This window comes from Myotis yumanensis, unplaced genomic scaffold, assembly GCF_028538775.1.
Source record: "Myotis yumanensis isolate MYYU_CA2020_CCGP unplaced genomic scaffold, mMyoYum1.0.hap1 SCAF_11, whole genome shotgun sequence".
Lineage (NCBI taxonomy): Eukaryota > Metazoa > Chordata > Mammalia > Chiroptera > Vespertilionidae > Myotis > Myotis yumanensis.
In genome coordinates, this window is record NW_027223762.1 from 7,882,579 (window position 1) to 7,954,667 (window position 72,089).

Genomic DNA, 72,089 nt, shown 5'->3' on the forward strand with positions numbered 1-72,089 from the left:
GGAGGTCAGGGAGGAGCTCAGGCTTTCAAAGAAGAAACATGAAGGAGCAGAGCTTGTGCTGGTGTTGGAACCAGTCAGGCACGTGAGCCAGACTGAGATCTAACAGGTGGTGGAAAGAAGAAGCAAGTCTGCACCTTCTCCTGGGCATTTTTAAGGCAGCAAGAGCCTTTGACAGGTCCTAGCCCTCTCCTCTTCTGTCTCCCCAGTAAAGGGAGAGTCTGGAACCCTTCCCCGGCCCAGCCCATGGTTCCTGGGGGCATTTCTAAACCCAGGATGTAGAGGTGATATTTGAGGACTTAGCATTTGGCAAGTGGTTGACTCCAGAGCCAAATGTCGCTTTTGGCCTCAGGACAATACTAGATAGAGGAAGAGTCCCTGGCATTGCGCAGCATGGTGTTACTCAGAGAACTCAGGTCTCTTTTTCTCTTTCTTTGTTTGTGGGTGGGGTGGGGAGGATGATCATCTCATAATGCCCCTTTCTCCTGCATTCATTCATCACTCTAAGTCAGTGGTTCTCAACCTTCCTAATGCCGCGACCCTTTAATACAGTTCCTCATGTTGTGGTGACCCCCAACCATAAAATTATTTTCGTTGCTACTTCATAACTGTAATATTGCTACTGTTATGAATCATAATGTAAATATCTGATATGCAGGATGTATTTAGGCGACCCCTGTGAAAGGGTCATTCGACCCCCAAAGGGGTCGCGACCCACAGGTTGAGAACCGCTGCAGTGGTTATCGCTCTCAGTTTCATTGAATTCCTCAGATTTCTTTTTAAAAATGAGTTTTGCCTTGTTTCTCCATCTGGTTCAGTGTCTTTCTGTCTTTTTGGTAGGGGGGCTGCATTTGCTGTTTGGTAAAGGATGATCTCTCTTTCTCTACTGTGGGATTGATTTTAAGGATGTGGCATCAAACTGCTGCCTGGAACCCTTATTGTTTTCGTTATAGTGGAGCCACATTGAAGGGCCTGGACTTGGTATGAGCTTGGGCAAGTCCTGTCACCTTGGTAGGCTTTTGGTGTCCCCATGTGATAAATGTCCAGTGAATGGAAATGCCATCCACTAGTCTGCTGTGAGACCTGCTGTATCCAATGGACTGTCATCTGTGAAAGAGTCTTGAAAATTGTAAAAGTTTGAAGGTGATGCAATGGTAAATTGTATGTGTCAGCTAGACTGGGCCACAAGGATGCCAGAGTAAACATGATGTCTGGGCGTGTCTGTGAGGGTGTTTCTGGATGAGACTAGCATTTGAGTTGATGGACTCCTAAAGTAGTTTGCCCCCTACATTGTGGATGGTCATCATCTAAGCCATTGAAGGCCATGGTAGAAGAAAAAGCAGAGGCAGGAAAGATTCAACCCCTTCCTGTGTTGACTGCATCACCTGGACATCGGTCCTCTCCTGCCTTCAGATGGGACTTACCCATCCGCTCCCCTGGTTCTCAGGCCTTCAGACTCAGACTGAATCCCACCACTGGCTGTCCTGAGTCTCCAGCTGCAGACAGCAGACTGTGGGACTTCTCAGCCTCCATAATCACGTGAACCAACTACTCATAATCTGTCTCTCTCTCTGTCTCATCTCTCAAGAGGTCATTAGAATATATATATATATATATATATATATATATATACACACACATATATATATGTATATATATATATATACACATATATATGTATATGTATATATATATATATATATACACACATACACACACACACACACACACACGCACACATATACCGTGGGGCCTTGACTTATGAGTTTAATTCGTTCCGTGATGGAGCTCATAACTCAAATTACTCGTATGTCAAATCAACAAGTGAACGAGTGAGACACGTGATGCTGGGCTGATGTTGTGGCATTCACTGTGATGTTCGCTGCGCCAACTAGCGGTGGGGTATCTGAAGCTGGCTTGTAACCCGAATGTTAGCTCGCAACTCAAAGCAAAAAATCGGCCGAGAGACGGCTCGTATCTCGAAAAACTCGTCAGTCTGGACACTCATAAGTCAAGGCCCCACTGTATTCATTCCTGCTTCTATCTCTTTGGAGAACCCTGGCAGATGCAGGTGAGGACATGATGCTTGACCCTTTCCAGGGCTTCTTGCAGGTGCAGTTATTCCCAGGAGGCATGGTGGGCAGAAGCAAACGCTCATAACTGATTCCTTTAAGTAGAAAACATTGGCAGGGGCTGTTTAGGTTTATACTTGGTTCTAATATACTTAATTCAGTGAATATATTTTAGCTCCTTAGTCCCATTCTGGCTCTGTCGGGGCCCATCATGACTTACTTGACCTTCAGGTTTGACAAAGCTGCATGTACTTTGTAAAGCAGTGCCTGTGGCAAGAATTAAAAGTTTATTTGGGAGATGCAAGCCCGAGGTGATGAGCGTGAAGGCAGAAAGAGGAAGGTGAGGCAAGGAAAGATGCAACGTACTGCAGTGCTCTGTGTGACTGTGCTGGCAGGTTGATGACAAGCGTTGTAGAGACGTTAGATCCTCAGGGGGCATGTTTCCTTGATGGACTGGACTTCTTGGGAAGGTGTGCAAGAAAAAACACACACTTTGAAGCAGTTCGCACTGAGGAGAAAAGAAGCTATTTCTTGTTTCTGTTTCTCATTGGTCAAGATTACATCCAGAGAGAGTTGACTCAGTTACGCTTTAGGTTGCGTCACCTGGGCCCGAGTGGATGTTCAGAGAGCCAGATCCCATGCCCTAAGGCGTTATACTTCGTATACATGTAGAAGTGAGGGGACAACTTGGCACAGGTGTGGTCCCACCAAGAGCAAGAAGATAGTTGAGGATATCTGAGAAGGCATATAGGCTTTGGGTCCTATACTGACCCTCTCCTTCTCAAGGTTGGGAGAACTTGGAACCCCGTGGAGCATGGGGTGGATATGGCCTTTATCTCCATCTACTGGAAATGACTGCATCCTGCTGATGGCCCCTAAGCTGAAAATCCTCACCCAGGGGCCCAACAGTCGCAGAACGGCTTCTGTTGCCCTACCTCATCCTCCCCTAGGGGCCCAATCTAGCCGTATCCTCTCCCTAATCCCTTACGAGAGGCCCAGATCCTTATTAAGAAACACTATGGATTTTTGGAGTAAAAAAAAAAAAACAAAACAAAACTATAGAGAGACTTCAGAAACAGTCTGGGGAGATTATAAAGAAATGTGGGCCAGTTTTCCAAGGAGATAGTATAGAATATTCAACAGCACTCATGTCATAAAAGGCCTGCGGAGGTTTCTAAGGCAGAGGCTCGCCCTGAATTATGATTCCCTGATGCAGAGCCCAGCGAAAGGTCGCAGCATAACAGATTAGGGCTCGATTCTGCGGCGCTTGTAAAAATAGAGCCACCTTCCCAACATGCAGTGGGGATATTAATTTCCAGGACTGAGGTTCAATTGAACAGAAAGACAGAGTAGAAAATAGAGCTGTCTTTTCAGTCCCTGTGGTCACAATAGAACCTCACCCCGGTCCTCTCTGGAAAGGGTCTCCCAGCCAGCTCCCCGCCACTCAAAAACGTGCCTGTACTTTCTTTTCCATGGTAACTGGAGCTGCATAGCTGGAGGGACAGCAATTACTGTCCACAGATGAGGAACCGGAGGCATCTGGAGAATAATCGACTCTCTCCCAGGCACAGAACAAGTTCAAGTGCCAGGCGGTTTGCAGCTAGTAAAATCCTACTCCTACCGGGGAGCAGATGACCACAGTTAGATTTAATTCTGCATAAGCAGAAAGGGCATCACCGTGTAGACCTGCTGTGTGCTACGCCCTGTGTGAAGTACTAGACATACATCTTCTCCCTCAGTTTTACCATGCATTAGGAAGTGTCTTTGCTCCCCCTTCCCCTCAGCACCCAGCTCAGGGCAAGGCTTTCAAAGAGGTGGGAACCCACAAGGAAATTTCTGGGGTGTTGGGAGGATCTGGCCTATTATTCTTTGAAACTGATCTGAAACTTTAACTGGAACTTTCTCTCTTTACCTTAAGACTTTGAAATGTTAGGCTTCCAGGCAGATGGGAAGAACTTGAGAATGAATTTGTCCAGTTAAGTGGGCATGGCAGCTTGATGACAGAGACCTTTGAAAGCCAGACAAGGGGCCTCAGCTGATGGCTACAGAATGAATGGATAGGTGGTAGGATTTTACCATTACTAAGATGGACTTATAGAGGCACTCAGTTAATATCTCCTGTGCCTAAGACAGCTTTCCTCACTGTTGTTCAACACTGGTTACTAGCCTAGGCTGGGGCTCAGCAATGGCAACCACCTTGCCCAGTGGTGATGGGAGGAACTCAGCTGCTTGAGGCCCTCCAGGAGGTGTTGCCCGAGCAGGTGTCTGTGTAGGGCAGGGGTCCTCAAACTTTTTAAACAGGGGGCCAGTTCACTGTCCCTCAGACCGTTGGAGGGCCGGACTATAGTTTAAAAAAAAACTATGAACAAATTCCTATGCACACTTCACATATCTTATTTTGAAGTAAAAAAACAAAATGGGAACAAATACAATATTTGTATTTGCATGTGGCCTGCGGGCCGTAGTTTGAGGACCCCTGGTGTAGGGCCTGGTGCCAGGTGCTCCCTCTGTAGGCAGAGGGAAACAAAGGTGGAGGCTACGACTGGAGATATATGGGTCATGTATGGGCTTTGAGCCCAGCCCCATGTATGACTGAATTTAGGAAGGCACTGAGGAGGAAATAGGTGCGAAAGTAGCACACAAACAGGATGCTCTCTGCCTTCCCTGCTGCCTTGATTCGAGGGTCCCCCACAGTGGCCATTGCAGGATGAAGAAAGGCATTCTGAGGTTGCCAAGGCAGTGCTGACTGTGGTGAACTAATGTGGACATTATCTGAGGCAGTGATAGCCACATGACCATGACTCTGGCCTGGACTTCAAGCGGGAACTTGGGTTCAGCTGTGGTCTGCGATTGTTGCTAGTATGTATATCACACTCCACAAGGCTCTCATTAGTGCCTGGGGAAATCTTCCTCCCTGGCTCGTTCTCACAGTGAGCAGTTTAATTGCATTTGATCACCCTCCGCGATGACCTCGATGCCATCTAACCATTTTCTTATCTTCTAACTACTCCGAGGCTGTATGTGTGCGTGTGGCCTGCACCCGGTGGGTGTGAAATGGTTACACACACGACTCAGCGGGGGAGGAGATTGATGCTCAGTGGCAGTACGCGTGTCACAGCCTCCATATTTGTGCACAATGGAGAATCTATTTCCAGCTCATGCCCCATCTGCAAGTTACTTTTCTAGGCAAAAGAGCAGAAATTACCCACCCACTTCCTATTACCACCGTGCGACCAGAATACACAGGGGAGAATGAAAGATTTAGATCAGAGAAGTTGGCTCTCAAATTTCTGTGTGCATAACACCTCCAGTCCCTGGGAGGTGTGGAAAAATGCAGGGGCGTGAGCAGCATCCTGGGAGATTCTGACTTAGACCTGAAGTAAGGACTAGGCGCCTGCAGTTTTTTTGTTGTTGCCGTTAATCCTCCCTGGAGGATATTTTTGCATTGATTTTTAGAGAGAGTGAAAGGGAAGGGGGGATGGTGAGAGAGAGAGAGGGAAACATCCATGTGAGAGAGACACATCAATTGATTGCCTCACACACATGCACCAATCAGGGCTGTGATCAGCCCGCAACTGAAGTATGTGCCCTTGACTGCCATTGAACCTGGGACCCTTCTGCCCAAGGACCGACACTGTATCCACTGAGCCAAACCAGCTAGGGCGGCACTTGCAGTTTTGAACAACCTCTTCCGGCCATTTCGGTTGGTGGACCTCACTTGTAGAACCCCTGTATTAGGTAAATGAAAGAGAACGAGATAGTTGCAGGACCACGGACAGAGAGAGAAGCCTTTCTGGGTAATAGTTCATTAGCAGCTGGTGGATGTGCACCTCTTCAACCAGACCCTGGATAAAGCCTTAAAGCTCTGGTGGCCATATGCCCTTTTTTTTGGACTGGGTTCATGGTTGATGTAGGTCAATTAATACCTGCTAATTATTTTTAGTGCCTCCTCTCTCCCTCAAAGGAGTGTCTGGGTTCTATAGTTATATAGTTTCTTTACCTTAAAGTGAACTTTGAGCAAGCTTTGTAAACAGGAAAGAGACATTCCTTCCTGCCATCAAAGGCTCTGGTGTTGAGTTAATCATCTCAACCCATGTCCTTGGATTTGGAGGGGAAGAGGCATGAGCACGCCATGTTTGCTGCGCGCTCCCCTCCAGCGTCCCCAGCTAAGTGGTTACCCAGGAAGATCAAAGAGCCCCTGATCTCAATGAGGTGCAGAGGAATATATGATTCAAAAAGGCCACAGGCGTGTTTCCAGAAGCACTCACAATCTTACGGAAATTATGGCTACTCGCAGTAAACGCAAATCCGTGTGCACCCAACTTACCACAAATGGTGGCAACAGGAAACCTTTCCCTTTTTTAATCTCAACATCTTCTCCCTTGTTCAGCATTCACATTTGATTTCCACAAACACGGGACTGCATTCTGCATTTGAGGATGTCATTTTAGGCGAAGGAACTTCACTAAAAAGGCATTTGTCAGCAGTAAAGTTTGTTTGAGGATTACCCACTGCGAATAGAGCCAAGCTCCCCTTTTAAACTGAAGCATGCTATTTCGGGAATGTGACCCCTTTCATGAATAAATGACATGGTGACATTTACAGATAAAGCAGGATTTAACTGCTATGAAAGGAGGTGACAAATGTCAGGATGTCAATAATGATCCGCGAACATAATGGTTTCTTGCCTGAGCACCAAGTAGATACATAACGTAACTGCTGCTTGCCAGCGCTCTGCAGAGAAGGAGCTCGGTCTGGGGACAGTGGGGAGGCTCCCAGAGCCAGGAGAGCCAGGGGTGCTGGGTGCACGAGGCGGGGTGCTGGGTGCACAAGGGGTGCTGGGTGCAGTCTGGCTAATAAACGGTCTCTAACCCCTTCATACCGCTCTCCTGGCAGACTCCAGGAAGGATGCAGTTTTTCTATCTGTGGTGAGATGTTGTCAGAGGAAGATTCAGATGTTGCAAAATAGCTTTCTCATTATGTCTTTCTTTCCGCAAAAGCCAAAGGTTTAGAGAAAATGCCAGGAAAAAGTTTGAGCTGTCACTGGCATGGTGAGGCCAAGGCCATGGATGGCACCTGACCAGGTGGTGCAGGCCTAGAAGTCATGCCAAAGTCACCCTCCTCGGGCACCGGGCCAGCCCGCTGTCTCAGCAGCAGGCGACTGAAGTCTGAGCATGTTAGCCAGGGTGCATGGCCCAGCTGGAGCGGCCCACACCTGCAGAGACCCCCTCCTCTGGGCCTGCTCCCGTCTTGGATTCAGAGCGCTGAACTTGTCTGGGTCTATGCCTGCGCCGGCATCTTTGAAGGTGTTTGTGTTTTCTTCTACTGGCCTCTATCTCCTCCTTTGCAATGAGATGCCCTTGGGCAGTGGTAAATGTTTAACACCAGCTCTTGGAAAACAAACTCATTTGTTTGCAGTTTTCTGTGGTGTAAATACTACGCCCCTACCCCCAGCCAATTTACACAACGTTTCAGCATGAAGTCCTGCCACCTTCAGTACCGCATGGTGGTCTTCGGGGTCTTTGCTTTTCCATGCTCACCCCCACCTCAGTTACTGCTCTCTCCCGAGATGGATCTATTGCAAAGAACCTAAGGGTGTATTGTCAGCCCAGATGTCTCTCCCAGATCCAGGTTCATAGCGCTCACCCTAGACAACTTCCTCTGCCCTCATCTTTGTAATTGTCCTGCCTGATCCTCTCCTCATTCTCAGCTCCCAGGGCAAGCCCAGCCCCGATCTCTTGTCCTGTGCGATGTCTTCTGGGTCTGGCCCATGTCTCCAAATCCACTATGGTACCCCTACTGTACCCCACATCCGAGCAATGCCTTCTTTCCTCATAATACATGAGAGCCCAGGATTGCCCAGCTCTCGCCCCATCTAACAATGAAAACAAGAAAACAGAGGCTCTCAGACACTGGCTGCCATGTGCTGTGTCCAAGCTGTGACCGCACCCAGCATTCTGGATTCCCAGTACCAGTGCCTTTTCCTGGTAGCACCGTATTTCCCTTTACTCCTGAAAGCCAGGGCCCAGCCAAAGTCCTCATCCCCTCAGTGCTGCACTCTCTCCCAACCCTTTTTCGGTTTCTTAGCACTTGGTCACACAGGGAGTTCCTGGGCAGGGCCACGCCAGTGTGGCATGCTTTGCTCAGCTTTCCTTCAGCACCTTGGTACGGATACGTGAACAGAGCAGGAGAGATAATTTCAACAGGACCGTCAATCATAAAATCCATTTTCCCCTTGACCAGGGAGGTGATGTGTCCTGGAAATGAGGTTCTCAGCGTCAGCCTGTGCCAATATACCCTCTCATTGAGGACTAGGGTTCTCTTGACAAATGCCGTGGTCCTGTCCCCTGTGGCTGCTCAGGACTTCCAGTGGCAGCCTTGGCCTTTCCTCCCTGTCTCCGTCAGCCCAGGCGGCCACAACAACATAAACTTATTTCTCACAGTTCTGGAGGCGGGAAGTCCAAGATCAAGGTGCCAGCCAGTGCAGTTCCTCCTGAGCACCCTCTTCCTGGTTTGCAGGCTGCAGTCTTCTCGCTGTGTCCTCACTGCTGGAAAGAGATAAAGATGGTCCCTTGTGTCTCGTCTTACAAAGGTATTAATCCCATCATGTGGTTTCCACCCCCATGACCCGATCACCTCCCAAAGGCCCCATCTCGAAATACCCTCTCATTGGGGATTAGGGTTTCCATATGTGGATTTTGGAGGGATGCAGACATGCAATGTATAACACTCTCTATACCTTCTTGTCCCTGCCTCTGGGCTGCCTTGCCCAGAGATCAAAGGGAGCCACGTTTTCTCTCCTACAATCCTGTGCTCTAGCCCCGCCCGCTTCAGGAGGATGACCTCTGCTTCAGAAGCTGAGGTCGCAGCCTCATTTCTCGGGAGTGGGAGGTGATGTGTCCTGGAAATGAGGTTCTCAGCTTCAGCCTGTGCCTCCTTTTTTCCTTTGGTCAGTTGGTCCAAATCCAGACTCTACTAGTGTCCTTCTGGCTCAGCAGCCTGGAGTTCATGCCCAGGGGGAGTCCCGTGACCCCCAATGCTGGAACAGAGGGCATCAGTGATTTTCTTGAAACTATGGCCCTGGGAGTGCTTTTCACTCTCAGACCTTTATCCTATTGAAACATCAGGACTATAATGACCCAGAGAGCATGGGAGAAGTTAGCATGCAAGTAAAGCCTTCTTTTAACATATCTGTGTTATATATATGTGGCATGTACCAGTTTTGGGGGAAGAAATGTGCATGTCTGTACCTGTGTCTGCATGTAGGCCTGTGCATATAGTAAAGCATGCAGGTATTAAAACAACACAGTGTAGTTAGGAGAATAGTGTTCTAACATATGAATGCACCTGTAGTCGAAAACAGCTTCCTAACTACCCTAGTGAGAGAATAATTTCAACAGGGCCATTAATCATAAAATCCATTTTCCCCTTGACCAGTCCTCTGACTTGCCCCCAGGTCTGCTTCCTGCCTGTCCTGTCATCATCCTGGGCACCCGCACTCATGTGTGCGGAGCCGCAGACACAGGGGGAGCCTGGCCCTTTCTCAGGCCCGGGGATGGCTGTGCCTTCGCTTCGCTAGGCTCTGCAGTCAGAAGCACCGTTCTCTGTAACTTTGAAACTTCCAGGAGGAAGGGCACAGGGCCAGTTTTCTGGTGTGGCATTCCTGTGCTTGGGCCAGAAGCATCGGGGAGCTATAAGCGCGTGCATATTGTGGAGCAGTCAGGACTCAGCGGCTGATGTTTTCTCATATCCCACAGTTTTATGAGCCCATACCTTTAAATATTCATTTCCATTACCCTCCATGAGGACATAAAGTCAAATTATGCCTCCACAAGTCCTGGTGGGTGCTGATCCCTGCAGTTCTCCCAGCGGCTTCCTTGGGAGAGGAGAGATGCCTTGGCTCCCACCCAACCCACGAGAGAGTGGAGCCCCCAGCCCGGGGGGCCAGCCTGCCAGTGAGTGTTCCGGGTGTCCTCTGCAGAGGGTCACCTCTATTTTCTCCTAGTGCCTGATCTGGTTGCTGTACTCCATGTACACGTGTGTGGGGGACACACACCGGGAGGATTTACACCCTTCTCTCTTTAACCTGGGCCCGAAACGTACCGGCCAGTCAGTGCCCACTTGCTGAACTAATGAATGATTCTCTCATGGAAGGGCCGCTCCTTCACATGCCGTGGTTTTCACAAATGAGTAAGACTGGGCTGGAAGTAATGCAATGAGGCCACAGTGTCAGGCAAAGGAGCAGTGCCTCGTCCACTCTTTCCCCACCTCACAGTCCCTGCTCCTGGCTGGCTGGCCGGCACTGGAGGCTGTGATGTGGTGGCGGGAGGCAGAACCACATGATGACCCAGGGGCCAGGGCTGGCGCAGGTGACCCAGCTTTAGTCCCAGTGACGGTCCTCTCCGCCTGCGGTCCTCAGCCAGCAGGGTCTCTCCTGGCTGAGCAGGGTGACTTGGCTGCTGAAATGGCTTATAAGTCATTACAGTGACATGAGCCAAACGCACCATTTTCTCCCCTTGGCGTAACCCCAGCTTTTTTCGGTTTCTTAGTATGTGGTCACAAAGAATCGCTGATCCGGCCGGCCTGTTTCAGATCTGTCCACTCTCGCTGGCCCTGGGCAGGGTGGCGGTTTTAGTGTGATTAGGAAACCTGAATCTGGGGCAGGATCCACCCCACCCAACACTCAGCTCAGCCATGGTAGGTCTCTGTGTTTGATTTTCTTAGGGCGCTATCCTGCACAGTGAGTTCATTGGAGGTCGAATGAGTGAAACGGAGTCATTGAATGAGAAGGTGGGGCCATAGAATGTTGAAATGTAGTGTTATAACACATTATGTTAGACTGCCTGTCCATTCAGCATTGACACTGCTTTTCTTTGTAAGAGCTCAACACAACACACTGGACAAACACTGTTCTCACCCCAGCACACCTGCTGCCTTAATTGTGACAAAATGACAAAGGGGAAGAGGCAGGGGCATGATCAGCAGGCTCCACGTCCGGGCATGTCCCTGAAACCTGAAAAGTCTCCCTACAGCCATCAAAGCCACGCGTGGCTCCTCCTCATCGTCACTTTGTGTCTCCACCTGTACCTTAGGGGAGCCCTGTTCTTCCACGTCCTCTGTGCCTTCTCCCCCTTCTGTTGTCACGGTGGATACCAGCCCCAGGACCCCATGCCCACATTGTCGGTTACCAAGCACTTGCTGCCCACAACGACCACCTGTGAGGTGGGCCAGGCCATGTCCTTTAAACAGACCTGGAAACTAAGGCTCAGAGAGGCCCGGTGGCTTGGCCACACCGTCCAGCTGATCAGAGACAGGGCGGGCACAGGACTCATGACTTCTGAATCCTGTTCCAGTGCTGCCTCTACTGCACAGCCAGCTGCTGCCCATCACAGTTCCCCCAGTGATGCTGGACCTTAAGAAATCCTTTCGATTATATTCTGGAGTGAATGCTGGTTTCTCCCTGAGCACTCACTCTCCTTTGCAGCCTCTTGGCCCCATTTCTGGGCGCTGACTTGATGCCGTTCCAGCGATGTGGATGGGGTTCCTCTGGCTCCCTCTCCTGCCCTCTGCCCCTCCATGTGTCCTTTGAGAGGAGCCTGGATTATCCTGGCCAGGGCAGTGAGTGCCTGTGGGTTGTGCTAGTTGCTCCACAGAACATGGGTGAATGCATCGGGCAAGGCTAGGCACACAGCAGGGACCTAACGGACATTTATTCTCTTAAACCTTCAGAACTGAGACAGTGGTACGTGGTGAAGGAGGGACGAAAAGGGGAGGGCACTGGCCTTTTGAGTCCCCCGTCTCTCTGTCCTGGCAACTCCCCCAGTGCTCCTGACACCCACTTTCAGAGAATTCGAGCTTTTCCTTTCCCAAACCAATGAGGCCAGAGACTCATTGTTTCTTACAAATGACTGGCCCTTGTTACCAGGTAGACTTGGGGCATGGGAAGAAGTAAAGCCCAAATAAAGAGAGGAAGCTCTGGTGATAGGACTCTTGACATTGGCCAGCACATGGGGACCAGAGGGAAGAATCTTTGGGTGCCCACCTCGGGGTTGACTGCCGAGGGGCTGTTGGGCAGTTGAAGAAGGAAATCAGGTTTTCCCGCCATGGCTGGGATGTGGCGCTTGGCAGAGACTGTAGATGCCACAGGTCTGCACCAGCATCCTCTGCTTCTGACTCCGTTCTGGGCATTTTACAATCCCTTTCCTCCCAGAGCCGACTGCATTAATCGGGGAAGAGAGAGAGCCTGTGACTGGTGCTCTGACAAGGCCTTGGTCTCTGAGCTCCGGAGACAGGCAGCCAGACTTCAAAGGCCTCGGTGCCCTCCAGCTTTTACCCTGTCTGTCACGGGAGGCAGCAGAGGAGTGAGAGCTGGGCTGGGGGAGGTGGCCAGGGAGTAGGTCTCGCTGACATTTGTCCTTCCCTCACTGCTGACAGCCAGCTCAGGACCAGCTCCACAGCCCGCTGCCATGGCCCTCCAACCTCTCACACCAGGGAGACAGCTCGGACTCTAAATTTAGCAGGAGGAGGAGAAGGGAGGTCAGCGTGTCCAGGGTGAGGGCAGGAGGTAGGTGCAGAATGAAAGAGACAGAGGACCAGTGAGAGCAGGGAGAAAGGGAAGAGTGAGTGAGGGGAGGGACTTCCAGGAGTCTTGGTTACAGACTGAGAGGAGAGTCTTTTAAAGAGTTTGTAAAAATGGAGTGTGAATCTGTCCCTATTAGTACAGGGAGCATCGTTAATGTCTGCTAAAGAGAAGAGGTCGTTTTGCGTTTGTGCGGCTCTGAATTAGAGCTTTCGTGCAGTGCAGTTTAAGCAGTTAAAGCTGCTATAGTTGAAATGGACCAATGGCATTTCTGTCCAGCATAAGGCACGGAGGCGAGGGGGTAATTTTTGAGCATCTATTATGAGCCAGTGATGGAATTTGCACTTTCCATTACTTAGCTCATTTAATCCTTACAATGGTTTGGTGTGACAGCTTTCAGGATAATTTTCTATTTTGAATTACAGATCATGCTGTGGCTTGACTTATAGACTTTAAGGAATGAACCTAGGGTTCAGCTAGATCTGTCTGACCAGAAACCTTCCTGAAATGAATGAATGAGAATATCCTGACACCCCTCCCATCAGCATGCTAGTCTCTGGTTCTAACCTCTTCTTTCAAAAATGTCACATTTCTTATGTTCTTTTTAAGGGCAATGATTTGTCCCTTTAATTCTCTGGTGGTTTTGTTTACACTATCACTTAACTTCACAAACCACGTCTGTCTTGAAGGAGGCTCAATTGAGTTTCATTTGGGAGGCTTTCCTCCTCAGATCAGAGCTGAATCTCTAGGTGGAGGCACTGGTGTGGTTGATCAGAGCCATGAAAGCTCAGTGTCAGTGCAGCCTTCATGAAGAAATTTTAAAATATATCCCGACTATCTCAACAGGAAACTCTTGGGCAATAGAAGTTTTCGGGTGGCAACATCCTTCCTTAAGCCGACAGGCACTCCACATTCCACATTCAGCAAGGAAACAATATGCACAAACAATTGCTCCGAATTCTCCAAGGACGTCTTTTCATTAAAAAAAAAAAAGGCTAAATGACAAGCTTCAGAAGATTATTCCAAAGTGATGTTTATTTATTATCGTGCGATCACCACCTGTTGCTTGGCAACCAAGAATTTGAATAGTTACCAGCGAGAGGACCAACCTTGCCAGGTCCTGTAGCTCAGCTGGCATCCAGGTGGGGCTTGGAGCTGCGCAGGGGATACTCAGCTAGCCTCTGCTTCATCCCAGAAACGTGCTTAGCAAACACTAGGCACCTCCACACATGCCTTCTTGACCAAATAGGCAGATGAATGAAGGAAAGACTGTCCAAAAATTCATCTTGCAATTTTGAAGCTAACCTCCTAATGAATTCTGGAGGTAGTTTGGAAAGGTTAAGAGCAGAGCAGACCCCTGAAATGACTCTGTGTGTGTGTGTGTGTCTGTGTGTGTGTGTGTGTGTCTGTGTGTGTGTATTTGAAGGAGAAGGAGGGTAACGGCGTGGTTTTGGGCAGTGGAGAAAGAGAAAGGTGGAAGGCTTGCTGATTCTGTCAGCAGCTACCATCCTGTGGGTCACACTTCAGGTCAGGAACCTGGGTCACCCTCCTTCCGAGGTCAGCGCTTTCCCTGCAGTATACTGCTCCCCGGCAGGACCCAGGGCTGGCCTGCAAGGTGACAGGTCAGGTTAGCTGTCTACCAGGTCACTTCACCTGGCTGGTGAGATGCTGATCTCCAGAGTGTCAGGAGCCTAGGATTTCCTGTGTGGAGCACGATGTGTCCACCTGAGCAGTGCGGCCTGTGTGTTGTGCAGGAACTGATTGCTGCATTGTGAAGCGGGGCTCATTGCTAGCTGCCTGCGTTGTTTCTCCTGCAGCTCTTTTAATGTTAAAGCCTGTCTCTCCCAGTGTTATCAGATGGTTTCCTAGGAGATGCCCTCACCACCAAGCTCTCCGCTGATGCCGAGCTGGATATTATCTCTAAGCACTAAATAGCTGCTTTGTTCACGCAGCACTGCTCTGCCCTTTCTCCCTGGGCTGGTGGCTAGTTTCTTGCAAGGGTCCCTAATGGCCGTGCAGAGAGGGAAAGGCTAAATGCGTCTGCCTTCCAACATCTTCACAGCTGTGAGCTGTGAATGTTCTTGCTGGTCTTGTTCCACTTCAAGCTAATGGAAAGACTGTGTTGGTGGCTGGTGGGTTTTTCAAATGGAGACAGAGTTGCCAGATTTCACATGGAAAAGGACAGAGATCCCTTCCTTAGAAGGGCAGTTAGAGTCATTTATTCTCTTTCCATCTCAGCTTCTAGCTGTCTAAAATGAAACCTTTAGGGTGACATCTAGAAACACCAGCAACAGCTGCTGCAAACTCCCAGTAGGGGCCTCCACTTTCTGTTTCTTAGTCTTCTCGACAGAATGGTTCAGATATAGCTCCAGGCTGGCTTCCCATAAAGGGATGGGAAGACAGGGCATCCATGAAGTCTGAGGGAGCCTGCTGTCACTGTGGGAAGAGGGCTTGACAACATGGGCAGTATCCACAGAAGACACACTTTCTAATCTGTCACGTTGCTTTTTCTTAGAAGACCTGATTATGCTTACACACTATCTGATCTGTCTTTCTGATAAATTTTCTTCTTACAACTGTAACTAAAGTCAATCAAATTTTATTGAGATCAGGAAATAAATACATCTTTTAGGCAAAACACCCATGTATGCATACATATTACTTATAGAACTGAATTTAAAAGGAAACCATATTTCCATCCTCTACTGCCTCCCAAACTGATTGTTACTTTCTTCAATTATTGATTAATCACCTGAATCAATTTTTTTGTCCTATCTTTTTAGATCCTCTTTGGTTTCAACAACTGTCTGATATCCTAGTGTTTGAACTGTTTCTTTTGTCCCCAGTCCCTAAAATTTACCCATAGTTATGAGCATTTTCAGATCTTCTCTGTCACTAGACAACCTGAACACCTTGAACCTCAGTTAGAATTTTCCAGCCATAATCTATGTACCTTTTCCTTCTTCCCCACTTTTATACCCAACTAAACTTTTCTCTGCTTTTATTGGGCTTGTCAGTATTTCCAGTCTTCAAATTAAACTGAACCCACTTTGAATTTACCCAACTGCTTGCATTGTCTGAACTCCATCACCATTTGTGTCAAAGATTCTTCAGTCAACAACCAAAGACTCCCATGTGCCCATATCTCCCTCGGAGTCTGCCAGCCCATCTTCTTCTTTAAAGAGTACCATCGTTATGAAACTCACTAAAGAAAGACAATGAGCCAACCAGACCCATATCTCAAGGAAGGCTTGGATTTGGGAGAGCTACAGGCCTTTTGAGCAATTGTGTGGCATGATCCACCTGTCTGAGCATTTTGTCTTTTAATCCACCCAATCCAAGACACCTCTGTCACTTGTGGAGACCTTTAGCAGGGATTTATTGTGACTGCCACCTGGAAAGTTGATAGATTTAAGTGCCTCAACTCACAAAGAGGCAGCTCAAATGAAATAAACATTGTGACATTTAAGAAGCAAATAGAGCATTTACTTTGGGCCAGATGTGTCACTGCATGTCATTGTAATGGACTGCTCTGCACTGTGGAGGCCCAGGTGCTGAGCTGCAGGCAGTGACAGAGCTGGTCCCGAGTCCCCAGACCCGTTCCTTTGGAGCACGTCATCTGAGTTTCTCATATTTTATATGTAGTAATTCCTTCCTCCTGCATTGCATGCAACACATTCTTCATAGTGTGGCCAACAGGATGATGGCACTGCTGCCGATGTCTCTTCGGTTCTCTCAGGGAACGCCAGTGAGCTCCCAGGCTAGAGGGCACAACTTTCCTTGTGCATTTGCATACTCTAGTCTTCTGGGAAATTCAGAACGATTCCCCCATTCCAAGTGGCCAGTGCTCACTTAAATTCAACTTACTATATAGCTCACACTTACAAAGCTTATGCTAAATTTAAAGCACTGTGCTTACTCATGTATATACAGAAAGAAAAAAGGGCATGGATACTGTGCTCAAGAAATAATTTAACCAAATGGGCTAGAGAGCAGTGTACACACACCTATACACAGAGTGAAAGTGTGATGGGATTATACTACAGGTAATCATGAAAACTCATGAGAACACGGGTGAAGGAATAGGGAATTCTGATGAAGGAAAAGGCAGAAGATTGAGGAAAACTTCTTAGAGGAGCTGGCATTTGAGCCATGGCTTGAAGGACAGATATATTCAGATGGGCAGAGAGCAGGAGAGAGCAGAGAAAAGAGAGGGAGTAGAGGAGGAGGGAATGGAGTGAGAAGAGGGCTGTGGGTAGGACCATGGGGGCAAGACTGGAATATGGAGTGTATATGTTTGTGGTGGGAGGAGCGAGTGAGGTGAGGCCTCAAAGGTAAATTGAGTAGGCCTCAAGTTTAACGTTCATTCAATAAATGCCATTAGTTGTATAAAGCATAGGATTCATCTCTGAGAAAGAAAGGAGGGGTACAAGGGGTTCCCTATGTAGAAACCACACATATCTAGGGGCTGTGAGTGGACCCAGCGCTGTCCATGACCATGGGTTTCTCATTGCTTGGGTTTTCTCTAACCATTCCTTTCTCTCTCAGCATTCTCAGTGCTCACCTCCGTCTCCTTTGCATTTGTTGAACCCTGATGACATGAACCATCTGACCTGCCTAATCTCCACTTCTTGTCTAGGTGCTGATTCTGATCAATTTTATGGGATCTAGTTCTTTGCCATAAAAGTGTGACCCAATCCTTCTGTGCTCTGGCCTGCTCCGAGTGGCATTTGTCTTCATGTAAATGCAGACATATTCTGCCTTGGTAATTCTCGCTTCTGTGCATGTTTTCCCTCCAGGCACTCACTCTGCTGTTATGTAGGCACACTGTTCCCATGCCTGCGATGGCTGTCAGTGTTATGGATGCACCAGAATGAAAAAAACAACAACACACAAACTGTCACAGTCAAAAGCGTTCTGACTTCAATGAGTAATGAAGTTGCATGAATTCCAACTTGTGCTTCCAAAGGATTTCCATAAGCCTCTTGATTTCCAAATGAGAAAATCATGATAAGCAGTTAGTTAGCTCTTTAAGTGAAGGCGAGCCACCGCAGCCACTGCAGCGCACCCCACACGCTCAGGAGAGGGATTATGGCGCCACATCCAGGAACACGTGCAGTGCAAGCACAAACCTGAGTTCGTACAGATTCAAGTAATGTCCTGTGACTTTTCATTAAGCCGTGCATGTCCCAGATACCCCTTGGGGACTTTCTTAATGTTATCATGACAACATGCAATTAAGTCAGATTACATTTTTTTATATGCAGGGCAGGTGCTAAGATGCCATTCTAAATTATTCACCAGTTCACTTGTCACTGCAAAACAACCCAAGGTATGACTTTAAGGTATGCAATATTAAAAAAGAGCAACTACATTGATATTGCTGTGTCATGTAAAGAAGTCTTTCTCTCTTCCCCCAGGGAGAACAAAAGACTTAATTCAACTCCACATGTGTCCCTGTGCTTATCAGAGCTTACTGTATTACTCTGATTTATGTGGCAGATTGTGAACTCCTTGAGAATTAAAAGTTTCTTCCCCAGGGCTGGAATATTCTGATTTCAGCATTATAGAATCAACGACAGCTTTGGAGAGGAGTGAAATTATTTCTGTCTCTCCCCCACCCCTCGCTGTGTGTGTGTGTGTGTGTGTGTGTGTGTGTGTTTGTGTGTCCGTACCTTGGTATTCGTGTCACAGTTAGTAAGGGATCGTTAAGGAGACTGGTTAAATACAGGTGCCTGCAGAATGGCATCATCCTGGTGAGCTTTAAGGCCCCTGCTTTGGTCGTCAGAATAAGATGCCTCTTTCAGAGGAGAGAGAATGCATTGGGATGCTGAGTTAGCGAGAGGCCAGCCCCAGTGGGACAGGGCTTAGTGTGGGGAGACACTCCTTTAATGGGCTCCTGTGCTCCCCTGTGTCTCGCTGGGTGTGCCGAGATTGCAGGGCACTGACCATTCTTTATCTGGTCCATTTTTAAAGTTTTGTTTGTTGCAAATAACTTTGAGGGATGAGGTCACGTCTCCTTCAAGATAGAGAGCAGGCTTTCCTATATGCCGCTGTAGAGCCCTGGCTTTGCCAGGCTCAGTTTTACTCTCTTGTAAGGCAGCCCACTTCCTGTGCATCCATCCAGGGGCACCTGTGCTGTCCCTGAGGCAGTCAGGGCTGAGTGATGGTGCTGACCCTCTGGCTACTGCTTTTGTGGTAAATAGAGTCTTTGTCTCTGACTCAAGAAGGCATCCATGAAGTTGGGGCAAGCTCACTTGCTAGCTTGCGAGGAGCGTAACATAACCTCTCAGGTTTTCTGCATACCCTGACAGCCAGTTGTCATGCCTTCCCCAGCCTATTCCAAAGATAGAGTTCTTCTGTTTGGGGTATTCTGTTCTATTGCACCTGGTCCTCATAGGCCAGATTCTGAGTAGAAGCCTTCTTTATGAAGATCTCACGACTCTTTCCACCACCGTGGAGCCTGTGGAGGCCCTGAGAACAGGACTTCTAGAACAAGCAATATGTCTGGAAGGCTGTGATCTAAGGCCATTTTTGCTGGCTGTACGCAGGGTCTCCAGAAACAGGGGGAGCACTCAGCTCTTCTTAAATTGGAGGTGTGTATGCTCGAGTTGAAACTGAATTGTATCTAGGCAAGGGATGTGCTCATGTCTATAAGGCAAAGAACAGCACAGTGACTCCTACTGGCAAACCCAACAAAACCAGGGTCATCTGGGGCAAGGATCTTGTGTTCATGAAAACTGGGTGGCTCATGCCGAATTCGGAAACAACCTTCCTGCTAAGGCCATTGGACATAGAACTTGTGTAATTCCTGTGTATCCCTCAAGGATTTAAAGTATTGAAAAGTAAACAAATAAAAGTGGATTTGAAAAAAAAAAGCATAGTTTATCGTTGACCTCTGAGAAATAAAATGCCACACATTTCCCTATTGTGCCAAACTCCTTTATTACAGTGCACTTGCCTCATTAACCTCCTGTGGGCAGGGCAGACAGAATCTCTGATGTGTGGCCGAGCGTTGCTGCCTGGGTCACACATTCAGTGTATTGGCATCATCATGAGTCCTGGAGGAGAAGTTCACGTGTATTATGTAAATGTCCACTTCCGGGCCCTGTCTCCAAAGTTACTCTGGAAAAGTTACTCTGAAAGCTGTGCCTTTGGAAGTAACTTGGATGGTGGGGCACCCTGGCACTGACTTGTAGCCCAGGTGCATATGGAAACACTGTGGGGACCCAGTGAGCAAACACAACTCCCCCTGACTTCTGAGACTTCGCTCCTGCCTGGCAGGGAATAGGCATGTTGTGTTTGTTTTGAGAAGGGATATGGTTCCTCCCCAGCTGGGCATGCGCTTCCCCAGCTGAAATGGTAGCTGCTTTTACTGTGTCCTCCTCCTGAGGGGCCAGCCTGGTCAAGGAGTGATGACACACAGAACTACAACCATCTTCATCATCTCCGGTCCAGCAGCACTTCTTCTTATGGTAACTGTCTCCTGTGTCCTGGCTACCTGAAATCTGTGATTTTTAAAGCTCACAGCAGCCATGAGGCGTGGGTATCATGCTGCCCACTGTGCACCCGAGGAAATAGGACCTCCCTCGGCGAGATCACATAGTTTCTGAGCGCCGAAGCTGGGATTATAACCCAGAGCTGTGGGAGTGCACACGTTCACATCTGTGCTGGTGTCTCTCTAATCCTACCTTCTTCATGAAGGCTCAGCAAGATGAGAAGTGGCCTGTGAAATTCATAAAGACTGTCATTTCCTAGTTCAAACACTTCTGAAGAATTTATATCCCAGAATAAAGGCCAGTCTTCCTGCCTGTCAGTAAATTCCTCTTTCTAGCTACATTCCCTCCTGTTCACCCACAAATAGACCTTCAACCTAAGCCAAATGTAAATATTCAAAATTCCCTATAATGTCATCAATTTTTCTCTGTGCTTTAGCTTAAGTGCCCCCAGCTTCAAACAGCCCATCTTTTCTCTAACAACTTAAAACCCGACTATCTTTAAAGGTCTTAAATCAAACATTACCTCCCTGACGCCATTCCTGGTTCTCACAGCTGACTGTGAACTGTCCCCCCTTCTATATGTTATGCTTCTATAGGTTCAGGCCCTGATTGTACACAGCCTTAGTGTACCCATCTCCCCAGAGACTCCATGCTTCTGAAAAGCAAGTTGTCTGAGCAGCCCAGATCTTTCTTGTGCTTGGATTAATAAATACTGCTGACTACTAAATATTTCAACCCTACCGAATCTTTGGGGATTCTCCAGGTGTCTCAACTGAAGTCTCAGCTCCCTCCCAAACTTGGGCCTCCCCCAATGCTTCTCATCTCAGTGAATGGCCCTCCTACACCCATTTGCTCAAGTCAGTGGTATCATCACTGGTTGATTTTTTTCCATCACTTGTCACATCCATTTGATTGTCTAATCCAGGGGTGGGCAAACTTTTTGACTCGAGGGCCACAATGGGTTCTTAAACTGGACCGGAGGGCCGGAACAAAAGCATGGATGGAGTGTTTGTGTGAACTAATATAAATTCAAAGTAAACATCATTACATAAAAGGGTACGGTCTTTTTTTTTTTTTTTTTTTTTTAGTTTTATTCATTTCAAATGGGCCGGATCCGGCCCGAGGGCCGTAGTTTGCCCATGGCTGGTCTAATCCTATTGCTCCTACATCGTAAGTACTTCTCAAATCTGATCATTTATCTAAATTTTTACTATAATTTCCCAAGTTCAGGTGGCCATCATTTGTCACCCAGATTACCACAGCAGCCTTTCTTCTAACTGGCTTCCAGACTTCCGGATTTGCCTTATCCAAAAGATTCTCACTGCTAGAGTTAGAGAACCTTAAAAAAGTGCAAATCTAAGCTTATCACTCTCCTGCTCAGAAGACTTTCCTGCTCAGAGATTGCCCTCAGGAGAAAATCTGAACAAATTGTTTACATGACTTTTCTTCAGAGAACTCGTTTATATTTCCCTGGCCACATCTTCCACAATTTTTCCCTCTTGCTGTTTACGCAACGTTCAGTTCTCCAGATAAGCAATGCTCATTCCCATGTGTGGTTTTCTTTACCTCCAAGGATACATTGCTTCTGCCCCTTCCCCAATGCATACATTATTGCCTGGCTACTCTCCTACTCTATCTCCACTTTGATATAACTTCTGAGAAGCTTCTCTGACCTCACAAAGACTGGATTTGGTGCCCTCCAGTCCTCTGTGATTCCTTCTGCTTCCCCATCACAGGGAAATGTTGCAATTGCTGCTACTATACTGATTACAACACACCTATTAAACCTAGATAGCCATGGGATTCTTTTCTGCATGGCATTCAGGCCTCCATCTATATATAAAAAAGCCTAATATGCAAAGTGTCCCCTTGGGAGTTTGCCTGGGAGTTCGCTCGCTCACTCTGACATGCGCTGACCAGCAGGGGGCGGCGCGGAATGAAGGGAGGCCCTGGCCAGCAGCCCCTAGGGATCCTACCCATGCACAAATTTTGTGCACTGGGCCTCTAGTATAATTATGAACCTCCATGTAGCCTTGTGTATAGAAAAGAATACTAATTTTTTTCTTTTGTTTATTTGAGAAGAAAACAGGTGTTTCCAAACCAGCTAGGGCTATTTCCAATGTTAAATGTTTACAACTAGATAATTAGAGATAATCTTGTATCTTTCCATTGCTGAAGGTTTTTTGTTTTTGTTTTTGTTTTTTTGGTTGTTGTTACATTAATGCTATCTTGGTGCTTAAGCAAGGGTTAATAGCTATTTAAGAAAGATGAGGGAAAGTAGGAAAGAACTTGTCTGTGTTCACGATGACATTAATTTATGAAGAAGGGTTGGAGGAGCAAGACAATCAAATACTGGATGCCAAATTACCATATATCACACAATTTATGAGGCAGTCAAAAGTGTTATTAAATTGGAGACCAGAACAACCTCCTTAATTCATCCTTATGACAGTGATTGTAATGACTCTAAGAACCTGGTTTAACCTGAGTTCACTTTATAAAAGGTCTTTCATTTTTAAACATTACATTTATTGAATTTCAAAGAAAGCTTGCTTCAAAATGTATACAGTTAAGGTGTAATAAAAATGCCTTGATAATCAATCCACATTTAATACCTGGGTCCACCCCAGCATCTATGGGAGATGTGCAATGGATTCTGGTTTTCAAAAATGTGGTATTGATGCATTTCTCTCTTTTTCTCTGTAAAATAGAATAACTAATCTTCAGGTTTCACCGTAGTAACCTGCATCCCTCTTTTATTTTTCTGTTTCATGCTCCCATGGTCCCATCATCTCTCACCGGATCCTCATTTTTCTATTCTGGTAGCTCTGGAGGAATTAGGCTTCCTGGTCAACAGTGGGCCCCTCCCTAATCCTTCTTTGCAGTTGAATTCAGCTCCTATATATCCCTAAATACTGGTTAAGGAGGAGGGCTTGCTGACCCCTGGCCTTGTGGATTGAAGTGAAAACTACAAGTACAATATCACATGACCTCTACTGTTGTCCCCTAAGGGGCTGGGACATTATTGGATGCACTGAGCTTGCATGGCCCTTGCCCCAGCCTCCGGTCCCCAGCTCTAAGCACAAAGTGGATGCTCAATAACTTTTATGCATGAGTAAAGAACTACTTATATTTATTCTATGTTTTTATTGTTTGACTTTTAAAATAATCTATTAGTTTATGCTGTCAATTCGAGACCGATGCAGATAAGCATCAACCTATGGTGCACTTCTTCACTGGAGCTGGCCTGCACAGGGCACTGCACGCTTGGAGTCGTGGGGTTGGGAGTCAGCTCTGCCAGACTCATGTGTGCTATGTGTGCTGGCCTCAGTTCTCAGAGCAGCTGGCTCGCCCAGCACATCCAACATCTCCAGTTACACTGAAAGAAAGCTGCTGATGGGTATGGTTAGGACATTATCCTGGAGCCAGTCTCTGTGACTGGAGGCATGGGTGCACATTGGGTGACACCTGTGTTGTCTAGATTTCCTGTAGAAGGGGAGAGGGAAGGGGAGCACGGTGGTTAGGAGCCCCTCAGAGCTGTCTGGAAGAGAGGAGAGGCAGTCCTCCAAAGGAAGGGATTGTTGTATCCAGATGAAGTTGGAAAGGATGCCTGGTGGTTAAAATCAACTGATGTCTCCTACAGAGATTGCTTTAGGAAGAAGCAGACAGAGAGAGAGTGACTGAAGGAGTGCCAGGTAAACTTGTCCTTAAACTCAATATTAGAAGTGCTTAGTTTCTAAACGCCAGAGGTCTGTCTCTTGCTTGGGGAATGGCACCCATTACAGCACCAGGTGTGTTTCCGAAACAGCCGTATAAAAGCAGGCCCCTGGGAGCCCGAGCTTTTGTCCCTGATAGATGATGTCCATGGACATTCTGATTCTGTCCATGGTCGCCCAGATAATGCCCCTTCTCCCTCCTGGATGATGTCAACGGACTGCTGAGATGACACCCAGCACTGTCTTCAAGACAGAAGATGGGAGGAGAGGCTCTGGGACCCTAGATTTTGAGCTGCTCTGAAAAATTCTTGATTTCAGTTCACCTTAACTCAGCTAGAGTTTGACCTTATAATTGAATGGTCACTTAAAGAAAAATCTTAATAAGTAATTCCAGCCCAAATATCCCCCTAATGTGATATTTTGAAAAATTGTTTCGGCCTCTTTAAGCTTAAGGCATGCCTGCACTTCGTTGTAATGATTTTCTCAATACCTCATCTCCCTAGAGCATCCGTGCATTGTAAGTAAGTACCTTCTGTTTGCTGCTTAAGCTGTTTATTAATCACATTCTTTCCTGTTCAGCCCTAACCAGGAGAAATGACAATTTTAAGCATTTCTCAGTAACCTTTTGTAAATTGACCCAATTACTATATGATCTTATAGACTATTCCTTGGGGTATTTCACCCACTCCAGCACTGTAATTGCTTTGCTAAAAAGGAAAAGGAGAAAAAAACACCACATAGTAAAGCCTGTGTCTTAATGCTGTGCTGTGGGGTTTTGTTATGTGCTCTTAAATGGTTAAAGGAGTTTTAGGTATATACCCTTATTGCAGCGATCACATTTAATGAACACATAAATGCTCACCACAATTTTAGGGGAGCATATCCAATTTCCAACATTTATAAACCTGGAAATTGAGGCCCTTTCTGGCTTCCCATGCAGGGTTAGGCTGTGGGATTGAAAATCTAAATTGGATGCAGTAACCATTCACTAAAGATTGGAAAATATCTCCCTCACATTCAGGACACATGAGCCTCATTTATTTTGTGTTTCTAGAAATTCCTCTGAGGCGGCTAGATATTTGCCCAATATCCCTGCCTCCCCCACACCAGGAGAAGGCATTTGTAAGCTCCTCACTTTGGACGCTGAGGGAACACGGTGCCCTGATGGGATGCTGAGGCTGAGCATCAGGGGCATGTGGACGCAGGGCAGGGCAGGAGAGTGTGGGTGTGAGTTGCACCAAGCAGGCGATCCTCTGGATTGTGTCCTGGGGTGGTCTTGACCACCAAGGATTTCAGGAACTAGGGTGCTGTGCCCTGTGGATTTTGGGAACTGGCTTTTTTCCTGGGGGGGCGGGGGGGGGCGTAATTCTCACCCAAGAATATTTTCTCATTGTTTTTTTAGCGAAGAGTTGAAGGAATGAGGAGAGACAGAGAGAGAAACACCAATGTGAGAGAGACACATCGATTGGTTGCCTCCCGCATGTGTCCCCACCAGGGTTGGGGATCGAGCCTGCAACCAAGGTACATGCCCTTGACTGGAATTGAACCCAGGACCCATCAGTCTGTTGGGCAGCGCTCTACCCACTGAGCAAAACTGGCTAGAGTGGGACCTGGATTTTTTATTTCATTGGGCTATTTTGGGAAAAGCAAATTAGAAGTTGGAGATGAGACAGTTAAGGAAGACTTCTACTTGTCTCATCAACATTTCCAACTCCTTCAAGACTCAGTTCAGGTTCTGTGCTGTCTAGAAAGTCATTTCTGAATCTCAGCTGAATTAGTGAACCTGACCTAAGCTTTTAGCACCACGTGCCACCTAGCACCTATGACATTGCATTGAAATAATCTGCTTCTGTCCAATTTCCTTTCCAAGGTAGGGGCTCTGTCTCACTACATGGTACACCTGGCGCATGGCACAGGGCCTGGTGCAGTAGGTACTTACTACGCCACTGTGGGATCTGATAAGGGCTCAGGCCTTGGTATCCAGGAAGACCCTCTTGGCAGAACCACAATGAGGTTTTCATAGTCATAGGCTACAGGGGGCAGAGGGCAAAGGATTCTTCTTTTCAAGTGATATTTTCCTCTGGGTCTTTGGTATAGAATGCAAAGAAAGAAGAGGGAGGTGTAATTTTGGCACATGGGCCCAGCCAGTTTCAGTAGGTTTGTGTGGGCAGCTATAGCACCAGCAGGGGCATGTGGGAAGGCAGCCTGGTGGCAGGGGGCTGAGACAAGGCCCCCCTTCCTCAGCAAAGAGCTGCTGCTCATAGGGTGGGCTTGGTGGCATTGGTGACCCCCTGGTAATCGGTGGGAGATTTGCTGTCTTCCCAAGTTATTCAGGGGCATCCCATTATTAATGTTGGGATGGATCCCTTGGAGAGACAGTCCCATTGTCACTGCTTCCTTTATTAGAGTCTGTGGCCTTCTGGGTATTGCTATAAATGTGGAGGGAAGGGTAATGCTCTGACTTTCTAAGGTCCCAGTGCCAGGGTTAAATGCCAACTATTTGCCTTAAAGTTGTCACTGTATTTGACCTCATCTATTAAGTGTCCTGTGACACCCTTCACTGCCATGCAGTTTATCATGCATTGTGGAAGGGTTCATAAATAACAACTTTTACTTCTAAATGTCCACTCCAAGTCCTCCAGCATCACTAATAGAAATCCCAAGTAGTAACGCCTATATTAAAATAGAAAATAAAAAAATGTATAAATTGCACCAAGCCACTGTGCTGGAAATCTTGCCAAAAAACATAAAAAAGCATATGCATAATATTTTATTAAACTTAAGAAACATACATAAATTTCTCTGTGGGATCCAAGTCTATTAGTAATAGACTTACCATAAAACTCAGTTATTCAACCGTCATAAAAGACAGCACAGACCCAGAGAATGCTGCCACTTTAAAGGAAACATTTGAAAATGAGAGAAAAAAGACATTTACTGTATAATTGCAACTGGGGAAATGACAGTTAAGTAGTCGGTAGCCATGAGCATTTCTGGGCAGCTCCAGATTTAGTGGCAGTAGTGGGGTGCTGTGTTATGTAGGGTTTTCCAGAGAAAAAGTACCGAATATATGTCATGGTGCGTGTGTGTGTGTGTGTATGCTATACCACATAGATACAGTGTGTGTGTACTCTACATAGATATGAATTGATGTACATGTTTACGTGATTATGGAGACTGCCAGGTTCCCTGATCTGTAGTCAGCAATCTAGAGAGCCAGGAGAGCCACTGGTGTTAATTTCAGCCCATATTCCAGTCCAACTTTGAAGGCAGCAGGAGTCTGATGTGTCAGCTTGAAGACAGCCAGGCAGAAAGAGATAATTTTTTGTTACTGAGCCTTTTTATTTTATTCAGACCTTCACCAGATTGGCCAACACCCACCCCATTGGGGAGAGCAATCTGCCTTACTCAGTCTATCAATTCAAATGCTAATCTCATCCAGAAACACTCTCCCAGGTACACCTAGCAATAACGTTTAAACAAATACTGGGCCCCTGTGGACCAGTCCAATTGACACATAACCAGCACAGGTGCGGTGTCTTGGAGTGCTCTGCACAGGAAGGGCCCCCTGACTTTACAGGGGTAGGAATGTGGTGTCTGTACAAAATACTGCAACACTCACAGAGCAGCAACTCTTGGGGCTGAACAGAAGGTATGCATGTGGCCTTCACGGCTTAACTTACTGTGCATTTGTTGTCCAACGTTTTGCACCTAATTAAATCTTCCCCTAGATAGCTAGATATGATTTGTCTTACAGATACATTTCAAAGACAGATGAATGGCTCTAAGAAGATTGGATTTGATTACTACTATAGAATATTGCTTTTCCCAGAAGAGGCTAAGAGTTAGCACATGGAACCAGGATCCATAATAACCTCCTGATTCTGTGGTTCTGTACCAACTCAGAGAGTTCCCGTGAGCTTCCCATGCTGCTGTAGCTCTTACGTACACATTTAAAAGGCGAGGAAACAATTTATTTGGATAGATTTTTCAGAGGATAATGATATTTCATTTCATCGTCCTTATCTGCCTATGCCAGATGGGGTTATGGCATAGGCCTGGGAAATAACTTTATAGATTGGAGGGTTGAGCTTAAAAAGCAAGAATTGTGTGAAGAGGATGGTTCTTCCCTTGTCTTATTCCACCATAAATGCATCTCAGGAGATGGGTCTAGATAGCTTAGGTGGCAAAATGGCATTTGTCTAACAGGACTCTGTTAAGATGGAGTAAAGGAAGTCAGAGAACCAGCAATTGTATTCTCATGAGGGAAGGTGTGTTTCTTGGACTTGGGTGCAAAGAGCCTGGGGTAGGCAAAGATACAGAACGAACATGGCATCTTCTTGAAGCACCAATTCTGTCTAATAATTTTGGGGAAAAGTGACTTTATATTAGTTTCAACAGTGCTTCACTGAGTTGAATACAAAATTTACAAAAACTTCAAAAATTGCAGCATGTGATTTCAAGGAAATTTCATGCTGTAGTCAGCATCTATGGGTTATAAACCCTTCCGTTGGGGTATATGTATACCTTCTTCTGTAATAAAAGTTTGAGAATTCTGACAAAGACCAATTGCAAATAAGAGATTTAATTTATAGACTCAAACCTTTGTTCATTTGCTGTATGGCCCTGAACAACACACATGACCTCTCTTTACCTGCACCTTGCTTATAAAGTTGAAATAAAGTTTTATTTGTCTAGATGCTTCAGGCCTAACCAAAAGATCCTTTGAACCTTTCTGAGCTCTTGGCTCTTAAATCTTCACTGGTTTGGAGAAAAGGGAAGAGCTCTCATAACATTTGTGGTCCATTTTTTTCTATTCCATTCAACCGAGTGTTTCAATTGCCCTTCACCTCTAGGTCCCAGCCTCAGGGAACCGCTTTTGGAATGCCCCCAAAGGAGCAGGAACTCACTGCTGGTACAGAGCCTCTCTATCTCTCTGGTCATTCATCATAAGCACATTTCTCTCTCATTGGCAAAGAGTGGTGGCAGCCACCCAGCAGGTGACAAGCTCCAATCAGCCCAGTGGGGGTAGTTGTGGAAGCACACGCCTTATTAAGCAAAGCTCATGACAGATTGAAGTGCTGTGAGCACTCGCTAAATGGTTTGGCAAAGACACAGATCCTTTTGCCAAGTTAAGTCTAGAAACTACACATTTCAAATCCATTATAGAACAGCTTTATACTGAGGGCCTAGCTGATTTGGAGATTATACAAAGTGTCATCTACAGACAGGTTTTTCAGATATTTGCACAGAAAATGGATCCTTTGCAGGGTTCCAAGGCATCTTTGTTTGGGGAAATGAATGTAAATGGAAATTCAGTACAATGTAAGAGAGACATATTAGGGTTGTTTGGGGTAATCTATGTGTGGGTGTGGCTAGCAGTGTTCCAGTCCTGAGCTCTATTAGTGGAGGGGAGGGTTTTGTCTTTAGGGAGTGACAAGGATGGGACCCTGCCTTTCCATCTGTAGCTGTTCTAGTGAAGTCTTTCATCCTGAAGTGGGACTTGGAGGTCCCAGCCTTTTCCCGAAGCTTGACATTCACTCTGCTGTATTTGGGGCCAAGTCAGTATATAGTACTGGGCCCAACCCCAGGCATTGTTGTCAGTGACCGAGGAGACCACCTTTACCTTTACTGAAAGCCTCTGCATTTATTCACTTGTTTATTCAATACATATTTTTGAGCACATACCACAGAGTCTAAAAAGTGAATTCTTCAGTTTTACTCCTAAAGGTAAGTTTAACATACTGATTGGTGTGTATTGTTTAGAGAATCAGGTAATGTTCAGTTTTATGACACCGTATATTTGACACCCTACTATGTGTTTCCTTATGATACCCTATGACACATATAATGATGATACCCTATTCTTCCCCTATAATAGCACTTATTATATTGCACTGTAACTTCTTACTTAATTACCTGTCATCCCTAATAGACTAGAAGCTCTGTGAGGGCAATGATGGTGTCTCCCTTTTTAATTGTTGTATCCCTAAAGCTTACACACATTTCTAGGTACGTAATAAGCCACCAATAAATACTTATTGATTAAAAAATACTTTATTGACTTTGACCTTCTGATCAATTCCAGCAAAGGTAAAGCAGAATTCTCTAAAGATACTCATCTTGTCTTCTTTGACTCCCCAATGTTTTATAGACTCAGTGTAAGTCAGAGTGCAGGGGTCAAGTTAGATCCACTGAAAATATATATTTAACTACCACCCAGTAGAATTTGTGATTTCAGGGAACTAATTTTACTTCAAATGACAGACAGAAAACAAAACAAAAAACTAGAAGTGTATTATTTTGAGGTTCAGTAAATAATAATCCCAAAGCTTTAATATTTTGGTGAAATAACACTATTTTCAAGAAGGTTGGTCATTAATCAAATTCTGGAGTTAAAGCCAAATACCTTTTGCTATTTCTTTGTCAGTTTCAGACTTTTCATTCAGATGATAGTAGATTTGGTAGGATGAGAAGAAATAATAAACATATAAAACAATTTTGTTCTAATAAATATTTACTTAGGGTTGTGTTTTATTCCTGAATGAAATTGTATCTTCAATTCATCTTCTTGTGAAATATGGAAATGTATGGTCAAAACAACCAACTTTGCCTTTGGCAAATTCTTGTCGCCTCAAGAAAACATAAACAATGCAGTTTAGACTGTTTTGTCTATAAATACTTACTAGTTAGAAGCAAAATGTATGGCACATAAATTTTAATGTGTGATTTGCTGACAATTGGGATTGCTTGAAAAACAGCTGAATTTAGGCAAATAAGGAAAATTGCAGACTTGAAAATATTTTTAACTGTATTGCTCTTGTCTAATGATTTTGAAACCCTTTCTTTTTTTCTTAACATACAAAATCTAATGGATGCAAAGTTGAATAGATGGTTGCTGCCCTTGAGTACTCTTGTTTCAGTGAGAGACACACATACTAGTATAAACCTGGAAATACAGTTCCCTATGCTCTGAGAGAGTTTTGGGTAGAATGTTGAGGCAACACACGGGAGAACTGGACTCATGGCAGAGTTGACATCTGATCTAAAGTTTCACAGCTGAGTTGGAGGTCTCTAGGTAGAGAGGAGGAAAGTAGTTTTAAAGCAGAAAGCAAAAAATATTCAGACAAGAAGGTATCACAGAGCTTGGAGTACAGAAGAGTGTCCAGGAGTGAGTGGTGGCTGGAGAGGGATGGAAGATGAGGGGAGAGAGGTGGTTGGCTCTCATCTGTGAAGGAGTCTACGTGCCAAGGTCAGGAGAGAAGTGGGCAGATGACAACAGCAAAGGGAGTGTTGGGAGAACATACTGTGGTGGGAGTAATAAGGAATCACAGCAATTGTAATTCAGATAACAAGACCTTTTATAAAGCTAAAGTAGAATTTGTGGAGGACAAGGATGAGTTATCCTAATTAGGAGCCAGGAAGGGCTTTGTGGAAACATTGAGAAGCCAGGGAAAACGAGCTGGGAAGCAAGTATTCCAGGAATTGGGACCATCCTGTAGGAAGATATGAGTTAGGGAGGAGGATGGGGAGGATAGAGGAAGGAAGAAGAGGGAAAGGAAAGAATGAGAATAGAAGGGAAGGAAAGGGAAAGAAGGAGAGGGCAGAAGAGGAGAGGAATTCGTTTCATAACTAAAATTAGTTGAGTATGGCAGTACGATGGGAGCAGAAGTTAGCGAAGGCAGGTTGAGGAGATGAAAGCATTGGTAGAACAAGAGGGTCTTTGTAAGCAGTCTCAGGGTACAGAATCTCAGAAATATTGAAAGCAGGGAGGTGATGTATCAGGTTGGCAGTTAAGAAAGATCTTCTAAGAGATTTGATTGAAGAATCTATAGGAAGTTGGGAGATTAATTCGTTAGCTGTTTCAGTAGTCTAGAAGGGAAGTTATGGTAGCCCAAACTAGGATATCTATTGGCAGCAGAGTTGAGGACATTGTCAAGAAAAGAGATTGAATGAAGACCACATAGTGAGTAAGAGGTGCTGGTGTCAAAGGACCAAAAAGCTATATGTGGTTGAAGATTGACTGTGGAAGGTGTGAGAGGAATCACTGTAAGAGAATTTGGTGCTCAGAAGGCAATGTCTAATTTATTTTTATTTCAAAGATGAAGTGGTTCTTGGTGGTAGTAAACTGCCCATGATGTGGAGATGGGGTAAAGAAATGAAGGAGAAGATGCCCAGCTTCTTCCATGAGGAGGATATACTAGTAGACTGAATGAGTGCCTTGTTGAAAGGATATTCTGGGAGAGCTCAAAGTGGAGAAGAAACCTGAGCACCAGCTGCTACAGTCTTTATAATGGAGTGGATAGATGATGATCCATAAATAGAATGGCGTGAGTCTAGAAGAAGCAGAGGGCTTTTACAGGAAAACAGTGGAGAAACGGTCCAGAAATAGCATTGAGAAACTAGCAGAGGATGTGCAAGAATGATGTCTCAGAGTGAGAGGGAAGCAGAAGTGATTCCCCAGGAGAAAGCCATGTTTCAGGTAAAGCAAGAAGGTGAAAGGAGCTGTTATTGAAAAGACCTAGAACATGTGGACCTGGATTGGGGTCTGGAGAGCACAGATTTAGGAAGGAAAGGGGAAGCTGTGCAGACGGTAGCCAAAGTTAAGCTAGATGTGAGGCATGTGGGTTTTGATAGTTGTAATGTTTCCGAAAATGCTGGAAGGAGAGGTTTGCTCAAGCTTTCAGAGAGGATTAGCTGTGCATAATTTTTATTAAATGTGAAAATGAGAGGCTATCAGTTTCCCTAAGTGGACTTTGTATGTTTAGACTGGAGTCATAGCCTTATGGTTCTGCCAGTTGGCCTTCTATCTAAACACAGACCAAGGATGCAAATCCAGAGGGCATCTCTGGAGATCTATGTCCTGGCACAAGCTGTTGGCTGTATTGCTGACCCCTCAAATGGGGGATATGATGTTGCAGTAGTCAGGAGAACTCACCCTGCAAATATTTTTACCTCCAGATCTTTTTCAGAGACTTCCTCAGCAAAGACACATTTTCTCTTTTTTTGTGTGTATTTAAGGCAATGAGCTCTAACCTGGAGGGAAGGCAGCATCAAAGATCTGGCAACATTTATCATAAATGATGAATGAAAAAACATTTAAACAGTAACTGGGGAAAATTAAGTATCAGTGCAGTACTTGTGAAAATTGGCTCATGGGAGTTGTGGTAGGTTTGCTGCACTGATGAGCTAGCTGTCTGTGTGAGATTCCCCGGGCACTGCGTGGGTTCTCTTCTCCCTCACAGACAGCTACTTCGTTTTTCCTTCTTTCGTCCCCAAGTGAGTATTTTTTAAACCTCAGTTTTCAAGCGTGTGAATTTTTTCAAACATTTATTTGTCAAGGCCTTTACTATTTATTTCTAATCTGTATAGCCTATTCCTTTCTTTGACCCAGAATCAGACTCTTGCTACTAGAAATATACATGTACAGGGTAGGGCAAAAGTAGGTTTACAATTGTGTGTGAAACACAGTTTATTCTTGCATTATTTTTTATTATTATGTTATTTTCTATATGAACAATTATAAGCCCACTTTTGCCGCACCCTGTAGAAAACCTTTTTTGGAATGCACAGTTACTGTCATCAGTTATTTGTAATATCACCTCATTATTTTTCTCCCCAAACTCCCACTCTCTCTCAGGAGAATTATCATCCTGGACATTCAGTCCTCAAATCATACAATCTTCCTGTTAGAGTAGGTGCATATGGGATATTGTCATTTCCCCATTCTCCAACATACATTTGGGTTTGATATAATTGGCAGTTGGTGCAACCATCATATTTATTCATTAGTTTGTGGGGTCAAACCTACCACAGAGAATATTCTTATCTACCCTTCACACCTCTAAACCCCTGTAGCCAAGAAAGTGAATCAAAACCAATATTGCATTCTAGAGGGGATGGTTGAGATTAGTGTCATAGTTAAAGTATCTAGAGAGTGCAGGTCACGGTCCTCATCATATTTTCATTTAATTCCTCAGTCTAGTCTTTATAAAAAGGGGATAGAGCTGGGAGAATGATAATAAATTACTATAAACTCAACAAAGTAGTAGCCCCAATCACAGCCGCCTTGCCAGATGTGTTGTCTTTGCTGGAGCAGATTAGTGTAGCCTCAGGTCCATGGCATACAGCCATGGATTTGATGACTGGCTCTTCTCTGTCACTACCCCAGAAAAGGTTCAGAAACAGCTCACATTCTCATCATGTGGAACAGATAACTGCATGTGTTTATAACTGTGCTCCAGGGCTGTGGTAACGTTCCTACTTTCTATAACAATATAGGCCGAGAAGCTCTAGATCAGTGCTGCCCAATATAAATAAAATGTGAGCCACACATATAATTTAAATTTTCTAAAAACCACATTAAAAAATAAAAGGAAGCAAGTAAAGCAATTGTAATAATATATTTTATTTAACCCAAGATTTTCAAAATATTATAATTTTAACACATAATCAATATAAAATTACTGGTGAGGTTTTTTTTTTCTACAAAGTTTTCTGTACTTCTGATGTGTTTTATAGTTATAACATACATCAATTCAGATGTTACATTTTCATGGGCTATATTTGATCTTATAAAATTTCAGTTGAAAACATAGATTCACATGCCCGAGTTGTTCCAAACATACTTAAAATTTGACAGATAACTGAATGAAATACTGAAAAGAATAATTTTCTTTAAATACCTGTATCCATGTTGACAAAACTGGTCTATTATTCTATTCACCTTCATTTTTAAAATTAAATTTAGTGGGGTAACATTGGTTAATAATATTATATATGTTTGAGGTGTACAGTTCTATAATACATCATCTGTATACTGCATTGTGTGCTTACCACCCAAAGTCTAGTCTCCTTCTGTGCTTTAAAGTCTAACCAATCTTTTATAAAGAATTGATTTGACTATGAAGCAAATATTTGTCAGTTTCAAAACTACAACTGTTAAAATGAAGTAAATTAATTCTTTTGTCAAATCAATATTATTAGAATTGAATTCAAATGGGGTAATACATAAATTGAAAAATTGCAAAGCAACTAAATTTATTAATATCAAAAAATGTTCTTCAATATTTTGTATAGACTTTGCAATCAATTTACATAATGCTGTCAATTGAATTAAAGTGTTCATATTGATTCATGTTGGGAAATATGTAAAATCATTATTATTGATTTATATTACAAAACAATTTTAATTTCAACATAAATTTGCCCACAAATATAGCTAGGTCACAAATGAACTTTTTCTTTCCTCAGGGCTTTAAAATTAGTTTATTCATATGCATTGTGATATCAGTGAGAAAATGTAAATTGCACTGCCATTTTTGCCTTTGATCATTAAACATTTGGCAAACATTCCTTTTGTCTAAGGAGTTTATAATTTATTAAAATTGGAGTTTATATTTCAGGAAATCATTATACAACTCTTTCATGACTCAACCAATGAGAATAAGTTCATTAAATTCATTGTCTGTTTTTTCAAAAGTTGATAAACTGGTGTGATTTTTATACATACATTAGAGGCCTGGTGCATGAAATTCGTGTATGGGGTAGGGGTCCCCTCAGCCCAGCCTGCACCCTCTCCAATCTGGGACCCTCGGACATCCCTCTCACAATCCTGGACCTCTGGTTCCCAATTGCTCACCTGCCTGCCTGCCTGGTCACTCCTAACTGCCCCCCTCCTGCCAGCCTGATCATCCCTCACTATCTCTGCATGCAGGCCTGATTGCCCCTAACTGCCCCCTTCTGCCAGCCAGGTCACCCCCAACTGCAGCCCCTCCTGCCGGCCTGGTTGCCCCCAACTGCCGCCCCTGCTGGCCTGGTTGCCCCTCACAGCCCCCCCCCCCCGCCCCCCCCGGCCTGGTCGCCCCACGCAGCCAGCTTGTTCAGTCGTTTGGTCGTCCCTCACTAACCCCTGGTCGTAGGCAGCCATCTTGTGAGTGCGTGAGGGTTGATTTGCATATTACCTCTTTATTATATAGGATACTTCATGATTTTAACAACTATATCAGATGTGCTTTCCCTAGAGTTTGCTTCAGAAAACTAAACACAAACATTTCCAATATGTATTATATGGTGGGATAAATCCACAAGGGATTGTTTTAAAATATCAGTAAATCCAATTTTGACTTAATGTCTTTGGAACACCATCCATAGACATAGAAATGACTTTCTCATATCTGATGAAAATTTTCTTTGAGATATGTAAAACATTAAAAAATATTTATGCGATGAGTCTGATTTTTTTAGTTTGAAAATTGATGTTTCTTTATAAACTTAGATGTCTTGTTGAGACAAAATACACCAAAGTATTATTTCGGCTGTGTCTCTTCATAATGCATGGCTCATAGAAAGCTAATGAAAAGTACTTGAAATTTTTCAAAGTTTGAATTAACTGATGTTTAATACTATTGGGAGAGTCTGTTATTCTAGTGACAGTTGTGTGGTTGCTTATTTGAGGATCTTTCAATTGTAAAATTTCTTTGTTAGATTTTTCTTATTATTCTAAAACAAACTTTTCATAACTGAAATAATTTATTTTACCATTGTACATCTAAAAAACATTTTGTTTTAAGAATTTAAGGCATTTGATAGCTGGCCAACACCACAGGCTCAAATCGTGTTAAGACTCTTACAAAATTTTTGTTGGATATTTAATTCTGATTTCACATAATTCTGATTTTATTATGTTATTCCTTTTGCAATATTGAGAGGATTTTTAAAAATCAAATACACTACATATTACTGGCTAAAATATTCTCAGTATTGCTTGCTTACCTTAAAATTATTATTTTTTTTATACAACTTGTGGCTGAAACTATTCATGATCAGCTGAGTTCTGTCAGATCCATGCAGCCATAGGTTCGGTAGGCCACACTTCATTGCAAGATGGAAGTGGTACATCCTGGCTGAGGAGGAGAAGGATCAGTGGGCACAAGCAAGTACATGATTAGGTTGCCCACACCCACATGACACCCACCTCTGTAGTGACCCTCCCTCAGGTCATGCCTGTGGCTGTATGGGAATTTCACATAAGCAGTTGAAGGAACAAAAAGACTATCTTGGTTTATAAATGGATCAACTTGTTATGTGGGTACAAGCCAAAGTAGATAGCCCCCTAAATGATAGCCTCAGGGTGGCCTTGAAAGGTAGTCATGAGGGAAAATTCTTTTAATTGTAAGTTTTGCATAATGCTCTTGGCCACCCATTTTGTATGAAAAGGGATATGGCTCCCAAGGGTAATAATGTATGGACTCATGCACAATGGTGAATGAAAACAGATTGAAAGATTAGGAAGACAGAATTCTGGGTTAATATGTTAATGGACAAATGGGAGTTGTCATGATGTATGAAATTTTTACCATACATGTATGCCTGCCAGAGAACACCCACCACAGAAGAGACACTAAACAACTAAGTGGGCCAAATTATTCACCCAGTTGATGTTAGTCGTCCTGTCCTTAGCCACTTCAGTGTTGGCACATAAACAGAGTAGCCACTGTGGCAGAGATAGAGGCTGTGCCTTGGGTTCAACAGCATTGGTTCTGACCGATCAAGATTGATCTATTTATAATCACTGCCAACTGTCCTGTCTGCCAGCAACAGAAAGCCACCCTGAGCACCCAGATGAGCACCATTCCTTGAAAATATCAGGTGGCCATTTATTTGATGGTGATAAGGTGACATTGGTCCCCTTTCATCCTGGGAGGCTGAAGTTCCCTTTCACAGGAATAGGTACACATGACTTGTAGAGGTGTGCTTTTCCTGCCTGCAGAGCTTCAGCCAGCACCCTACTCATGTAGTCTCCAATACAACAACATGAGATGAGAAGGGGAGGGAGAGGGGAGGAGAGGAGAGGAGAGTGATTGAAATTATTGAGAATGCTACATTCCCAGAATTGAGTGGTTCAGAAGCCTGGAGAACAAGAGAAGGCGTTAGGAAAAATGAGTTGGGAGATGAAATTGGAGAGGTCACCAAGAGATAATGAAAAGCCTTTGCAAGGCACACTAAGAAGTTTGGGCCACATGGTATTGTAGCCAACAAAGGGTCTTAAGAAGTCAAGTGACGTGATCAGATTTGCCATATGCTCCTTATTATCTTGGCATTTACTTCTTACCTTATTCCTTGAGAAGAAGAGTGTGAAATTCTGAATGAAATTATAGTCTCACGTGAGCCAGGCCTCTGTGTTATTTATCATGGAAGAAAGCCCCCTCGTTTTTAAAATAACACAATTGCCAAGATTACATATTTTTTCCAGTAACAAAAACATACAAACAGGGTAGGGAGGACATCTTTGCCTGCTCATATTTGCAAAAACTAAGAACAGAATATAGAAACGCTCAAAGAGCATGTTTGAATACATCTCTTTGTAAAACATGACAGAAAGGAGTGATTATTTAAATTGGACAGGACTTTGCATGCCTGGCTCCTTGGTGGCAATCCCTTTTGTCTGAACTCCCTTACTAGAAAAATGTCACAAAGGATAAAAAATGACTCCAATAAGTTTTATTCAATTTCAGAGTCTATTATATATTCTGTTTTACACAAAGCATATAATTTTAAATTTCATAGATAGGCACACTGAACATATACTTGGTAGATATACAGCTATTTGTACCAGTGAAATTGAAACCCTCCAGGGAGGGTACATTAATAATTCTTTGCTTGTAAGACAGAACAGTCATCTCATATTCCAAACAAAGCCCGGCCAGCACAAAAGTGATTCATGGTCATTTATAAAAACTGATTACCAATCACCAGATCTTAAAGCCATGGCAACCTTTATTTTTCAATCTCATAAACAATAAAGCTCCCTTTTGTTAAACACATATGAAGGGCCTCTTTCCCGCAGAGGAGTTAGTAAATGCGAAAGCTAATTTTCCACATCTGACAGCCTGCATGAAAGCTGATGAATACATAGATGATAAATATATATTTCAGTGGGAAGAAAATATTAATGTGTATATATTTATGTAGAGTTTTCTTCCACTGAGCTGTTGAGTCAATGTGTAAAAAAAAAAAAAATCCAGAATCTGGCTCCTTTGTCTTAATGTCCCGAAGGCAAAATGTTTCCTGACAGCACCGTTTAATATATTCATCATTAATCCTAGACAAAATCCATATTCATGGTTTAAATGGTTCTTCCGAACAAGATATTAAAATAGTAGTTTCTATATTTAATAGTGGGAAACAAGAGATTATAATAATTCCTGATTTGTGGCTTAATCCCAAAGCTTGGTAATGTCATTAGACAAATTATTCATCATTTTTGATCACCTAGGAGTCCCAAGGTACCAGGTAGAACTAGTATGACTCTGTGACTAACGTGTCTTGCTGGGGCTCCTTTTCTCTGTTTCAATGGTTGAGTGACAGGCCAAGTAGATAAGAGAAAGTAACAAGGTCATTTGTCTTGGCCTTCACTTGTTCTGTCAGTGTCTGCTGTGGGCCTCTGTGAGACAGGAACTTCTCCAAGGTCTGTTTGAATGCCTGGAAGAGTGTTCGCCCATCATGTAGTAAAAAATGCTCATGAAGGGAGGTAAAATCCAACACTCAGTAAGGGCATAGACAGAAGGTGGAGAGATGGAGGAGCACAGGTAAATCAATGTTTATTTCCCATGATCTGTACAGCTGGTCTTGCATTTAGAACAGTTCCTCAAAATATTTTAATCTGGAATGCATTAACGAAGTTTCAATAGTAATGAATCCTAAGTCAGATGATATTTTAAGACACCTTCAAGGGTGTTATGGGTAGTTTAAACCTTGTTGACAGAAGTCCACTGGTATCTTTGGTCCCCGGTATCATGTGTAAGTAATTGTGGATGTTAGACCACTTGGCTTCTCCTCCTCAAAGTCTTGAGTCCTACTTTGGAGCACTAGCTCTTGACTTAGTCCTTCCAGAGCCTTAGGACTTTCATGACTGGGTCTTCATTTAAAAATAACTCCGTGAGCTCCTGCTTTGCTATATCTCCTTGTCTGTTGGCTGAGGTCTGCCCATTGAGTGCTTCTGAGCTTGAGCCTCCTTTTCCTCTATAATATGACTTGATCCACTCTTGTTGTGAATCTTGATGAGTGCTATCATCAATGGCACATTGACTACCTCAGGCAAAAATGTCCAGGGTTCTGACCTCATTTTGGCTTCCTTGAGCATTTTCTAGTGAAACTCGAAAGGGGGTTTAGCGATAGGAGCAAAGGTAGTTCAGAAATTCCAGTCTAGTTCTGTCCATAAGAACAAGCATTAGCTCTGTTCTGCACCAAATACATAATCCCTCTGGGGTCTGTTCTAAGCCGTGTAAGCAGGTAATTTCCAATTTTTCAATGGCATTTTTTATAGTTGCCTTCTGGAATTCAGCTTTCGAGGTATTTCCTGATAAGAGAGCTATGTAATCAGGATGGAATCTCTTATTAAAAGGAATTTCCTTTTCCAAAACTCAAAAAAGGTCTGTTTCTCAAATTATCAGGCTATCTATCAATAATTGAAGGTGAGATTGAAACTCTGACCTTGGCAGGTAGTGCAGAAGATGTGCCCAAGTTCAGTAATGTGAGCTACTTTTTAGATCGTGTTTTTGAATAATATTAAAAGTTAAACATCTTTTTGCACTCTTCAGAATCCCAGAAACAGGTTCACTTATCTGATAAACTATGGAGGTAGAGGAAGAGAGCAAATTGAGGAAATTTCCAGCTGCTCTCCCACACATGTGTCCTCCGCACGCTACTGTAGAGGGGACTGTCCTTGGCGTAGTTAGCACAGTGTCTCACAGTCCCATGTTTATCTCTCATAAATGATGTACCAGAGAGTGAATGCAGACCTACTCAGGAAGGCTTTCTTACCCAGCTCTCTGCAATGCCAGACGGAGTCAGACAGCAAAGGTGAATGCGATCAAACTTGAAAGTAAGTTGCAGCAGCTCGTCTTCGTAGAAGTGATTCAAATCAAACCAAAGGAGAGTTTGTCTTCTTGCTGCCTATCTGAGCTCTGCAGCCCAAGCTTCTCTTGTCTCTCAGAGCCTCCTCTTTCTGACAATCTGCCTGCTCTCCTGGCTCCCAGTGGCTCCTGGATGTTTGTCCACTGTCTTTTTCCTCTGCATCCCCACCTGGTCACCTCCCAGCCCTCTGCTCAGTCACGCCAGGAGAAAAATCTCCTCTGTGTGCCACTAGATTGTGGAACAGGCAAGAAGGAAGAGTTGGCATAATTCAAACCAAATGGGTTTAAAAACAAAAACCGGCATCCTGTTCCCTCAGCCTGTGACACTTGGCAGCACAACACTCAGTGCCAACTCTGCAACATTTTGGTCCCTCTTAGATGGCAGCATCTTTGTAGGTAATGCTGCACCTGGTGCAGAGTAGGAGCTTGGTGAACATCTATGGTAGAGGGATGTCTTTCCTTATCCTATATAATAAAGAGGCAATATGCAAATTGACTCTCACGCCCTTGTGTCACAAGATGGCCGCCCCCATGTCATCATAAGATGATCGCCCCCACGTCGTCACAAGATGGCCACCCCCACGTTGTTACAAGATGGCTGGCAGGGGAGGGCAGTTGGGGACGACCAGGCTTACAGGGGAGGGCAGTTGGGGGGGGGACCAGGCCTGCAGGGGAGGGCAGTTGGGGGTGATCGGGCTGGCAGGGGAGCAGTTAGGTGTCAATCAGGCAGGCAGGCAGGCGAGTGATTAGGAGCCAGCAGTCCTGGATTGTGAGAGGGTGCAGGCTGGGCTGAGGGATACCCTCCCCCCCACCAGTGCACAAATTTCGTGCACCGGGCTTCTAGTTATATATATTTTCTGAGGAGAGAGCAGTCCTAGGTTTTCCCTAATCCAGGTTACAGACAGCTTTCCTCTGACCATGCTGCAGGCTCTTTAGGGATGATCTCTATGCCAATGCACTCTCTCTCTTACACAGTAGCCAGCCCAGTGTGCAACACAGACTGGTTTTGAGTGAGTATTTGTAGAACAAATCTGTAAGTATACCCCACAAGGCCATTGCCATTTCTACCTTCACTTTTCTCTCACAGAATGCTCTCTACTTGGAATGCCATCTCTGTTCACTTTAAAATGTTTGCTAATTTAGTAAATGAAAGTTACTTTTTATCTAAGATTTTCATTCATTGGCACAAAATTCTTCATAATCTCTTCTTATTAATTTTGTGGAATATGTAATTAAGTCCCCTTTTCATTCCTAATATTGTTTATTCATATGTTCTCTACCTTTTATCTTGATCAATCTTGCAAGAGATTTGTTAATTTCATTACTCTTTGTAAAGAACCAACGTTTGGCCTTTGTTTTGTCTTCTCTATTGTGTGTTAGTTTTTCTGTTTTATTAGTTTCTTCTTTTCTTATCTTTATGATTTCCTCCTTCTACTTTCTTTGGGTTTAATTTGCTGTTCTCTCTCTTACTATTTTTTTTTTTTTTAACTTTCTAAGAGAGATACTTAGTTCAATAATTTTTAGCCTTTTTTCTTTTTCCATTGAAAGCACTCAAGGTTGTGCATTTTACTATCAGTACTGTGTTAATTGCATTTCACAACTCAGGAAATTGTTACATAGCATTCTTGTTTAGCTGTAGATATGTTCTAATATAATGAGTTTTCTTTTTTGACGTGTGAGTGATTGAGGAGTGTGTTTTTACATTTCCAAACATGAGGTTGTTCCTAGTCATGATTTAGCTACTATTTCTTACTTTTTCTTTGTGCTCAGTGAACTTAGTTTGATACTCAATCCTTTGAAATTTGTTGAGACTTTCTTTATGGCCCAATATGCTATTGATTTTGATTGAAAAGACTATTGTTTTTAATTGTTGGGTGGAATGTTGTGTAAATGCACATTAGGTTATACAGTTAATGGTCTGATTTCAATTGGTATTTTTAATGGTTTCTTCCCCAAATTGGACTAACAGTTACCAAGATAGCGATGTTTAAAAATCTTCTAATAACATGGCAGTTTGTCTGTTTTTCTCTATAGTTAGAGAAAATTTGCTTTAAAATTTTTTTTAGGATATATTGTTATGTACATGCACATTGAGAATGATTACAACTTTCTGATAAGTGGAAACTTTTAGCATTAGGTAGAGAACCTCTTTTCTTGTTTCCCTAATTATGTTTTTCCCTAAGAGTCAATTTCGTCTGATATTGACATAGCTTTTTGTTTAATATTTACCTACTATAGCTTTCCATTTTTTTTACTCCATTCTTTTTGTATCCTATACCTTAGATATGTTTCTTATAATTAACATGGAGTTAGATTTATTTTTATCATCTTTAGTCAGAACAGTTTATATATCAATATTTATCATAATTACTGATATACATATACAATATATTTATTTCTCTGTATAAATACATTTATTTTGTGTTTTCTAATTATAGCATTTTACTTTTTCTGTTTATTTTGTTTGTTCTATATTTCTTTTTTCCTTTTTTGACTTTACTTGTGAGTAATGATATATTTTCTCATTACATTTTTCTGTTTTATTTAAAAAATGTACTCGATTTTTCTTTTTATAGTGATTTATAGAAATTTTAACATGCAGGCCTAAGTTGAAGTCTAGGGTTAATTAATATTTTGACCTTTATCCTCATCAGTGACTCTGTAAATTACTCCTATATCTCTCTTCTAATGTTTTGTTTTTTTTTGTTTGTTTTGTTAACAGCTCTCAGATATAATTCACATACCATACAATTTGCTCCTTGAAAGGGTACAATTCAATGATTTTTAGTATATTCACAGAGTTGTGCAACTAACATCAATGTCTAATTTGAGAACATTTTCCACAACCATCCTAAAAATAAATATACTCATTAGCAGTCACACCCCATTTTTTCCACCCCAGCTCCTGTCAACCACTAATTTATTTTCTGTCTTTGTGGATTTGCCTGTTCTGGACATTTTACATAATACTAGAGGCCCAGTGCATGGAATTCATGCACTCGGGGGGCGGGTTCCCTCAGCCCGGCCTGTACCCTCTGGCAATCTGGGACCCCTTGCTCCTTACTGCCTGCCTGTTCACTGCTCCTTATTGCTTCCGCGGAGATGGGAGAGGCTCCTGCCACTGCCGCTGCACTCACCAGCTGTGAGCCCGGCTTCTGGCTGAGTGGCGCTGTTGCTGTGGGAGCACACTGACCACCAGGGGGCAGCTCCTGTGTTGAGGATATGCCCCCTGGTGGTCAGTGCGTGTCATAGAGACTGGTCATTCCACTGTTTGGTCAATTTGCATATTAGCCTTTTATTATATAGGATGTTGTCTTTGTGCCTGTTTTCTTTCTCTCAGTTTTCAAGATTCATGTATGTTGTAGCATATGTCAGTAACTTAATTTCTTTTATGGCTAAATAGTATTCCATTGTATTGATATACCTGATAATCACGTTTACTAGATTTGACAAATGCTTTAAAGCTGAAGTTGTTCTCAGCAATCATTTAAAATCTGAAGGTTGCTTACTCATTCTCAGGTTTGCAATTATTTCATTTCCTGACTAAATGAAATGAAATAATTCATAGTAAATCAAGTTCAGTGAATTAAAATTAACCTTCTTAGATGTTTGTAACAAGTGGTTTAATATGGGTGCCATATTGCTGAGCAAATTAACCATCCAAAAGTTCTCTTTTCTATGCATTCAGTTCTATCCATCCTTCACCAGATGAAACCCTTTTATGAGGAAAGTTTTTTTCTGATCTGCCAGTTCATTAAGGTCTCATTTGTTTCAAATTTCCTCCAACCCTACTTTAGGGTTCAATTTATATGCCTCCTGACACAGACTGCCTCATATTCAGTTACCACTCACTCCGCTGGGAAGCTCTGGGAGGGCATGGATGGTGCCTGATGTTTCTGTCTGTCTTCAGGAAGGTGATCTGACTTAGCCTTAGCATAGGGTAGGAAAGAGAATAGGCATACAAGAAATAACTATTGAATAAATGAATGAGCAGAGCCAACGGCTTCTATTTTCTTTCCCAGCAATTGATGCCTCTGACTGAACATTCATGTGTGAGGCTCTTGACGCTGGATAAAGTGAGCTGAGAGCTAGGTATCAATACGCTGCCAGGGGCCACCTCCTTTGGATCTGGCTCCTTGGTCTCAGAACAAGGGAGGGGGCCGAGTGCAAGCTTTTATTATTTACAGCCTGTGCAGTGCATCTGAGAGAACGCAGAACAAATCATCCTCCCAGTCTGGCTCCATTGACGCCTCTGACTTCCAAGGGTTGGGAGGCATTTGTTGCAATTTTGATTTCCCAAGTTCAGAGGGGACTTAGATATGTGTCTATCTTAAGCTCCTTATTATCTTTCTGCATATTAAGTCGAAAAAACCAAGGTCTCAATGGAGCATATTCAAAAGGGAAATCAGGAGAGGAATTTGGTTCAGCTATGATTAAACCCTAATCCGCTCTTACCACATTGGGAGGCAAGTGCTGACCAGCGTCAGCGGTAGGGCATTTTTCATGGAGCTGCTTCCTCGACTTGACCTGGTCGGCAGGGCACAATGACCCAGGAGGCCTTGTACTGGCCTCAAAGGTACAGGAGGACTTTCTCTGACTGTAAACCTTGAAATTGAGCTAGGAATGGAGAGCACTGAGGTTGAACAGATGGGGCTGTGTCTGCTCCACTGCAGGCTAATGAGACATCAGCATTCCCAGCTAGTGAGCGAAGGGCTTGGGGGGAGCCCCATCCAGCCAGCTGACAATTGCTTAGGGAAGGATGAGGGAGGCTGCGAGGTAGCATCACTGTGGACTTTCGCCTCCTTCATGAAACCAGCACGTTGCCCTTATTCTTTCTTCCTGAAATCACCATGGGTTCATCAGGGATGTCTGCCCTTGACACGGGTTAGAAATGTCTGTCTCTTTTTTAGACGATCTTATAAGTGGGGCAGAAGTGAAAATGTGGCACTGCAGCCTAACTGTAGCAGGGGAGGAGTTCACATAACGCAAATCTAATTTATCATTGGCGCCTGCACAGGGTTGTGGAGCCTTACAGATAATAGAGGCTTAATGGGTATTTGTTGAATTTAATGATTTCAATCATTTGCAGCAAAACAGATTTCACTTGGTCTGACTTGCTCAGAGAAGTTTCCTCTTTGCTCCATTTAGCGCAGCAGGCAGGTGAGGTTTTCCACGTGCCTTCGAACCACAGGATGAGGGGCCCTGGCCCATTTGTAGGCCATGCCCTGAGACACAGGGGCATGTGACTGTTGTACTGAAATGGAAAGTCCTTGGCCTGAGTCCTGGCTTTCTTAGTTACCTATCCATAAAAATACAAGGCTTGTTGGTGAGAAATAATGTGAATGATGAAATAACACAGTATCTGGCACAGACTTGCCCTCAATAAATATTCGTTACAAAAATACATTGTGGTTTCCCCTTAAGACAGTGGTTCTCAACCTCTGGCCCTTTAAATATAGTTCCTCGTGTGACCCAACCATAAAATTATTTTCGTTGCCACTTCATAACTGTAATGTTGCTACTGTTATGAATCATAATGTAAATATCTGATGTGCAGGATGGTCTTAGGCAACCCCTGTGAAAGGGTTGTTCGATCGTCAAAGGAGTCGTGACCCACAGGTTGAGAACCGCTGCCTTAAGATGATGTTGGGCAAAAGTCAGTGAGTCAAGCATTCTGAGGAAAGTTTGAAAAGTCCTAATGGCCTAGACGTGTTATGATGTCACCTGAGATGGATTGACATTCATTATGAGAAAGTATATATCTGAATGGAAAGCCTGATCACCACTTGAAGCTAGTGCCATTGCCATTAGAAGGATGGATAGCACGATAGCTCAGAAGTGAGGTTAGAAGAGACACATGATGAGGAAGAAAATGGTACCAAATGGAAAACCCTAGGCAAACTGCTTTCTAAAGGACTAAGAATGGGACATTTCCCATGATCAGTGCCTCTCTTCATCCATCTGCTCATAGCATATAAATCCCAATTTTATGATATGGTTTAGATCAGCAGTTGCCAACCTTTTGGACCTCATGGACCACCAATGGTCCGCGGACCACCGGTTGGCGATCGCTGGTTTAGATGTAGAAGCAGACCAAGGGAGGGGCTTTGCAATCAGTGAAGTTAGAAGAAGAGGTTATGGCATTGAGTGTGCATGTCAGGAGCTGGAACTTTTGAGGTGCTATTAGATAAGAATGTCTAATCTAATCTTAGGAGGCAGGATCTGTCAAAGGTCTCAGGTTGAGTCTGATATGGAGCTGAGGTTGCAATGCACTATTTCACATTATCCAGGGATAAGTTTTCTTTAGGTGAGAGTCAGATCATTTTGCATGCCAGTATCCACCCTAGAAAGATGATGACCAAGCAGTGTTTCTCAAGTACTTATTAGAAATACAGATAAGGGACCCTTACCCAAGACATACCGATCAGACTTTCTGGGAACGCTGGGGTTGAGTCTTGGGAATCTGCATTTTAACAAGCTCCCAGGCTGCTTGTTATGCTGAAGTCTGAAAACGAATTCAGTGGACTGCAGCCTGAGCTACATGTTAGGATCACCGGGAGAGCTTCGAAGACAGACCTGATGTCTGACTCCTCCTTCTAGAGATTTCCTTTTAATTGGTCAGGCAGAGGCCCCAGGGAGCAGCAAGTTTAAAAGCTCCCCAGTGAATCCGCTGTACTGCTGGGATTAAGAACCACTCTACTAGAGGCTATGTATGTATGTTCATGAAACAGTAAGAATAAAATGTGAGCGGAAATCCCTATAACGACTATGTGGACACAGAATCCATCCCTGTGGCTCACTGGTTACACAAATTTCCAATCCCGATATTATTAAGCAAATGATACAGATATGGAACAGTGGGAAGTCCTGCAAATCTATGGCAGACCGATCTTTTCTGGCATACCCAGGGATTGTGTTTCCTTTAAATCAGGAACAGGACAAGCATGTTCACTATTATTAAAATTTTGTTCTGTAGGTTTTAACTAATGAAATAAGGCAAGGCAAAAGCAAAATACAGAACTAGTGAAACAGATTAGCAAAAGTATCATTACTTTCAGATGATACAATCTTTGCCCAGTGAACCTAATATGTAACTAATAAGAATGCTTAGCATGTTGGTAAAATATAAAACAAAAATTTAAAAAGTACTGCCTTTTCCATATTATATCCTTAACCACTTAGGAAAAATAATAGATGATGAATTCATTTATATTAGTAATTAAAAGAAATCTTATTAAAAAACTAGAAGATCTATAAGAAAACCACAGAACATGAATGAGCAACATTAAAGGTATCTTGTCTAAATGAAGTCACCTGATTCATAAACAGGAAAGACTGGTCTGTAATGATATCTGTTTTCTGCAAATTAATGTAGTTTTAATACAATTGCAAAAAGTCACAGTGTTTGTTTATTTAAAAAGTGAACAAGACTATTCTAAAGTCTACTTAGCAGAGTGAATAAGGAAGATTACTTAATAAAATCGTGACAAAAGATTACATGTGAGATTTGCCTTCCATTCACAAAAATTTACAAAAGTAAAAAAATGTATAGAGATACTTTTCAAGAAGAAAAAGAGACATCAATGACAGAGCAAGCAAATGAAAAAACACACTAAAAAGTAAAACCTCCCTAGAAAACATAAATTCATGGTATGATATTGATAGTATTTCAGATCCCTGGGGAAAAGTTTTCAATACTTAGAATCAGAACAATTGATTAATCTTTAGAAAAATACTAAGGTTAAATTTCTACCACATGTAATTCAACAAAATTAATTCCATTTCAATTAAATTAAATGTCCTCTTATAAAAAAACAGAAAAAGATGAAAATACCTCAGTAGAAAAATATATAAAGAAACATTAATAAAATAATGTAATTGACCAACAAATGTTCAACTTTACCAAATATCAAACAAAAAGTTGAAAGCAACATATTTTCATATATTTACTTTGCATAGATCAAAATTATGGAGAGATTGTGGTAAATTGGCCTCCCTGCAACCCTACTATTGAGGATGTAAATTGGTATAATAATTTTTACAGGGAAATTTAGAAACATGTATTGAGAGTCTAAGATACGTATTCTAAAAATGTCCAGAACCTTTCAATAAGTAATTTCATTTCTAGAAGTTCTTTAGGATATAATCAGAGATTTGTGTAATGTTTATTTTACAAACACGCTCAGCAAAGCATTATTTCTATAGAGAAAATTAGAAGCAACAGAAATGCCCATAATAGTGGATTACTTTAATCAGTTTTGGTTTAGCCCTGCACTACTTCTGTAAAACTTTTACAAACTAACTTTTTGAAGAAAAACAACACAGAGAGTGTGTGCTGTTAAAAAGGGCAGAAAAGACCACTATTTGTATATTAGCTTCTGGGGGAAGAAGTTTAAACCCATCCCATACCCTCTGGCAGAATGATGAATACAATAGTCACATCTGGGCATATTATATTGAGTAATAGATTAGCAGGTAGAATAGGAAGAGCTGAGAAAGTGGACATAAAGGAGGGGGCAGAGGCTTCCGTGTTTGGGGCAAATATTCTGCCCTACTGCCTTCTTCTCTTAGTCCTTTCCTCTGGTGCTGCTGGAGGAGGGTGTTGGACCCTTTTTGTATTATAGGGGTGAGAGGAAGACCGGGGGATGTCTCTACACTCCCTATCTATGCACCTCTTTACATGTGTGTGACTGTATTCAGGAAAGGGAGAAAGCCTCTTATCAGTGGACATGCACATAATCACAATAAGTAGAGATTGCTTTTATTTTGGAAAACAAAGGGTGCAGGTTGGTCAGACTGGAATTCATGAGAGGCCTGGCTCCTACACGGTTCTGAGAAGTCAGAAAATTTCAGGGAAGAAGAAAAACACAGGGAGGGCCCTAAGGATGAGAAACTGCTGTAGAGGCGAGCTGGAGACGGGAAGTCTGATGTCAGTGGTTCGTCTGGTGGGCAATGCGATCATGCCAAGGTTCCTTAAATGGACTGACTGGTGCATTTTGGGAGTGCTCTACAGAGTAAGGAGGAAGAGAGCCTGGAGGCAGGGGAGTAGCCAGGAGCTCTTACAATAGTGTAGGAGAGACACTGAGGTCACCAGGAGGAAGGGATGCAGAGGTCAGTCCTTAGAAATATGCTGTTATGTTTAATCTTATGTATCAACTTGATGGCACAGGGTACCCAGATATTTGGTCAGACATTATTCTGAGTGTATCTGTGAGGGTGTTCGTGGATGAAATTAACATTTAAATCAATAGGCTGAGTAGTATAGATCCTCCCTCCTTCTCCCCATCCCTCCTCTAAGTTCTGTTTCTCTGGAGAACTCTGACTAATACACACAGTGCAGGAAACATTTTTAGACTGATTAGATTTAAAAGGCTGAGCTGGTATGATGGGTGAAGGAAACGGAGGCTTTTAAGAAAAGAGAAAGAAATATTGACACATATGGGAAAACAGAAGTCCAGGAATGATATGGAATAGCAGAAGGAGGAAACTGGTCAGTCCTCTTTGAAATATGTTGAGTTTGAAACAGTAGGAAATATCCAGGAGGCATTGGGAATGGGTCTACCAAAAGTGCTCAGTGATGCTCCATGAAGAGAGAACTCGGTAAGATAGAGAAGTCTAATGAATTACAGATACATTGGTTGTTTAAAACAGTTGTCTCCATCTCTGAGACCACAGGTTAGCATCATTTTTTTTTTAAAGAAATCTCAGTAGATTTTAATCAAAATCAGTGTTAGTTTATTTTTGCTCAATAATGATGATCTGAAATAGCCCAAAGGAGTGGGAATAAAGTAGAATGAAGAAGTCTCCCGTATACTACTAATATTTTGCAACTGAAAGCAAGTTATAATTGTTATGCAAAATTATCCAGATTGCCTGTCTGCACTGAACTCAGCAGGTGACCCCTTCACTCTCCACTTTTTTTTTTGCTTGTGCATGACCAGACTTAGTGGTGAACAGGAGGATTGCTCAGAAATGTGACTGCCAACTGCGTAAACATGAACCAGGGTTAGGAAAACAGGATTTATGCAGTCTGCTTAATGAGTGTTCTCTAGTGAATGACTCCTCGGCAAAAAGGCAACTGTCCAATAGATTCAAGACTCAGAGGAGAGCAGCCTGAACAGGCCACTGGTGGCATCTCTCTCTGAGCTGTCTGCCGCCCTGCTTTGCGCTTCAGTCCTTGCACACTGAATCGTTAACCTTTGACACTGAGTAGGGTTCAGCCTTTCAGAAGTGTCTTGATTATGAAAAATCTGCCAGCGCTAATGGGGAACCTCTGACCCAGGTGCCAGCCCAGCCTCAGAGCTTCTCAGCTGCTGCGATTTTGATTGAAAAACAGGGCTCTGGTGTCAGGAACAAAGTAGCTGGGAATTGGGCCACCTGTAATAGTCACACTTTTATGCAGACCGTGAAGATTCTTTTTATTTTCTATTCTTTTTTCTTCTCGTCAAAAGACTGATTTCCAACATCTTCTGAACTCAAAACTTACAAATTACCATCTTCAGCTGCCTCTTCACCCATCCATCTCTGGTAGGGACCTATGGCATGCCAGCTCACTGTTGGTTACTGTGGGGTTATTAACTAAAGAGAGCTATGGGCTCTCTCTCACACACACACATGTGCACACAGTGGTGTCAGGTGCTGTAAGTCACATTAACAGACCTGGTATTCAGATAATAGGGAGATCAATCAATGAGGCTTTGAGTAGCTGGAAAGACTTCTTAGAAAAGGTAGCAATGGGCCTAGGTATGGGAGAATGCATAGGGTAGGCAGAGAGGGAGGTAGAGAAGATCTATAAAGCAGGGAAATAGTCTAGACTCGAACTAAGACCTCTTGGTTCATAGGTCAACACTCAACCATTAGTCCATGCTGCCAATTAAGCAGAGACAGGGTTGAATCATATATGAGTGTTTATTCCAATATTGCTGGCAGGATGGGAGAGCACCAGATTATCCACAAAAATCTGCTCTGCCGCCCACCATAAGCCAAATGTTTACATAGGTAGAAATGCAAAGGAAAAGTAGGCAAAAGGGCAGTTTACAGATATGCAAAAGGCTAGGGGTCTTCAGAGGGTTTAGTGATATGCAAGGGCTGGGGTTACTTGGGGAAATAGCCAAAGGGAGTGCCAGAATTAACAGGTAAACAGGCTGGAGATTTGCAAAGGCCTGCAGGTGTGCAAAAAGCGCTGGGGATCTTCAAGCAGCTGGTGATTCTGGTTTCTGTATCAAATCTTTGTTCATCTTTCCATGATAATAGGCAGCTCCAAATGGGGAGGAAGGGTTGCATCTACAGGTCAGCTCCAGCCAGGGTAGAAGTGCCTTCTTCAATCAGAATAGAACAATCATGGTTAACAGAGCATGATTAATATTTCTTAAAATACTAGCTGGTCCCCCAACATTCTATTTCTGCCCCCTTTCAATACCAGCCAAGCATATTTTCACTTTCTTGACAGTATCTTTTGAAGTACAGACTTTAATTTTTCTAAGTCCAATTATCTATGTTTTTTTTTGTTGTTGTTGCTTTTGGTGTCACAGCCAAGAAACCATTGTCTAGTCCAAGGTTGTGAAGATTTACACCTACATTTTCTTTAAAGAGCTTTCTAGTTTTGTCTATGATATTTAGCTCTTTGATTTATTCAGAGTTAATTTTTGTGCATGTGGATATCCTGCTGTCCCTGCACGTTTGTTCAAAGATACTTCCTTCCCTGTGTAATTGTTTGGCCCTTTTATTGAAAATATGTTGGCAATAGGTGTATGAGTTTACTTCTGGACTCTCAGTTCCATTTCATTGATCTCTATGTCCTTATGCTAGTTATTACATTATTTTTATTATTTTAGCTTTGTAATAAATTTTGAAATTGAGAAAAGTGCTGTTCTTTTCTAGATTATTTTGGCTATTATGGGTTCCTTTCATATCTATATGACTTTTATGATCAGCTTGCCAATTTCTGTAAAAAAAAGAGCCAGTTTTAATTTTAATACAGATTAAATAGGATCTGTACATCAATTTGGGGAGCACAGCCATTTTAACAATAGTAAGCCTTCCAATCCATAAACATAGAATATCTTTCCATTTACTTAAGTCTCTTTTAATTTCTTTCAATGGCATCCTTTATTTTCAGTGTACAGATCTTGTATTTATTTAAAACTTACATTAGTGCTAAGAATTTTACTTTTTTTATGCTGTAATAAGTGGAATTGTTTTTCTAATTTATTTTTGAATCATTCTTTGTTAGTGTATAGATGTAAATTGAACTCATAGCTCCTAAAGATCTCTTGTGAGTTATTTTGTTTTTTTAATACACAAAATCATGTCACCCACAAATAGAGATAATTTTACTTTTCTAATATGGATGCCTTTTATTTTGTTTTCTTGTCTTATTTCTCTGTTGAGAATATCCAATACAATTTGGAATTGAAGTGGTGAGATTGGACATCCTTGTCTTATTTTTGCTATCCGGGGGAGAGTAGGGAAATGCAATTTTAAATTGAGAAGTCAGAGCAGACTTAAATAAAGAAGTGGTATTTGAAGAAAAAAATCGAAGGACATTAATGATCCATACAGACAGTTATCTGGGTAGGGAAGAGTTCCTGGCAGAGAATAGCCAGTGCACGGAGTATGAAGCAGGAGTGTGGCTGGAATGGAATAAGTAAAGGGTAGAATAGAGAAAAAGAGGTGACCACTAATAGGCCTTTGGAAGCCATTGTAAGGATTTTGGGTGAGTAAAATAGGGATCCATTAAGCCACTTTAAGCAAAAGAATGGTCGGAGCCAAGTTACCTTTTGAAAGAATCGCTTTGGCTGCTATTTAAATAATAGATAACAGAGGAGCATAATAGGAAGGAGGAAGATTAGTTACAGGGTATGAGATGATGATGGCTTGCAGTGAAGGTAGTAAAAAGTGGTCAGATTCTACACATATTTTGTAAACAAAATTAAATATACAATTTAAATTGAGAGAAAGTGAGAGTTCAAGGATTATTCCAAAGTTTTTAGGCTTGAGCAACCAGAAGGGTCAACTGAGATGGTGAAGACCACAGGTGGATCAAGGTGGAGGAGGGGGAGGTCAAAAGTTTCTGATATGTGGAACATTGAGATGTCTGTTAGATATCCAAGTGAAGTTATTGAGTAGACAGTTTGATAGATGAAGTTCAGGAGAAATGTCTAGGCTGAAGATATAAATTTAGGAGTCATTGATATAAAGATGCTATTTAAAACCACAGACTCATAGATCACCAACGGAATGATTATATAGAGAGAGATGAGAAAACGAAGGAATGAACTCTGGAACACATAAACATTAAAAAATTAAGACTCCAGGGAGAATTGGAGGAACCAGCAAAGGAGACTAAGAGGGAAAAATCAGTGAAGTAGGAGACAAGATTATGGGGTGTCCTCGGAGCTGAGTGGAGGATGGAGTGTCAGTTCTTTTAATACCTGACAATTTTTTTTTAAAGAACTGTGTTAGCCTCTTCAGCTTCTGAATTATGGATGATATCTCCATGCCCTTCTCTGTCAAGTGAAAGTTTTGTTACTTCAGATTCTGGGGACCTGGCTTCCCTCACATGTGTGACAGCAAAGGACAGGGCTTGGGGAGGTGGTGGTGGGGAGATTATGGGAGGAAAACAAAATGACAGAATTTTCATACATCTTCCGCTGTAGTTGTATTTGCTTGGAAATACCTCATAGTTGTTTTAAGCTGCTAATAAAGTAGGCCAGATTTTCTGCTTCTAGTTTGCAAACTCAGATCTTGTCAGTTTTATCCCATTGGAACAAGAGTTAATTAAAGCAAGATTAAAATGTTAATAATTTGGGGGGCAATATGGTGAAAGCTTGAATCTCTGGAGATTGCGGAAGAAAGTTTTTCATGGAAACTGAAAGCATAACGCAATGAAAAAAATCATATAAAGTGTCAAGTAAGTCTAATATCAGAATTGAATATTTGCTTTTGAGATTTACTAGGATCCTTCTCATTTGAAAAGAAATTTATGATATTCTGTAGTTCAGTGAGTATATGGCCCAGAGTTTCTGTGGAGAATGTCAAGTGCATCTCTCTGGGTTTTACAGGCTATGCATAGATCTACTACCCATATCTTTGTTCATGATCATAGGTACCATTTCTGTTCCATTGTGGGGGCACAAATAAATAAAAGAATTATTTAAAATTTATTTAAAAATAAATTAAATAAGGGAATAAAGAAGCCATCGTGGGTTTAGGTTGCCCATTTCTTTGACTTCCTGCACAATCTCACTTAAATCACTCCAAGCCCTTTCTTTCAGATTACATAGAAAGTGGAACCGGCTGCTTTGCCTGCTCTCTAATCATGCTCTGGAGCCCATAGTCAGTGGTTATTCTCGCCTTTCTTTGAGGTACCCTGGGCACTGTGCATGGATCTGAGGGGGCCCACTTGACTCCAGTCCTCCCTATAATCTCCTAGGATTGCATTGCTAGGGACCTAGGACCTGGCTCTGGGATTAACTTCCCACAGTGCATTGTTGCCTACTCACTCCTGTGTCCTGCACAGGAGCCAAGCTCACATGACATGGCCAACCAACTTGTCACTGCTCTCTGGGGCTTTGTAGCCCAGAATATACTGTTTAAAGTAGTGAGTGTGGGGAAGGACTGATCTAGAACAGCTTTCTTTGCATAAAGTGGGCAAATGCACTGCCCACAGTGGCAGCAGCTGTTTGGAGGTTTTAAACCTCTTCTCCCTTTCTCCCTTACAAGCTACCCCTCTGCATTATAACGGATGCTTTGGACTACAGTGGCTGCAGACTAGTTTCCTGCAGGCATTCCTGGCTGTGGATGGCACCTTTGATTTGTAGCTGCAGTTCCTGTGCCTGATAAATAGATGGGCCCATGCACTGAGGGCTCTGAGCTACTTCAGGGAAGGAATCAGTCAGTGAGGGAGAACGTAGCAACTCAGACAGCAGAGTTAAAAAAAAAAAAGATTAAATGAGCCAATACATGAAGAGTGCTTTAGCACAAATCTCAAAGAATCATCATAACTATGTGATGATGATTATTATCTGAGGGCTTTTTTTTTTAAAACAAAAAAATCTCCAGCCTGAATATCTTCCTTTTAACCTTCCAGATGCGTTCTCTCTCCTCTTTGTTTCTGCTCTGTGCTCATAGGACCCTGTCTTGTATGGACTCCCTCCACTGGCTCCCACACCCCCTGGCTTCAGGTTGCTTCGTCCAGTGGGGACATTGGAAGGCATTCTGCAGGAGGAAGGAGTGTGTGGTGTGGGTGTTACTCCCATCTGCCCTTCAGGGTTACTTGGTCTTGGAGAGAAGGTCACAGCTCCTGTCTGACAATTCTCTCTTTCTCCAGGCTACAGAACCTGTTCCCTTCCCTTGTGCTTCAGGTAGAGGGGTGGGAAGATATTCTCATTAGCCCCAGTGTACTGTATTATCCTGTGTGTGTTACCTACACTCACCTGCACGCCTGTGGATAGTTTCTTTATTAATTGCTCCTTTACTCAGTTGGAGTGTGTTGTCTATTGCTGAGTGAGACCCTGAATAATACACATTCCTACTCCTTTTTACCATTACCAAGGCAACACCGGGAAGCCCGAACCCCTTGCCCACCCTCTGCTATTTCTGGTCATACTTCATTGACCTCATTTGTCCTTCAAGACTACATTTCCCAAAATCATGTGATGGGGCAAGTGAGCTTGTTGAATATGTTACCCACACTTTTATTTTCTCCTGAAAGCTCTGTCCAAAAGAAAACACAGTTCTTAGCAGGAATCATCAACCTGTTTGCAGTACTTCTTGAACTTCTACCACCAGGACTTCCTGAGCTCTAATTCTGCTCAGTGCTTTTCTTATAGTCACTTCTCTGAGCCTGGCTCAGACAGCGTGCTGTCCATTGATGAGCTCTGGCCCCGAACTTTGCATTCAAATGGTTAGTACTTGATGCTGGTGAAAATGTCTAGAAAATCACATGAGAAGACTTTTAGAGTCTTTGATAACTCTTGAGACTTGCAGAAATCTGGGGAGAGGTCCACAGTTGGAGGACCTTTGAGTTCACATGCATAGAGATATGAAGTTAGTGTATAATTGTTTTATATTTACCTTCAAGCACCCTATTTCCTCTCTAAACTTTCTAATCTCTAAATGCACAGTCTGGGGTTGGATTACAGCAGTTCTTAAATTTTTTTGGTCAGTTAATGTATTTTTTTGCCATAGTGTGAGATTTGAATAGCCTGACTTGTCACTGGCACACAATGTCCCATTTGCAGTAAGTATCTTGGGCCGTCAGAGAACAGCAGGCATTAGAAAGAAGTCACATTGAGTTATGCCTGAGTATGCACTGAGAAAGGTAGAGGTCAACTTGGGTAAGCTAATGAGCTCTCCCTAGACCACACATGTCTGGAAAAGGCCTAAGAAGAAGCTCCAGAGATCTTAGCATTGGTTCAGAATCATCAGTCCATAATGTGAAACAAGCCCTCTTGATTATATTCAAAGGGAATTTGAATACACATTGTTTTCCATATCTGAATAGGCCTTGTTCTGTGTCTGCCATAAGACACAGTGTGCTTCCCCTGCAAACAATGGCCTGTGATGAGGGGTGTTTGTCAAAGAAGTTAAGACTCAGGGGGATTATACATAATCTTTTCAATGCAGATCTTTCTGTGGGAGAGAATTGAGACCTGCCTTCCTTGTGGTTTAGTGAAAAGTCTAGTCTTCTCTGGGGGATAAAAACCAATCCTATATGTTAACTAGAAATGTCCAAATGCAGCCCAGCAGGCATGGCTCAGTAGTTGAGCATTGACCTATGAACCAGAAGGTCATGGGGTCGATTCCAGGTCTGGGCACATGCTTGGGTTGTGGGCTTGATCCCTGGTAGGGGGCGTGCAGGAGGCAGCTGACCAATGATTCCCATCTTTGATGTTTCTATCTTTCTCCCTTTCCCTTCCTCTCTGAAATAAATAAAAATATATTTTAAAAAAAGTAATGCCCAAATGCAGATAATTTCTTCAAGGTCTCTAGCCACTATCTGATAAATGCATCCTTGGTTGGTTCTTCATTTCATACATGTTCCCTATGCTGTACTTTACAACCCTCTGACTATTCTGTAGCTACCAATTTGTACTTCTAACTTGCTTCATCTTTTTCACCCATCTCTCCAAACCCTTTCCCATCTGGCAATCATCAAAATGTTCTCTGTATCAATGAGTCTGTTTTTGTTCTGCTTGTTTATTTTGTTTTTTAGATTACATATATAAGTGAAATTATCTGACATTTGTCTTTGTCTGATTTATTTCACTTAGCATAAAATGCTTTAGGTCCATCCATGTTTTTAGAGATGGCAAGATTTCATTCTTTTTATGGCTGAATCATATTCCATTGCATGTATGCACCACTTCTTCTTTATCCATTCATCTAATGGTAACACTTAGGTTGCTTCCATATCTTGGCTAGCATAAATAATGCTGTAGTAAACATACAAATGTAATGTCTTTTTGAATCAGTGTTTTGGGTTTCTTTAGATATATACATAAAAGTGGAATTGCTGGGTCCTTCTTTTTTACTTGTTGTAAAGTTTATTTTGTCTGGTGTAAGTATTCCTACCCCAGCTTTTTTGTCCTGTTTTGGTTCCATTTTCATGAAATACAGTTTTTCACCCTTTGACTTTCAGTTTCCGTGTGTCTTTCAATCTGAAGTGAGTCTCTTGTAGATAGCATATGTAAGAGTCTTGTTCTGTTATCCATTCAGTCACCATATGTCTTTTGATTCGAGTATTTAATTCATTTGCATTTAAAGTACTTGTTAGTAGATATATATTTATTGTCATTTTATTACTCATATTTTTATTCTCGACCCTTTCATCACAATGCCCAACATTGAATGAATCATTTTTCCTAGAGCTGTCTAATAAGGCTAACAAATGTTAAGAAAGGCTCTTTTGGAAGCTCCCAGGTTCTTGTCATGAGACATAGGTGATGTTTACGAGTTCCTTGCTCTTTAACATAAATTGGAATAATTTCTCCAATTGCGTTGCCTAATACTTTTTACACTGAATTTATCTCTTCACACTCTGTGTACTCCTGAAACCTCCAAATATTTTTTATCAATTTAGCTTTCACACCAAAGACTTCTAGCCAATCAAAACATGAGGATCTCACTGAATTTCTTCTGTTATTTCCATTCATAGGATGGTAAATGAGGTTTGCACCTAGTTCAAATCTTTTGGCTATGCTACCCTTTATAGCTATATGCAGAGAGATTTGCCCATCTATCCCTACTCTATGTTTAGTCTTAAAACCAATTTTTGATGCCCGACAAACAATTCTTTCAAATGTGGGGTTAATCCACTTTCAATGGCCTTTGATGTGAACACTTCCAAGAGGCTTAAAAAGTAAATTTCCAATTATTCTCTGTTAGTCACCTTAGGTCAGGACAATTTGCCTTGGAGCATTGGTTTCCAGTGAGGGTGCTGAGGACCCCAGAAGGACATGGGAAATTTAACAAGGGATCTGTAAATCCATATGCCCTTCTGACATTATCTACAGATGGAAAATATATACTTGTCTTTTACATACTATAATTTTAAAAAGAAATGTTTGATAAATTTGTGATTACAAAAATCCAAATAATTTTAAAAGAATTGTGAAATTCATAGGATCTGTTTAAATAGAATGCATACATCAGTGAATATTAAAATTCAGGGGGAATTCTTTATAGTTTGGGCATTTTCAAGGGACCTATTCCCCTGAAAAGTTGGCATCTTTGCATTGGAATGAAAATACTGCTTTTATTTAAAAGTCTACATTGGCTTAGTAGTTGGTAACAAATATCTGATCAGCAGGTGGACTCTATGTTGATGATACAGTAAGTGGAAAACAACATTCCACCTACAGCTCCCCTGAATTTTTCCTGTGACAGGTGCAGGTCACATGGCCATTCAGCAGTATACTTCTACCGAATGTCCTCTACAACACCTTTTATCATGTGTTTTCTTCCAAAATCTGGATAAACACTAACTTCTGTGAGCCAGGTTTGGTATTGGCTGAGTCACCTGCATTTCTTATTTAATAACCAGTCCATCTGTTAGTAGTTTTACCTTGTTCATGGCCATTCAGTTTGCTCCTAACTACAAGCAATGGAAGAAGATTAATGCTTTTTCGAGTACAGCTTGATTACAGACTATGGCCATTTTATTGTGTCCATAAGTGTTAAACGTGCTCACTGTGGGATGCAATGAGGGAATGTGTGCCATAGTGCATGGTGAGAGGTGAACTACTAAGCAAACGCAAGCGTAAACCCTGCAGTTCTTCTTATTCACAGAGAAGCATTGCACTTGCTTCTTGATCTAAAACATAAAATCTATCAGGTGGGGTGCATAGAGTATACAGCATAAAGGTGTTAACATCGGTGGCACAGTAGAATAGAAGGAAAGGAGGTGGGAGGCCACTGGAGTCTGGGGTTGTTGGGGATGGCCTTAAGAACTAAATGGAACAGTAGTGGATGTGAAAGGAAGGTCAGGGGAGCTCTTTCCATGCTGGTGGTTCACTTGGAAGTTTATATACATCATGCACTTAATCTTCATATTAGCTCATAAGGCAGAACATTATTACCTCCACCTTACTGGTGAGAAAACTGAACATTAAAAATTAAGTGGCATGGACTTAAAGGTTATACATACTAAAACAATTGCAGAACCAGGGCTTGATTTCAGAACTGACTGCAAAAACCTTTAGTGAAGTAGAATTTAGTTGTCAACCAAGAAGGTAAAATTTAAATAGTTGTTTTCTCTTTCTGATTACACAGTCTCAATTGTAAATAATATTATTTTTTTAAAAAAAGAGCCAGCAGCAACGATACAAAGATTGCTCCATGTGGTCATCATCAGCATGGGATTCTGAAGAAAGCTTCTGTATTAGCCAAGTTAAACTGGAGAAGCAGAACTAGTGTAACCAGAGCAAGTATCTGCCTATCTATATATCTACCTGTCTATAATCTATCATTCACCCATCCATTTGTCATCTTCCTATATAGATTCATTACAGAGAATTGGTTTATACAATTGTGGGGGCTAGTTAAGCAGTCCTCATAAGACTGTCTCCACATCTAATGCTGGATTTGGAAGTCTATAGGGCAGACAGTCAGAAGGGGATGATCACCAGCAGGCTGGAGTCCTATAAACACAAGAGTAAACCCTGCAAGCATGTGCTATGTAGATCCCTGCTATGATGACCTGAAACCTGTTTGTTTTTGTTGCCTCTGCCTTTTGTCATGAGGGTATCCTGTGGAAACTGGAGCCCTTTGTCATGGACTTACCTGGTCCTAAGGCTGCTTCATATCATTGAGGTGAATCAGCACATCGGTAATGATGTGTGTGTGTGTGTGCTATAGAATGACTGCATCTCCCTTCTACCCTCCTTCCAAAACCTACCCCCCCAGAGCATCCTATAGTATGTAGTTCAGACTACCAAGTGGGCACATCACAAAACCATCACGCCTTCTTTTTTTCCTAAGCAGCAGAACTATCATACTTATAACATGCAACACCTATGCTACTATAGGACTCAATGCACCAGCACAAAATAATCTGGTTTGTTGGGATCACTCAGTCTAGACATTGCACATAATTAATCTCAGTAGTTTCAGAACAGAAAGTCAGAGTCATCATTATCACAAATGAAGGCATTGTGACCTATGAAGGGACACTTTTAAGTTACTATTCTAAGTACAGTAAGAATGAAGCAGGAATATGACTTGTGCCATTTGATTTGGCTGAGAAGCTAATACTCCAGTTCCTGGATTCATTCACACTGAACTTTTCCCATAGAAAGTGGTTGAAATGAATTTCTTTTCTGATGACTTGTATGCATACTTTTAGGATAGAAACATAGATTTTAAACAATTTGTCCTAAGTCTTTTCTTTCTGCAGAAGACAGAGACAAAGACTTCCCCTGAAGCCTACTATATAAAGCACTAAAATATTATCCTAGGCCCGTGGTTGGCAAACTGCGGCTTGCGAGCCACATGCGGCTCTTTGGCCCCTTGAGTGTGGCTCTTCCTAAGCCTTAGGAGAACCCTAATTAAGTTAATAACAATGTACCTACCTATATAGTTTAAGTTAAAAAAATTTGGCTCTCAAAAGAAATTTCAGTCGTTGTACTGTTGATATTTGGCTCTGTTGACTAATGAGTTTGCCGACCACTATAGGCAAAGACAAAGAAGAATTTCAATTAAGATGTAAAATTGGGCATCTTGAACCAGGTATTCAACTTCAGTATGTAAATATTGTAGCTAACAAATATACAGATAATTAGACAGTGTTTGGTGTGAGATTGCACAGCAAAATGATGTATGTGCCATTAGAATTCCTCAGTATGATGTATAATCTAGTTGTATTTATAGACTAAACAAATTAATGCATCTTTGATTCTTTCATAATGAATTTTTACTAGCCTTTCAAAAAGATTTAAACCATTCTTTCAATCCAGCCACAATTATCTTGGAGCAGTGGCTGTGCAGGAGACACTATTTCTGGGGGCGACATGTTAGGGATGCTTAAGATGTGATACCATTTGGCAAGTAACTCAGCTCATTTAGGACAAGTAAAACATTATGAAACAAGTGCCATTCTCAGAAGTACCAGAATCATGCTTTAGGGTGCAATGAGTGGGCAGACTCCTTGCAGTTGAGGAGGTTCTGAAGAGCTATTTGAGCTGCATCTTGATAGATGGGTAAGGTTTTGTCCTGTGGAATTGGGGGCAGGCAGTAGGTGCATTGTTTAATCTGACTTTGTCTGGTAAAGAGGCTAGGTGAAGACAGTAGATATGAAATTTTAAAAGGGTACTTAACTCTTAATTTTCTATTTATCCTTTCATTACAATGATTGAGCTTAAAGCGTTTACAATTAAAGTTAATGAACGTTTTATTGTTCATGAGAGTTCACAGCAAATTAGACTCTTGCTTTCTTCTTAAAGTGGGAGAGGGCCTGGGGCAGCCTCTCCCTGAAGCCAGAGCTGTTCAGCACTGGCTCTGCTGAGCCCTTTGTGGGGAAGAAATTCGGAGCAGGGATCTGCAGGGAGGGACCTACTACAGAGTGTGCAAAGGCTTCTTGGAGGCTGAATGCTGAGGATAGCCTGCTGGAGTTAAGGGAAGGAGACCAGGCATGGCCCCTGCCCTGGGCCAGCTAGAGCAGCGGTTCTCAACCTGTGGGTCGCGACCCTTTTGAGGGTGGAACGACCGTTTCACAGGGGTTGCCTAAGACCATTGGAAAACACATATGTAATTACATATTGTTTTTGTGATTAGTCACTATGCTTTAATTATGTTCAATTTATAACAATGAAATTGGGGTCACCACAACATGAGGAACTGTATTAAAGGGTCGCGGCATTAGGAAGGTTGGGAACCACTGAGCTAGAGGATTCTATGGGTGTTGGCTTCGCTCTGATCTGGCATTGGAGGTGGGCTTGAATTCCTGAGCCTCTCCCCATATCTGAAGCTCCCTCCTCTAGCCTGTGCCCCATCTCTGAGGGTGAGTTCCTCCCTCTTTTAAAATTTTTGTCAGTAAAGATACTCGATGTGTTTTTATTGATTTTCTAAGGAGACGTCAACAATATTCTATTGTATATTCCTGATGCAATGATGTAAGGTAGAGCAGGGTTGGGGCTCCTCCCTCTTCCCTAGAGCAGTGTAGTGGACCTGGCCTGGGAACCCTTATCCCTGTGTCATATTTACACCTTAGCTGTGTTTCCTGGGCTCTCCAGTCTGGGCTGCAGTGTCCCCGTGTAGAAAATAAGGCAGCCAGACTAGAGCAAAAAGTCTTGGGGTCCCACAGACCCCGCCCTAACCCCAATGTGAACAGCTTAGTGGTTAACATTTCTGTATGTTTTCATTAAAAAAAAGATTCCCATGGCTAAAATGTTTACAAAGACCCTCTTGAATGTTTTTCCAGCTCCTCTGACTCTTAGATTCCATGATCGCATTCATCATACTCCACTATGACAACTGCTGGACTTTCACAACAGCATATGAACAGAACTCTTTCTGGCATAGACTGGGTATTTGCTTCCCCGAAAATTCATATGTTGGAATTTAATGCCCAGGGTGAAGCTATTAGGAGGTGGAGCCTTTTGGGCTTTGCCATGAGTGGGATTAATGCCATCATAAAAGACCCAGAGAGCTCCCTCTTCAATGAGGCAGTGGGACCTCACAGACACTGAATCCGCTGGCAGCATGATCCTGAAGCTCCCAGCCTCCAGACTGTGAGAAATAATTGTTTGTTGTTTCTACACCGTCCAGTTTATGACATTTTTATTACACAAGCCTGAATAGACTGAGACACTTTCCCTCCACACATAGCTCTCACTTCTCATTCTACATAAACAGATGCTGACATCCTTTCTACTTGCTCATGCTGTGTTGAGTCAGGATGAGGGTTCCATAGAAAGGGAAGGTTGGGGAGGGAGCTTGCACACCTGCAGAATGCCTGTAGGATTTATTTCAGCGATAGTGTTGGAGGAAGTACTTGGTGCAGGACTTGACTTTAACCTCACTGAGCTAGTTGTTTTCTATACCCCAGACCTAGATCTGCATGCTCACTTCTGCTCCAGCCCTCCATCCTCCACAGCTTCCTGCTTCAGATTTCTGCTTGCACATCTGCCACGTACGTCCATTCTTTATAGCACATCTGCCTACAAAGAATTCATTACCTTACCTTAAAGCCGGTTCTTTTTCCTGACTTCCTGGTCAAGCTGAAAATCTCAGAGCCATCTGTATTATTTCCCTTCTTCATCTCAAATACCTATCCAGTCTCTAAGTCTTAACAGATCCCCTTTTTATTGTTCTTTCTTTCATTTATCTTTTGTCATTGCTGCTCCTCTAGTTCAGGTTCTCATCCTCTCCCAACTAAAAAAACACACAAGTGCCCTCTCTTCCTCCACTGCAGTCCATTATGGAGAGTTCTTGGGACCAATGTTTCTGAAGAACCATGTAGGGTATCTGTACCTGAGTCAACATCCCTGTGGCTCTTCATTAAACTAATGGTCTTCACATTCAGAATCTCCTTCCATCCCTCCCTCACCTCCAGAGGGGCCCCATCTGATCCTTATGAATAAGAATCTTCTTACTGTCACCTTACTGATACAACCCCTCTTACTCAAATCAGCATTGTTTCTGCCTCTGTACTGTCCAAACTGTTCTCTGCAATCCATCCTAGCTCATCCCCAAGGCCAAATGCAAGCCTTAACTCCTTCGTAAAATCTTCCCAAATAACCCCAAGATTGAAAGACTTTTCCCAATGTGTCATCACTGTCTGTGTCCTTCCTTGTGTGAGTTCACTGGATACCCTCAGATCCTGTGTGTGTGTGTGTGTGTGTTGTGTGTGTGTGTGGTGGGGTGGTTATCTTGCCATATCCTCTAAGCAGGAAACTCATGGAGGGCAAGGGTTTGGAAGGATTCTCCTAAACCCATTTCATGAGTATGCCTGCTTTACCCCCAGAAATCTGATCTGTTGGAAAAATATTGAAGGCCATCAAAACACATACCATAAGTGTGATGTATTCAAACTCTTATGTCAATTCACTATGATGAATAACCTTAGTTGTGTTTTTTAAAATTATGTTAATGACTGTATTTTCTGAGAAAGTTGAGATTTGTTACTGAATGGCCCATTCTGGCATATCCTAGGACTTATAATCTTGAGTGTGTGTGTGTGTGTGTGTGTGTGTGTGTGTGTGTGTGTTTAATTAGAGCAGAGAGGTTATGGATGTAACATTTTTGTATGTTTTTTATGAAATTCACTCTTTGCTCATGATAATTTATGTTTTCCTTGGTAACTGGTAGAAACATTTTAAGGGTCAGCCTCAAAGTAGCAGAATCAGTGGAAACACCTTTTCTAAACCTTTCTTCCTTGTGTCATTAATCAAAAGGAACACAACTAGCTAACCCAGTCTGTCACATTCACTCACAAAAGTTGCAATTTATCTCCAAACCATTCTTGCCCCCTGAACCTGGTAGCTGATTGGGTAAAGAGTAATTACATACCTTCAGTTATTACTCTGGCTTAGAATTTTTCAACTCCTATTTTCTGTCAGTAAGTGGAACTAAACTGCATGTGTTTTGGCTTGAGTACACAATGAATCAGAATTAATGAAATGTCATATCCATTAAAGCAAACTCAGAAAATTGCATGCAAACATGGATAAGAGGCTCTTAGTTCTAACTTTGCAGCTACAAGCGAAACCAAAGTGGCCATTTTACACAGATCATCCCATCCAGTCTTCCTCCCTGCTGTCACCCTCTAGGACTTGGCCCGTCCTGAGGGAAGAAGGAAGGTACCAAGGCCTCCATGATAAATACCCATAAGGCCATGACCCAGTACTGGAGGACAGCTGCAGTTTGACTGTCCATCTCTCCTCTCTGTGGGACCTGGTTCTGACACTGGCCCTGTTATTGCCGACCATGATGGACAGTGAAGCGAGGATGGCTGACAAACACAGGACTGCTGGCCTGGCATCAGGACTCAGTAGTGTTTGTATACTAGTAGTCAACCCGACGTTTCCAGTGCTTAACACATTCACAGTTAGCAACTTGTCGGGTAAAATGTTTACCACCTCTTTACATTGGTCTAAACATGGAACTGGTTTTCAGTCTGAAGTGATGTTGGGGATACATCTTGGCAAAAGGCAGAGAAGAGCAATGGGTAATTCCCAAGACCCGTTCTGGCTTTCAAATGCCTCCTAGGTAATAAATGCTGTGATAGTGCCAGCAGCCTGCTCAGACTGTTCCTGCTGCCTACAGTTGACTTCACCACCCACCAACAGGCATCATGGACCTGGGTCGATTTGTAAACAAGTGGCAGCCCTTCATTTCTATAGAAACTGAAAAATTACCAGAGTAACTGAATAAAGAGAACCATATGCCACCTCCCCACTGAGAGGCAGCCTCTGCATTCCCGAGTTGGACTGTGCTGTAGAGATTGGCCAACTGCGCTGTGTAGCAGTGGCAAGTAAAGGCATGATCCTGGACGTCTCTCAAGCACACCACTAGTTAGGGCCCTCCTTTTGCTAATGTGTATGATGTTTCTGTTGCTACAAATATATTTATGGTAATAAATAGTGCATCTTGTTTCAGTGATGGGTGATTAATACTGTTACTTTTATTACCAGTAAATGTATAAAGAAAGAACTAGATTCACGTGGTAGAGGGTGGACATTGAGTCACATACAAAGGTGACATTTTGTTCCTAAACTGCTTTGCAGGATGCAGGAGGTTGACAGTAGGAAAACTCCATCCACAGGTTTAGGGACTTGTAGAAAACCAAAACAGATACCCCCCTACCATGTACTAGTAGGAGAGGAGGCTTAACAATTAAGTGGAGACCACTCTAGAACCCAGGCTCTCAGAAGCCTGGGTGCTAGTCATATCATGTTAGTATGAATTCACGAATTTTAGTCCTCTCCCAAGAATATCTAAGCTCTCAATCACATTGTGAAAAATGGGGAGTTTCCAGGTCTGAAGTAATTCCATGTAGCTTTCCAGATTCCCTCCTCCCATGGCCAAGTCTTCTGAGTCGTTCTCCCTTTCCTGACTTGATCTTCACAGAAAGAAAAGGGAGTCTGTCCCCTTTTAATTCTACTCTTATTGCAATGTGGGGAGTTCATAGACAGAAGAGGGGGTAGGAAAGAACCTGGGATCTTAGGGGGGAAATACTGAGAACTAGGCTTGACTCTGGCCGCTTGGCTCTTAAAAAGATGTCTAGGCAAAGGTTATTGTATTGCATTTGCTCTCTAATGTATGCAGAGACAGTGAACAATGTGAGTGATACAGAAACACTTCTTAGATTTTGAGGGGCAGTTTCATTCTGAGCAATTAACCGGAGAGAGCAATAATTCCCTGTTCTCTAACTGTATCCTCAAAACTGTCAACCCCTTTTACCCTAGAGGACACTGAAGCATGAGGAGAAACCTTCATAGACAAAGCACATTGCTGGGGAAGGTGTCCCAGAAGGAGAGGGGAAATAGGCATGGACAGGAGGTGAGCACTGGACCAGGAGCCACACGGCCTGACTTCCAGTTCTGATGCCACCTCCACGTGTTACTTGCAGAAAGTCAGAGCCTCTTATAGGAACTTTATTTCATGATCTGAAAACTGAAACGAATGGGTCAGGTGACCTCTACGGGTCCTCCTATCCCCCATCTGGTTCTCTCTAGCCTGAGGCCTGGAGAGTTTGTTATTGCTCTTTTCTGCCAGTAACTTGTGAGTCTCTCTTTTCTGCTTCTCTGGCCCTTCTTTGCTTTCCTCCTGGGCTTCCTGACACCCCAAGCTGCCCTGCTTTGTTCCCTGTCACACCAAGACACAACAGCCGGTAGGAGCCAGAGACCAATCAGTATCTGATAAAGATAAATCCGTGTTCAGAACTGGAACAGGTGTTCAGCCAATTAGGAAATGAAACCCTCTGCTGAAGTAGATCAGCTTCCATGCGAGGATTTTGGATTTTCCTATGTAAATTGCTCCTATCCTAAAAAGCATTTTGCCGAAAACATCGACACGGTTTGAGGTTAGGCTGTTTGCTGCACGTTACTCACAGTGTGGAAGAGTCCTTCTCCAGTCTTTCTACTCCATATGTGGTAACGAGACCAGCAGCCTCAGCACTACCTGGGGGCTTGCCCGAGTGCAGACTCTCAGGGCCCACTGCAGACCTGCTGTGTCAGAACTCACATCTGAATAAGATGCCCAGGGGGTTCACAGGTACATTAAAGTTTGAGAAGTACCACGCACGCTAAGGTATCCTTGAGCAGTGAAGAGCCTACCTTAAACACATCCAGACACAGGTGCCACCTACTCACATTACAGGACATTCCATTTGGGGACAGCTCCAAGCCTCAGAATGTACTTCCATCTAATAATAAGACTAGCAAATATTTATTGACTTCTGACCATGTGACCTCTTCTGAATGCTTTATAAATGTATGTTGCCTCATTTAATTCTTTCAACAGCCCAGTGAGTTAGACGCTATTTGTTTTTCCTCGATTTAATTTCCCCAACAAATGTATGGTTGGAGATTGTATCATGAGCTCTAACCTCAGAGTGTGTTGGCTTCAAAGCCCAGCTTAACCACTACATTACATGCTTATTCTTTATAGTGATTAAACTGTTCTGTAACTTGTGTCCATCTGTTTTCTAGAAGTATAAATGTAATTCTATTTTATTCCTATATGGAAACTCTTAAGTTATTTGGAACCAACTCTCATGAATACTCTCCTTAATATATTCTTCATATTACTATTACTGAATTTCATACCCTTGCCATATTAGTCAAATTCTGGTTTGTAACTAAAGTGTGGCCTTCGGGAGTGCACCCCAAACCGCAGCTCTGTGATTTTGTGCAGGGAAAAGTTGTAAGAGTATCTTCAACTTGTATCAGAACACCATGCTTTGAATAATGAAGTCTGAGTACCTAATGAATACTTGGGACACAGTCATAGCATTGATTGATATTGAGCTCAATGTAAGGATTTCACAAAGGCTGCTATTAAACCGAGTCTCTCTGAGTCTGTATTTATGGAGATGATTTTTGAACTCAGGGGCATTTCCCAGAAGCAGACCTATCATCAGCATCATGTGCTTCTGCCCACCCTGAGCTCAAGTGATACCCAACGCAGGGAGAGTGTGGGCACCACTGTTATCTAGGGCTGGGCCTTGGAGGGTAAAACTTGATATCTATCATGTTAAATTTCATCTTGTTAGCTGTGACTCATTATTCATCCTGTCAAATCTTGCAGATTCTTGATTCTATCATTTGGCATATTCGCTAGCTGGCCCAGCTTTGTGTCATCTGAAAATTTGATCAACACACCTTCTGTCTTTATTACGCAATTTGCAGCTAAAAGTGCTGAATGGGCCAAAGTTGAAGGAAGCCCCTGGGATGGGACGTGCTCCCAGAGACCTCCCCTGCAGGCTGACTTCAGTTCATTAACCTGCTCCTTTTGGACCAGGCATTCAATCATCTTACTGTCCCTAAGCTCTTCGTGCAGTCTATATGTCTCCATTTCCCCAAGAGGGAGGGTGATGGCCGACATGCTGTTTTAAACCATCAGCCCCGTCCAATTCCATGGCTTTGAATTATTATGGTGGAGGCAGCTGTTGTTAAGTGGTAGGCACCCTGAATCAATATTAGCAATGAGCTATGCGTGTGCTCTAGCTTATGGCACTTCCATCTGTGTACCCTTCAGTTAGGGTGGGTCAGAGCAGCAGTACCACTAGGAGTGGTTATGTAATTATATAATAAGGGATTTGTTGTAGGAATTTGAACTAGGCAATTGTGGGAGCTGGTTATACAGCGCATGGAAATCTGTTCCTTCTGTGTACATTGTTAGGACTTGAAGCAGCAGGATAGTCAGTTGGGAAGAAAACATGGATGTGAAACAGAAGAGAGCAAGGATAAACTAGAACTCACTAGCATGTCCTGGAGTGCACAAGATGGGTGGAAGATACATCAGTTTCTCATTACCTTACAATGTAGGTGACGTTCAGGAGAAGCTGGGTCCTTCCTCACAGAGGCAAACACACACCTACCACAAGAGTCAAAACTAAAGGAGCAGATGCAGTGGGAGCTGGAGTTGCTGGGAGCCTGGCCACTGCCCCAAGCAAGCCAGGCGAGCCAGCAGGTCGGCAACAATGTGTATGAGTTGCCACAGCTGCCTAGCACTGACCACCAGTCTACTGCTCTTCCTTCTGCCTTCCAAGTCATGTGCAAACTTTTCCTTTAGCTCAGTCTAACCTGAAACTGTGCAGGGAAGGAACTTCTGGGACACATGGTTCCAACTTCACTAAATTGACATACCTTGTCCATGAGTCATCTTTTAACTACACTCATCTCCCAAATAAAGACAATTGAAAACCCATGATTCAGCCTAACATAATACACTATCCCTTGTACAATTGAAAATACATAATCTTATCTCCAAAAGTGGATTCAAAATCAGAGTGGTCAGTGATTGTCTCAACTACCATTTTCAGTAAAGCACTGCGTGCTCTCCGATGGAAGCATCCTTCCCAGGGAAGTAAGTCTTGTAGCCCCCAGAAGGCCACAGTGGTAGGAAAGCAAGACTTCCTCTTGTGGATCACTAGGGGTAACAATGAGAGACTCTCTAGTCTCAATGAAGACAACTCTTTGAAACCCTGATTCCGGGACCTCTAAGCTCTGGCCAAGGGAGAAGCAGTGCTGTATATTGCTTGCTAATTTAGAGCACAATGTGTTGATAGAAATTGGAGAAATGATTCCATCACCACAGACCTTAGACATGAAAGGCTTGTGATTCCTGCCAAATCCTTATTCAACTGGTTCCTTTGTCATGTGCAGAAGACAGATGGATCTTGGGGAATGACAATGGGTTGTCATAAACTCAATCAGGTAGTGACTCCAATTGCAGCTGCTGCTCCAGATGTGGTTTCATTGCTAGAGCAAATCAGCACATTCCCTGGCACCTGGGATGCAGCTAGTGATCTGGCAATGCCCTTTTTGCTATACTTGTTAGTAAAGATCATTGGAAGCTGTTTGGCTTTCATCTGACATGAGCAACAATACACCTCAACTCTTGCCTTTTGTCATGATCTTGTTCTCAGGCGGATCACCTGGTTCATTGCATTGACAATATCATACTGTTGGAAAGTGGTAAGCTGTAGCAGTAACCCAAAAGGCAGTGGTAAGAAACATGTGTGCCAGAGAGTGAGAAATAAATCCCACCTCCAAGATGACTTTGTGTCACTAATCTGCATCTTTGGGGCCGGGGGCTCAATTATCTAAATACCTGGATAGTATTTCCATACAGCCTAGGTGTGTCTCCTTGCTTCAGGAGGGTGACATCTCATTACTCTATTTAAAATTACCACCATCCCCAAAAGTCATAACCCTCAGAACTGGGCAAATTTTAGCTTATCAGACGTGATTACAGTCAGAAACGGATAATGAAAATGGTCCCAATACTTACCAATGAGTTCCTTAATTTCAGATACTATTAAACAGTTTTCTGTCAAACCTCCTGTTAAAAATAACTAACATTCTTGAATAAAGAATATATGGTTTTTAATGCATTATTGAGCCAGTAAGAAAGTTGGGATTCATCATAGGCCCAAAATTCAGTGAAACCAGAAGCGGAGGCAGGAAAAATCACTGAATGGAGTTTTTTTCCAGAGACCCTTTGATGAGTTCTGGGGACCTTGGGCTTTATTTTTCAGTGCTGAGACAGGAGGTAAGGTCAAGACTCCACCCGAGGCAGTGAGTCTAATAAGAGATCAGTGTGTCAAGGGCCATGACCTCAGAAGAGGTTCTAACACATTC

The 72,089-nt window shown here is 42.9% G+C and overlaps 1 pseudogene; it reads left to right on the forward strand.

Annotated features, from left to right (window-relative positions):
* The first annotated feature begins 19,151 nt into the window (after positions 1 to 19,151).
* LOC139019365 (large ribosomal subunit protein eL33 pseudogene) lies at positions 19,152 to 19,482 on the forward strand (annotated as a pseudogene).
* Positions 19,483 to 72,089: the final 52,607 nt, after the last annotated feature.